Here is a 61669-nt window from a genome sequence, read left to right as displayed (position 1 = left end):
GCCTACCACTGTTGTGTCGTCAGCAAACTTAATTGTGTCGGAGTCGTGTTTGGCCACAGTCGTGGGTGAAAAGGGAATACAGGAGGAGACCAAGTACACACCCCTGAGGGACCCCAGGGTTGAGAATCAGCATGGCGGACGCTTTGTTGCCTACCCTTACCACCTAGGGGTAGACCGTCAGGAAGTCCAGGATCCAGTTGCAGAGGGAGATGTTTAGTCTCAGGGTCCTTAGCTTAGTGATGAGCTTCGGGGGCACTATGGTGCTGAACGCTGAGCTGTAGTCAATGAACAGCATTCTCACATAGGTGTTCCTTTTGTCCAGGTGGGAAAGGGCAGTGTTTCTTAGGCTGTGTTTACACAGGCAGCCCAAATCTGATATTTTTTCCACTAATTGGTCTTCTGACTAATCACATCAGATCTTTTCACATCAGATCTTTTTCAGAGCTGATCTGATTGGTCAAAAGACCAATTAGTGAAAAAAAGATCACCTTCTGTGCCAGGCTGATCTGCCCTGTAGCTCTCAATAGAACCAGGCTGCCGTTCAGCTCAACCTTCTGACTCCATAGCAACACCAACTCCACTACCAACTCCCATAGTCACCATACACTGCTATACCGTAATGTGTTAATTGTCAAAAATGTTTTACATTTAATCTGTGTCATTGCTATTAAAATAAATAAGGAAACAATCTAAGCACAATCATGGGCAAACACGTAGAGAAGGTTGATAAGATTCAATGACTCATGAATTCAAAGAAAATACATGAAATGTGTATGAGATATAAAAATGTGTTTGAAGTATTAATAGGAGATTTCTGATTGTGTTAAGAACACTTGAATATAATATAAATTGTAATTTGACCTCTTTTTCAGCAACTACCTGCTACAAAGAACAACACTGCCATCTTGTGGCCCATCACTATACTTCAACTGTTATCGCTGACACAGAAAAAAAGATGCAGAATAACTGATCCTGATTGTTTTATTCAGATGACAAAGTCCAACCTTTTCTGCTAATATTTAACAAAAGACTCATCTGCACCCTTCCAGCAGTGCAAATGTATGGAAGTTACACAACTTATTCTTAAGAAATGTCTAAGTGATCTTGATCTTGATAGTAAACATATTCAGATTCTTTGTCTGTATGATTTGGCACACACACTTGAACAAAAAAACAAAGGCCTCAATGGCAGGTTCTGAGTACATTGATAGATTGGTGTCCTAACACCAAATCATTACAAAAGGATAAAGGTCAATTACTCCATGTGTCAGCCCCAGTTACCAGTGTAAAAACATGTGTCGTCAGCGTAGGGTACGCTGGGGCTTGAAGCAGTCCCATCCTGGCTTGGGGCTCAGGGTGTGTTCGGGAAGCAGGTACTCCTTCAGTCTGTCAGGTAAAGGCAGAGCCTTCACCCTGTCGTCCAGGGGCCAGGGCTGCAGGTGATCCCGGATGAAGGCCCTGCAGAGACAGCGCAGGGGGGGAGGGCCGGTCTCCTGCTCCACCACACGCCGATGGAGGTCCCGCAATGTCTGCGCATTGGGGTCTTGGTCTGGCATAGGCAGGTCCAGGGGCAGGGCCAGACTTGGGGAGGACACCCGGGCCAAGTCCAGGAGGACCTCAGCCTGCTCCAGGAGCTCAGCCGCCTGCTCTGCATCAGAACAGTCCAGCAGGGCCGTCTGGAGCCTCTGGAATACCAGCCTGTAGCCTGTCCAGCAGGAGGCTCCGTGGCGAGAGCAGTGGAAGGAGGCACCACTCTGCAGCAGCAGCACTGCCAGGGGAAAGAGCCGATCAAAGTGCTCCAGGCTGGTCACTGTCAGGGAGGGTTCCCCATCCTCCTCCCCGTCGGGGGTAAGGCAGCAGCTGGGGTCAGCCCCGTGGGCCAGAAGCAGCCGCGTGGCCCTCAGACAGAAGCGGCCGATCTCAGCTGCATCCTCCACAGAGCCCTCCAGAGCCTCCTTCACCAGAAAGACCAGCGAGGATACAGCCGTCTCTCCATCCAGTGTGGCAGCATGAACATCTGCACCTTAGGAGGGGAACAAACAACAAAGTTTCCTAAATATAAATACATTTGGACATGCTCTGCTGTTGTTGATGTACAAGCATTTCGCTACACTCGCATTAGCATCAGCTAACTGTGTATGTGACCAATAAAATTTGATTTGATGTTTAGCATTTCTGTCTTTCTGCCCATAAGCCTACTCCAAATTAAAGCGGCAGTATGTAACCTTTTGGGCGACCTGACCAAATTCACATAGAAATGTGTACGGTCATTCTAATTGAAAGCAAGTGTAAGAAGCGGTAGATATGTTCTATCCGTGTGTGGTATTTCTATGCTTCCCGTTCTTAAGTTCAGTTTTTGCGTCTTACTTTCAGTTTTGTAAACCATTCTCTACACTATACTTGCTTGTTTTGTTACAAACTGAAATTAGGGGAACTATTTGAATTTTAGAACCAGGAAAATGCAGAGTGATTCTTGCATAGTGCATTTTTAAGGTTATTTTATAGCACAGTACCTCTCTGAAGTAGCAGCCGGATGTTTTCTGTGTTATGCACAGTGAGTCCATCACTGCTAGCTAGGGCATGTAGCAAGGGTGATTTTCCTTTGGGGACAAGATCAAAAAGGCAGTGTTGAAATACAGGATATACAGTAAATACAGGTCAAAATTTCAACTCACCATTTTTTATTACCATTGTTTTCTCCCCAATTTCGATCTGGTCTCATCGCTGCAACTCCCCAACGGGCTCGGGAGGCGAAGGTCGAGTCATGTGTCCTCCGAAATATGACCCACCAAACCGCGCCTCTTAATTAACACCCACCTGCTTAACCCGGAAGCCAGCTGCACCAATGTGTCAGAGGAAACACAGTTCAACTGACGACCGAGGTCAGCCTGCAGGTGCCCGGCCCGCCACAAGGAGTCGCTTGAGCGAGTAAAGTCCCCCTGGTTGTGATACAGCCCAGGATCGAACCCAGGTCTGTAGTGACGCCTCTAGCACTGCGATGCAGTGCCTTAGACCGCAGCGCGACTCGGGAGGCCCTCAACTCACCATTTTTATCTCTTGCATTCACGTCAGCACCCATGTCCAGCAGTGTGCACATACAAGGCAGTCTCTCTGCCTCTTCACTAGCGAGATCCAAGGGGCTACTTTCATGGATCTGCGTAAGATACAGTACACTGTGTTACAGAGCCATAACAACACATTATGTATACAGAGCAAGAAATGTACTGCAGAAAAGACAGAACAGTAGTATGTTTTGCAGCTATAAGTTCTTGCTACCTGTTGTACTCACCCGATCTCGCTTGTTAATGTCAGCTCCATGTCCAGCCAGCAACCTCACCATAATTGGCCTGTTCCTCAGTACAGCAATGTGCAGTGGGTTGTAATAAGATACAGGGTCTGGGAATCAAATTATATTTAGATCAATAAAATAGACAAATAGTCTCCTAATATTTGAATGACAAGTCAGTCCTCTCACCCTCAAAGTTGAGATCTGCTCCATATCGTAGAAGGACTTCTGCTGCACAGACTAGTCCCCGTTCAGCAACCTTAAACAGAGCATAGCTGATCCCCTCCTCAAACACAGCTGACTGGGACTCCTTCTCCAGTAGCTCCACTAAAGACCTGCATAGACTGTCCTCATCCTCCGGGCTACGGCTCCTGTAAATCCAATAAGAAGACCAAGGTCAAATACAGATAAATACACAATAGAGGTTTCAGGTTAGCTTACACATTGCCATATCGATTGACATTGTGGAACTTGAGTGTCAGTGCAAGTTACTATAGCAGTTACTTATCCCTGAACCAGACTCACAGCATCACATAATGTACACTCACCTCTCTCCAGTGCTTGTCCCTTCCTCCAGACCAACAACACACAGTACGGCGTCCACCAGGGGCTGATACTCATATATAATCCTGCGAAAGCCATGGAGGAAAGGCATACTCTTGGCTGATGTGCCACTCTCTGCTGCTTGCGCTAGAACACTGGACAAGTTACACCCAAATGGAATATAATTACTACCTAAACAGGCTGTTATAAGTTATTTTATTGATAGTGCTTATCTGAAATGTTCAGACCGTTAAGGGTGGTCTCTGGGATTTGTATAACGTTACGCCCAAAACAAAAGTGCAGAATTATGCATAACTAGTTTTATTCTGCAAGTTGTGAGTGCAAACGTAACAATTATTGCCACATGCTAGCTAATATACCCACAAATTAATATTTGGTATGCATGTGGCTAGTAAGCTATAGTCAACATTGAACGCTAAATACGATTTGGCTAGCTAACGTTAGCTGTGGGCATCAGCAGACGCAAGCTAGCTACTGTAGCTCCAGACATGGCTAAAGTTAGTTCATTTGTGTTACCTGGAGCAGAACGACAGAACAAGAATTGACATGACGGCAAAACGTGCCAGCTAGCTACCAAGAATAGGTAACTAGCTATTTGGTTTTGCTTTTAAATTACCCAACGAGCTACCTAATGTTAGCTAGCTGGCTTCAAGCTGTAACGCGAGCTTACCTTCAAAACAGGAAGTGTACTTGCGGGTGTCATCCAAAAATGTTGCATTACTGCCACCTACTAGACTGGAGCACAACTCCCTTATACTTTGCTTGAGAAAATAAATAAACAAATACCATACCCTCTAACACTACCCTGCTCCACTATTTTGTATCTATTTAAGCCAACAACCTGAAAGGATTGGACACCACCCCCACCCTGTAATTATTCTGATGCCAAGTCTCACACACCCAAATACCTCTCTGCAGCCGCCACCACAACCTCAATTTTCTGTGACTTACATTCCATCCCTGCAGTACAGTTGATAACCATTGCTATAAATGCTAAAAGTTTAATCTTATTGAAACATACTGCATATCACTTGTTGGCCTAAGCGCCTTATACCACCCACCACTGCGACCTGTATGCTCTAGTCGGCTGGCCCTCGCTTCATACTCGCCAGACCCACTGGCTCCAGGTCATCTACAAGTCTATGCTAGATAAAGCTCCGCCTTATCTCAGCTCACTGGTCACGATAACAACACTCACCCGTAGCACACGCTCCATCAGGTATATCTCACTGGTCATCCCCAAAGCCAACACTTCCTTTGGCCACCTTTCCTTCCAGTTCTCTGCTGCCAGTGACTGGAACGAATTGCAAAAATCGCTGAAGCTGGAGACTTACATTTCCCTCACTAACTTTAAACAACAGCTATCTGAGCAGCTAACAGATCGCTGCAGCTGTACATAGTCCATCTGTAAATAGCCCACCCAATCTACCTACCTCATCCCAATATTGTTTTTATTTACTTTGCTGCTCTTTTGCACACCAATATCACTACTTACACACCATCATCTGCTCATCAATCACTCCAGTGTTAATCTGCTAAATTGTCATTACTTTGCTACTATGGCCTATTTATTGCCATACCTCCTCATGCCATTTGCACACACTGTATATAGACTTTATTTTTTTCTATTGTGTTATTGACTGTATGCTTGTTTATTCCATGTAAATCTGTGTTGTTGTTTCTGTCGCACTGCTTTGCTTGATCTTGGCCAGGTCGCAGTTGTAAATGAGAACTTGTTCTCAACTAGCTTACTTGGTTAAATAAAAGGTTTAAAAAAAATCCACTACTCACACCACTCCTCTCAGGATCCCTCCCCCTTGACCCATCTTTCTCTACATATGAAAACTTCTGCACTACTCTAAGCCTGGAAACCTCAACCTACTGGCAAGTATGACATTTCTGATCCCCAGCCCCATGTGCACCCCTACAGTCAACACATGCCACTACACATTCCTTTGCCTCATGCACACTTCTCACACCTAGGAACCTTTATATTTAACTAGGCAAGTCAGTTAAGAACAAATTCTTATTTACAATGACAGCCTTCTCAGGGAACAGCAGCAGAACAACATATTTTTACCTTGTCAGCTCAGGGATTTGATCCAGCAACCTTTCGGTTACTGGCCCAATGCTCTAACCACTATGCTACCTGCCACCCCTACCTCATACATACTCCTGCCACATGCCCATAAGCTTGACACCTGTAACAATGTAATGTATTCGGCACAAGAGCTAACTTTAATATCCTAACACCACTTTGTCAGGCAAAGACAACATCAAAACTCAATAGAACAGACAATGACTCCTCTATTTCACCTCTCACTCCACACTGTCTGCGTCGCAGCAAACGACGAACATCACAAACACCGGGAATCTTCCCCTTCAGTTGGTTAACTTTAATTAACATTTACTGCTACCCCAGTAATCACTCCTTTCAATGGTGCCCTTTTCTTGAGAGCAAAACAATTCACATCTCTTGCCCCCATTCGTTTAACACAGAGCGCCTGTTCCCTCTGACCAGCAGAAACACAAATAATTATCACAAGACCACTTCTGTTACCCTCCCCAATTCCACAGCTTCCAACTCTGTTTTCACCCACCCTGAAACCGCAAATGGATCAGCCAAAAGGCAAGGGTCCACTTTTTCCAAAAACTTCCCTCCTACTGTCACAGGCTCATCTTTACCCTCGGTGCAAGCCTCATGCCCCGAAAACTTCACCACACCTACCACTTCGCCCTTATTCACGTCTTCAGCTCACTCTACTTACACTTTGTACCATTTTTCTTTAACAAACCATCTCCCTTTTTTCCGCCAATTTTAACCGAGTCATGTTCACCCTCTGCCTCTCTTTTTCCCTCCACTCGTCCTCCGTATCCCAAGTATACATCTCCTCATGATAATACTGAACTTCTCCTGACATACATCTTGTTCTTGCCTTCACAAGGGACACCATTCAACCGGCTGTCACAATCTCCATACAATCAGCACAAACCCCTCGGAATGTAGTGCTCAACAGTGCATCCCTCTTATAAAGCAGCTGCTTCGTCTTGATGTCCTTTTTTATCCATAGCTACCGCATGTTTTTCCATTTCAAACTAGTGCAACCTTCCATCCACCGTCCTAGCTATTCTGATCACAGGAAGTGTACACGCCCACAATGCTTTTTCACATTTCCCCTCCCAAGTAACATGTTGATGGTGCTAAAACATTCCTAGTTGTCACACCCTGATCTGTTTCACCTGTCTTTGTGATTGTCTCCACTCCTCTCCAGGTGATGCCGATCTTCCCCTGTGTATTTATACCGGTGTTCTCTGTTTGTCTGTTGCCAGTTTGTCTCGTTTGTCCAAGTCAACCTGTGGTTTGTGTCTCAGCGAGTGCTTTTTCCAGTCTCTCTTATCTTGCTCTCCTGGTTTTGACCCTTGCCTGTCCTGACTCTGAGCCTGCCTGCCTGACCACTCTCCCTGCCCCTGAGCCTGCCTGCCAACCTGTACCTTTGCCCTCCTGGATTACAAACCTCTGTCTTACCCTGACCCTGCCTACTGCCTGGTACTGTTGCCTAACCTCTGGTTTACTGACCCCTGCCTGCCATGACCTGTCTTTTGCCTGCCAATGTTGGAATATTAAACTATTGTTTATTCTATGTGGTCTGCATCTGGGTCTTAGCTTCATACCTGATACTCGTTCCACCTTTAGTAAATTTCAGTACTTTTTCAATGCAGGTTGTAGTCAACAATGTACACTACCATTCAAAAGTTTGGAGTCACATAGAAATGTCCTTGTTTTTGAAAGAAAAGCAAAAATTGCTTATTAAAATAACATCAAATTGATCAGAAATACATTGTTAATGTCGTAAATGACTATTGTAGCTGGAAAAGGCTGATTCTTTTAAATGGAATATCTACATACAGTAGGTGTACAGCGGCCCATTATCAGCAACCATCACTCCTGTGTTCTAATGGCACGTTGTGTTAGCTAATCCAAGTTTATAATTTTAAAAGGCTAATTGGTCATTGGAAAACCCTTTTGCAATTGTTAGCACAGCTAAAAACTGTTCTGATTAAAGAAGCAATAAAACTGGCATTCTTTAGACTAGTTGAGTATCTGGAGCATCAGCATTTGTGGATTTGATTACAGGCTCAAAATGGCCATAAACAAAGACCTTTCTTCTGAAACTTATCAGTCTATTCATGTTCTGAGAAATGAGGGCTATTCCATGTGAAACATTTCCAATAAACTGAAGATCTCATACAATGCTGTGTACTACTCCCTTCACAGAAAGCACAAACTATCTCTAACCAGAATAGAAGGAGGAGTGGGAGGCCACGGTGCAAAACTGAGCAAGAGAACAAGTACATTAGTGTCTAGTTTGAGAAACAGACGCCTCACAAGTCCTCAACTGGCAGCTTCATTAAATAGTACCCGCAAAACATCAGTCTCAACGTCAACGGGGAAGAGGCAACTCCGGGATGCTGGCCTTCTAGGCAGAGTTTCTGTGTCTGTTCCTTTTCCCATCTTAATCTTTTATTTTTATTGGCCAGTCTGAGAGATGGATTTTTCTTTGCAACTCTGCCTAGAAGGCCAGCATCCCGGAGTCGCCTCTTCACTGTTGACGTTGAGACGGGTGTTTTGCGAGTACTATTTAATGAAGTCCACTTGATCAATAGTTATTGCTCTAGTATCCTATGGTCTCGCTGGTGTCAATGGCATATTTAGTCATTACATAGTCAAAAAAGTGAATTGTTAATAGTTTCCTTATTTAAAAAAAAGATTTCAAATGCCATGGTTCTCCGTGGTAGCCTAGACTCTAAAAAGTTTCAAATGCCATGGTTCTCCGTGGTAGCCTAGACTCTAAAAAGTTTCAAGTTGATAGGCCATTGTGGAGTGGATTTACAAAGGATTATAATGGACATGTACAATCAGATTTCCTGATTCATCAATAACTCAGCCATCTCTTAACCAATCCCTTAGCTTTTTCCAGCTAAGTTAAGAGATTTGTCATGGGCCTACATACCACATTTTGGAGTTATGGTTTGATGAGAATATACGTTTTCCAAACTCTCTAAGATGGAAGAAAATCTATCCGTATTGACCTTATGGGTCCTTGAGGCAAATTTGTTCAGCATGAGGAAAGACATTTACATACAAAGTATCAAGACTCTAGATCAAACGGAACGACGGATATGAGTGTTTAAGTTAGACTGCTTATAATAGCCTCAACTATAGGCCAATGAGTGGCGTTCTTTTTGAATATGTTCCTCATGGCCTCTAGTTTCTATGTGGCAAATTAGAAAAAAAGTTACCAATCTATGCTTAAGTTGTTTGACCATGTCAAGGAAAACAATAAGAAGTCAGAGAATAGCAATAGGTTTGACAACTTCACTGTGAACTCCTAATTATCAGTCAATTGAAGTTGGTGAGTTCAAAACACCTTTATTAGGTATAACACACACATTGACGCAGAATAACGTTTTTTTACTTTCCCACGTAGACAGTCATGCACAGCCCATACAAAAAGCTCAACATTAAGATGAGGCATGTGCTGAACAGTGGGCTAATAGAAAACAGAGATCCCAGCGAGTAGAGTAACAGGAGAATGAGTAATGTGCGATAACTCGCAAATGTGCGCAGGGTAAGGCGTGGCCGCAGGTGGTAGTCGTCCTGGCTTTGCTGTGTCACTGTACTCCTTGGGAACCTTCCTTTTACAGAGGAGGTGATAAAGTAGTGTTGTCCCAGCCTTCCCAGCAGGTTCTGTTGTGAGCACAGATCGTTCATGTGTCCTTCAAGCTGCAGGACAAAATTCTCAAGTAATTTAGTCAATACATGTATTCCTGTACTACTACCAATCATTATAGGTAGGCCTACTGTATGCCATATGCACTGAGTATACAAAACATAAGAACACCTTCCTAATATTGAGTTACACCCCCTTTTGACCTCAGAACAGCCTCAATTAGTCAGAGCATAGACTCTACAAGGTGTTGAAAGCCTTCCACAGGGATGCTGGCCCATGTTGACTCCAATGCTTCCCGCAGTTGTGCCAATTAAATATTTTGTTTTGCCCATTCACCGTCTGAATGGCACACATACAAAAGTCATGTCTCAATTATCATAAGGCTTAAAAATCGTTCTTTAACCAGTCTCCTCCCCTCCATTTACACTGATTGAAGTGGATTTAGTGACACCAATAAGGGATCATAGCTTTCACCTGGATTCACCTGGTCAGTCAATTTCTATATATATATATGTATATAATAGTGTTCATAATTAATCATTATAGAAATATTAAATTGCATCAAAAGTCAGACCCAAAGGCATCATGCCCATAGGGGGCACAGGGGCATGAGACTCCTCAGATTTGTCATGTAAAATAAAAAATGATTTTAAAAAGTAAACTTTTTTGTTGTTGTAATACTGTAATACTACTAGCCAACTAGAAATGTTATTAAGTTAGACAAATAGCAGATACTGTAGGTTCCCAATCTCCCAACCTCATAACTAGGTACCAATACGCCATTTCAGGATATCAATCAAGTTCAAGTAGCGAGCTTGTCTAACTGTCTTAGCTGGTATGATTGCTGGCAAGGTTGGTACACTTTAGAACAGCAAGCAATTACTAAATGTATTGAATAAGACTCACATTCCTTTCAATATTTTACCCAGATTTTAGTAGAGGTATGCTTATGCTTATGTTTATATATGCAGAAAAATAATTATAGAATTAAGCATGATGATTATGGCTCTAGATTGCAAGAAAAATATGTTTCAGGTGTTTGAAAAATGCCAACTTCTCCAACTTCCACCCCCCAGCCATCCTCACGCACTTTGTGCCCCCTCAGATCTTTGGGGTGCATGAAGCCCCCGGTAAGACTCCCCACTTACTTTGTTATTGATTAGTGTGGCGATCCAAAACATGAGCTGCACCAAGACTGCGTTTTCATAGCTTCTCACAGGCTGCAGCTGTGGGTCCCCTTGATACTCAATATCAAATCTGCGAAGGCCATTGATAATCTGCAATAGAACACAATTACAATGTACATTTATGTATTGCACCGTATGCACATCATTCATTTGGATTGCAGTAGTTATTTTCACCTGCATCCTGCCAAGGTCTGTCAGGATCAGCCCGTTTTCACTGTGAATACAGTCAGGGAGCTGCTTGGATTCCTCCACTGACCCCATGTTCATCATCATCTGAGATAGATGACCTGTGTTGAGCTACAAAACAACCACAAATGATTTGAGACATCACTTTAACATTGGTTAGTACTACTTAATAATAATAACCAATGTCATATCATCTTCTCACATTGAAAACCTGATTGAGGTGGTCCACAGTTTTCTTTAGTAGCTCCACTGTCTTCATGTCAGACTTGGTCATGTCATTCCCCCCACTTTCTGAATTGGTTTTAAGAATCAACCTCTTCCAGGAACAGAGAAACTGGCCAACTGATACATTGGCTGGCGGATCCAATGTGGTTTTTGCAGTCTGTTGGGCCTGCATTAGTCTCTGGACCAGTTTCAGCACCTACAATGTTCAGAATATAGGAAAGCATTTGTGACCACTATCCATATTTGGTAGATTGCAGCACCCTCAGTCAAATTGTCTTTCTTGTCATTCACTTGTCCTTAATGGGACTTACCTCGGCTCGCATTTCTACCCCAAACATTTGTAGTTTCTTGTTATTGATGTGAGTCTTGGGCAGGGCAGCTATGTCAGTGGGCTGCACCTGAGATGCCATCAGAGTGGATGGGAGGAGGGGACCTTGATGCAATAGCAATTTTTCTCCTGTAAACAAAATGTATGGAGAAAACAAATCTTGAGAGGTCTAATATTGTTCATTGTGATTGAGTTACAGTGCCCTTCAACTAAAAAATAATTGTGGTTACCATTTTCAATCAATTCTGGAAGACTGGTTTGGGCAAATACTTTTGTCATCCTGAAAACCATGGTTGCATTGTCGACGTTGACGAGGTCGACATGAGCAAATCTTTTCAAGAAGAAGCTGAATAGCCTGGTGTACATGGGAATATTCTCCTGAATGAAAGAGGCCCTAAGAGACAGAGACAGCTTTATGTTAGCAAACGCACTCTTCAACCCAATGCTGTGTCTGAACTATAACACTACTGAGCACATTCAAAATATCTTACCATTTCTCTTTGTTTTCACTGTACACATGTTTTTGGTATCTCCAGGGCTGGATGTAACTAAGCCACGTCTCCAATACCTGTATTGAGAAACGGCTCATTCAAAACCACTTCTCTTATACATACATTCAGAACGCCTACAGTAGGATACCTTCCAAAACCAGCTAGAAACACTGCAAATTAAGCAATAACATGGCAAAATGTCAAAGACAGACCAAATGTAAATCCAATGTAGAACTTAAGTGTGCACTCACTGCTCTGAAGGATTTCTCCATAGGCCACTGTTTGAAGCAGTGCAGCAAGAGAAGGTACAACCTCTGTACATATTCTGATGTGACCACTCTGGGTTTCAATAACAACATATTGTTAATATCATCATTATCATTATCCTCATCATCATCATCATTGTAAAAAACACTAAAGTGGGTATTCACCTTTTAAAATCTTCTGAGAGATAGGTTTCTGAGTGGGCAGAAGGTAAGATATCAGACTGGTCTAGTTTTGTTTTTCCAGAGAGGGCATGCATGTGCTTCACCAGCTGTCTCACCACCAGTATGTGCTCCTCTGTGATGACAGAGACCTGCAGGTTTACAGACAAGTGCTTATCATTAAAATGTAGAATTCCGAATCCATTAGATTAACAATGTGAATAAAAGTGCATGTTAGTCATGAAGAATGAGTCATCGAAGGAAGGTAGGAAAGACCTCATTAAGCTTCTGGTGTGTCTCCAAGGGGAAATGTGGCAGCCATATCTCCAAAAATATCTAATGCAGGGACAATGAAAAAGGCCATACAATGACTCAACAACTACACCTTTGCGAGACAAGCCAAGATTGCTATATTAAAAGTGTCTCTATCCAACCCAGATTTTTCTCAATCACCTGTAGCATAGTCCCTGATCTCCAGATACTCTGATTGGTTGTCTCAGTGTTAACAGGGCACTGGCATTTCAACAGGCCTTTGCTTGTTTCACTATACCTAGAGGACCTGGGGAACCATCAAAACAAGCGTTATCAAATATTACATTTCATATTTGCCCTATATTGATGGATGATGTGCTGGTCTTATAATGCATTGTGAAAGGCACAGGCTAGCTATACAGCACCTTGGAATGTGTGAGGTCAAGGTGCCTTTGACATCTGAGTGAGGGGATCCTTCTGTAGGGAGGAAGTGTTTGAAATATGCATCCACCAAGGCAAAGTAGACACTGTTTGAGATGGAGGTTTGCTGCCCTGAGTGGTGATCCTAATTTAACAATTAAAAGCAGAGAGGTTACAAATTGAGATAGCATTGGCGATGGATTGACTTTATTAATATTTGAAACAAATGAAATGGAATAGCACTTCGGCCTACCCTCTGTGTAATGACACTTGTGGCAAAATAAAACATGAAGTACTCAAAGGCATCTGGTGACAGTTAAGAACAACGCTAAACTAAAGTGGACAAAGTTCAATAATACTTAGTAATAGTTGTCATTGCGTCAAACATTGTAAAAAAGGATACTGAGTGACAATCTCTGATGACTCTGAGAGGGTAATTTATTGAGGAAAATCCGGCTATTTGAAATGACCCCCTTGTGGATGGAAATTAAAATGAAAGAGAAAAAAAACTCAGCATTCATACAGAAATATAGACCAATAGGCATTTAACTACTGATATTGTGTTGCAATTATTGCTAACGCAATGACATTGTGAAGTATGCTGAAATAACACTGCACAATTAGCATTTACAGTCACATCTGAAAGTATTGGTGCCCTTGATAAAGATGAGCAAAAAAAGACTGTAATAAACAAATACAAATAAAAATTATTGTCACCTATTTTCAATACTTTGTGTACCCTCCCCTTGTGAGGATAACAGCACTTAGCCTTTTTCTATAATGTTATATGAGATCAAAGAACACATTGGGAGGGATCTTAGACCATTCCTCCATACAGAATCTTTCCAGATCCTTTGCAGATCCTTCAAACCACAGGTTTTCAAGGGAGACTAATTTTGTGGCCAATTAACCATTGAATGTGTGCTTGGGGTCAACTTTCAGGTCAAGTTCTGTAATTCTCCAACTGTGGGACTAGTCTTTGTCTCCCGAACCATCATCTTTGCTGTGCATGGAGAAAATATGCATTTGTGTCCTCTACCAGGCAAGTTTACACCGTTCCGGTGGTTTTAAACTTTGTAATTGTTGCCCTAATAGTGGTAAGAGATATATTTGTTTTTTCAGTCGTTTTTTTGTTGTTGTACCTATTGCCTGATTTACGAAAGTCACCAACCATTTCTCTCTTTTAATTTGTGAGTTCTTTGCCTTTCCCCACGGTGACGGATGACAAATGGATTTTACATGTGTGTGACCAAATGTTTATACCCCAGTGAAACAGGAAGCCATGAAAGGTCACAATACAGTTTCTTGAACTGAGATGAATTTAAAACAGTATAATGTTAATGCAGATGAGATTGTTTGATTTATTTATAAGAATCGTTAGGGTGCCAATCATTTTAACACCAAGATTTTTTTTACTGGTTAAACAAAATCTCTTTCTCTGAGCAATTAGTATAAAATAATATAATTTTGCCTACAACATAGCTTGGTACCAATAATTTCAGATGTGACTGTACTGTATGTTGAAAACTTACAGGTAAATTGGCGACTTGGATCTCAAAGTTGTAGTCTTCAGCTTGAAGTTTATAAACAAGTTTCAGCATTGGGCCACTGCAAAAATATTGTATGTTGGTGAAAACGTCCATGTTTATTAGTATACTGTAGGTGTAATACTCATTAGTAATTTAATATTATCGATAGCAAGTTGTGGAATGTCTCAAATCACAGACAGGTCCACCTTGGTTGTAGGAACTCCAGTACATTGCTGTAGTCACTGCTGTGGGCTTGCAGAGAAGAAAGACTCCAACCAACAGTGCTGCCATCCAGGCTGCCAACAACCCTCTCCACCATCCAGGGGAAGATAACACATAGCTCCTGTATGAGGCCAAACAGCATCGTTAACACACCCCACACTCAGTTTATACATGTATAGGCTACGCTACCTGATTTGAAGAGGAGTAGTGCTATGACACAGTGGCAATCTGAAATCTTTGCATACTGAGGAGCTAGAGGACAATTTGCAACAGCAAGCAGCATATGTACATGGTCCAGCTGTCTGAATGGCTGTGTCCAGACAGTCACAGTAACACATTGTCTACATCAGCATGAAACAGCAACTGGCTGATCCTCTCTGACATTTACTCTACACATGGCCACTAACAAGTAACTTTTTCATACCGCTTGCAGCTTGTGTGTGAATACATAACCCACTTATGTTAAAACTTTCAAATACAATGGAAATTGGTGTAGTAGCTAGCAGGGGTGCAACTTTAGTTTTAGAAGTGAGGTGGACATACAGTAGCAGACAAAAGTTTGGACACACCTACTCATCCAAGGGTTATGCTTTGTTTTTAACATTTCTGCATTGTAGAATACTAGTGAAGACATCAAAACTATGAAATAACACATATGGAATCATGTAGTAACCAAAAAGGTGTTAAACAAATCTAAATATATTTTCATTTGAGATTCTTCAAAATAGCCACCCTTTGCCTTGACGACAGCTTTGCACACTCTTGGCATTCTCCCAACCAGCTTCATGAGGAAGTCAACTGGAATGCATTTCAATTAATTAACAGGTGTGCCTTGTTAAAAGTTAATTTGTAGAATGTCTTTCCTTTTTAATGGGTTTGAGCCAGTCAGTTGTGTTGTGACAAAGGTAGGCGTGGTATACAGAATAGCCCTATTTGGTAAAAGACCAAGAACATATTATGGCAAGAAAAGCTCAAATAAGCAAAGAGAAATTACAATCAATCATTACTTTAAGACATTTAGGTCAGTCAATGTGGAAAATTTCAAGAACTTTGATAGTTTCTTTAAGTGCAGTCGCAAAAACCATCAAGCACAATGGTGAAACTTGCTCTCATGAGGACCGCCACAGGAAAGGAAGTCCCAGAGTTACCTCTGCTGCAGAGGATAAGTTCATTAGACTTGACTGAACCTCAGATTGCAGCCCAAATAAATGCTTCACAGAGTTCAAGTAACAGACACATCTCAACATCAACTACTCAGAAGAGACTGCATGAATCAGGCCATCATGGTCTAATTGCTACATAGAAACCACGATTAAAGACCACCAATAATAAGAAGAGACTTGCTTGGGCCAAGAAACACGAGCAATGGACATTAGACCGGTGTAAATCGGTCCTTTCGTCTGATAAGTCCAAATTTGAGATTTTTGGTTACAACCGCTGTGTCTTTGTGAGACGCAGAGTAGGTGAACAGATGATATCCGTAAGTGTGGTTCCCACCATGAAGCATGGAGGAGGAGGTGTGATTGTGGGGTGGTGCTTTTCTGGTGACACCGTCAGTGATTTATTTAGAATTCAAGGCACACTTAACCAGCATGGCTACCACAGCATTCTGCAGTGATACGCAATCCCATTTGGTTTGCGTTTAGTGGGATTATCATTTGTTTTTCAACAGGACAATGACCCAACACACCTCCAGGCTGTGTAAGGGCTATTTGACCAAGAAGGAGAGTGATGGAGGGCTGCATCAGAAGACCTGGCCTCCACAATCACCCGACCTCAACCCAATTGAGATGGTTTAGAATGAGTTGCACTACAGAGTGACGGAAAAGCAGCGAACAAGTGCTCAGCATTTGTGGGAACTCCAAAGACGGTTGGAAAATCATTCCTCATGAAGATTGTTGAGAGAATGCCAAGAATGTTGCTACTTTGAAGAACCTAAATATAACATATATTTTAATTTGTTTAACACTTTTTGATTACTACATGATTCCATATGTGTTATTTCACAGTTTTGATGTCTTCACTATTATTCTACAATGTAGAAAATTGTCAAAATAAAGAAAAACCCTTGAATGAGTAGGTGTGTTCATATTTTGAAAAAAATGCAATTTCAGAATGTCCCCAGTGAAAGTAGTGCCCCTGGTAGTTAGCCATAGAATTGCAAGTTGCAACAGCAATACTGTGATATAATGAAATTAATGAGGACGATACTACAGTATTCACATCATCTCTAGATACAGTATAATTCAGTTGATTGTTTAGCTACCTTGACAGGTTTATCATTAATGTCTTTTGTCATCTCTGTGCATTGCTGTGGGAGTGACTTGATTGTCCAATCTGTCTTCAGATGATCCTGCATGGTAGAACACTCAATCATTAACATCAGCTTTAAAATCCTCTGCTAAAATAAAATCTTGAGCATTTTAAGATTTGAGATTTAAGATTTGTCTTGACTCACCGAAGAGGACATGACTGCAATGTAGTATTCCCATAAAACGCTTATCAGAAAAAGTAAACAAGAGATGAAAACACAGTATTGAAGTCAAATAATCAGTTTAAAACATCTCCTTTACCATCTTGTGCACTTTTAGTTCAGACGGTTGTGCCAATGTTTTGTATGATCATGTCTTTAGAGACTTCGGGGTATGACAGCTGTCCTCTGCAACAGTTGCTTGTGTGCCCCCCACATGTCATTTATTCTGCACCCAGCCCCAAGTCTAGCTGGAGGTGAAATATTCCATGTTGATGAGGTTCAGTCAAAGAACCAATTCAGAGAATTTTGCATTTTTTAAAACACCTGAAACAGCTCTCTCCTGCTATGTAGAGCCATAACCATTATGTCTAATTATATGTCATAAATAAATCATGTCTATTTTTCTGCGTAGGTTGTCTAAGAATGCCTCTTTACCATTCAATTGTCATTTTAATTATGGTTGCACAGATTTTTTAAAGAACGTTATGCCTTAGGAGTTTAGTACAAGTGCCACATTGGTATATTGTAGGGCTGTGACGATACCAGTATCGCAGTATTTTTTATAATAAATTAAACTCTATAGCAATAAGGCTCAATGGATAGAATAATCCCACCAATCCATCTGCAGAGTTGAACTCTATTTCCATATGTCCATGGTTATTTCTTGCCAGGATTGAATATTCATTAGATAGTCACACAATGTCACAATAGTATAATTGGTAACATTTCCCTATAAATTCCACTCTTCATAATGCATTATGAGCCCATTTATAATGCCTCATGAGCTATGCATAAATCAGAAATGAAGACCCACATACAGAAATGCACACACGCACACAAACAAAAGCACAAAGCACTGTACTTTCACTCCATGTGTTCTAAGTTTTAATGTGTATTCATCCATCACAAATGCCCAGTGGAGGCCAAGTTATTTCCCTGAAGTGGAAGGCAAAACACAGCAGTTCAATCAATGGCTGATTAATCATTCTAATTTCATCACTTTCAGCCAAGCATTATTATAATCACATCCCACCCAGGCATTCAAAATAGCATTGTTCACTGCAGGAATGGCAGGCTGCTCTAAATCATTCTGATGTGGCTGCAGTGTCCTGCTATTTCCCACCAAACTCAATTTACTCCCCATTTTTATGCCATGTGGTCATGAATGATCAATTTCCCTTCCCATTTTTGGCCAATCTGCCAGAGATGAGTTCCCCGGCCAATATAGTCTTTGTGCACCCACCTGTCTACTCTGGTGCTGCTGTGGATCTCAGATCTCAGCTTCATTGAATTGAAATCCTCAGGTTTCACGTTTTATTAGTGATATGTACAGGATACACATGGTGTACACCATCCAACGAAATGCTTACTTGCAGGTTCTTTCTCGACAATGCAACAATTATAATAAATATTTAAATATAAGAATAGGAACATAAAGTAAATGGCTCAGTAGAAAATATATTTTAAGTATTATACAGGGAAGCACAATTTATAGTACAATATTCAAACATGTATCAGAGAAAGGGGGGATTGGGGGCAAGTGTTTAAATTATGCAGTATTAGCTATAGTATGTAAGAGTCTGGTTGCAGCATTTGCGATGTGTGTGTAGCATGAATGTACAGTGTATGTGTGTGTGCGTGTTTGTGCATGCGTGAGTACGTGTGTGGATGTGTGTCTGTCGGGGTGTGTGCATGAGTGAGTGCATGTGTGCTAAGGTGTGGAGAATCAGAGCAGGTGGTCAGTCCTGTTCAACTGTTCAGCAGTCTGATGGCTTGTAGATAGAAACTATCTCTGAGCCTGTTGGTATCAGACCTCACGCTCCGATACCGTCTGACCAATGGTAAGGGAGAGAACAAACAGCTCGTGTCTGGGGTTTGTGTGTCCTTGATGATGCTGCTAGACTTCCTCAGCCATCGTTTCAAGTAGATGTCCTGGATGGGTGGGAACAAGCCCCCAGTGATGTACTGGGCCGTCTTCACCACCCGCTGGAGGGCCTTGCGGTTCATTCCTGTACCAGGCTGTAACACAACCGGTCAGGTCGCTCTCGATGGGGCAGCAGTAGTTTTTGGAGAGGATGCGGGTGGCATGACGAATTTCTTCAACCGCCTTAGGAAGTATAGGTACGTTGTTCCTTCTTGACAAGAGTGGTGATGTTGTTGGTCCATGTCAAGTCCTCAGTGATGTGGACACCGACTAACTTAAAACTGCTAACTCTCTCTACTCCGGTCCAGTTGATGTAGATCGGGACGTGTTCCAGTGGTGTCAGCTTAGCTAAACCTAGGGTATGGCAAAGTGTGTGTGTGTGTCAAAGTGTGTGTGTGTCTAAATTACATTTAGAGAACAGCAAAAACGAACAAAAATGACCCCAGCTATTAACACTGCAATATTAGGTTTAAAGGTCTGTGGAAGGACATATATAATGTCAACCACTACTCAACCTCATCATAAATGTACTAATTTACTGGTGGAATGGTGCGTACAGTGCAACGTGAAATACTGTAGATGCATAACACACGCTATCAAGTCACCACAAGGCTGACTTCAAATGCCGACATCCATAGGCTGCCCGTGAGTTTGGGAAGCAATTTTTTCATCACAGAATTGCACATTTACAGAGCTGCTGGAAAACGTGGCAAGACCGCATTTTCCCCAGTACTTTTCAAAAGCAGCAGCACCGACTGGACAAGTAACCTCTCAGTACATTTTTGTGTTACAGTTCGACATTTACCTGATCTGTCGCAGTCTACCATTGAAAACCATTGAAGACTACATGTAGAAAGTTGTGCTATTTGTATTTGAGCAATATGGGGTGCGTTCGTAAATTCACTCTGTCTGTTCATAAATTCACTCTGTCTGTTCGTAAATTCGGAGAATTTAGCTCTCAGATCGTTCAGAGTGCACACTTGACGCTCTAGCCGTGGAGTAGGGTTGATCCACAGATATTTCACCAGATGTATAAATGGGAAGCATCTGGTTGGCGTTTCCACTCACTACCAAATATGGTGATGAAAGGAAGCCCAGTAGTGGGAGCGAGATTAATTTTGGCCGACATTCTGCTAATTTTCTCATTAATTAAACATTTAATCTCCATAAAGTTTTCTGTTTCCAAAATTGGAATCTGTAACAAACAGAGTAGACTGCATTTTGAAGACTTTACCTAAAGTTTCAAAATAATGGGTTGTTTAGAAGGAGTGCAAGGGTGAATTGAGTTATTTCACACATGCACTTCACAGAGTAGACGTTCCATAATAGAAATATGCTAATAAATGCTCAAATGCACCAATAGGATCTCACTAGCTTGTGCTTGGCTCTGCCCTCCTCCTTCCTTGTTCTGCCCACTATGATTAATTTTCTCTCATTGGAAACGACTGACTCTGGTCTATCTTGGATTAGTTATACAAATCTTTGGTTTTTCCAAGTGTTCTGACCTCACAAAGGCAGTCAAGCACCCAAGCTAACTGGCTAAAGTTTTGCTCACCCTAGTAGAGCTGGTTAGAGTGTTTTCGTCTTATCTAGAGGGATAGTGGCTGTAACTGTGTAATGGCAAGAATTGAATTCAGTTTTTTAGCCAATGTTTACTTACACGTGCCATAACAACCACGTAGCGTTCGTAAATTCCTTAATTATTCTGCTCTCTGGCACTCTCAAACCAATTTACGAATGCACTCATGATTGTCCTTCATTCAAGCACCACTATGCTCACGTGAGTCACAACTTGGTAATAGCATGGCGCCAACAAAGATGGTCACCTCGCTTCGAGTTCTTAGGAAACTATGCAGTATTTAGATTTTAAAGTATATTTCTATTTCTTAAATTGTAACCCCAGGAAATCTTAAGTCTTATTACAGCTGGGAAGAATTATTGGATATAAAAGCAACATCAACGTCAACTTACCAACATTACGACCAGGAATACGACTTTCCTGAAGCGAATACTCTGTTCGGACCACCACCCAGGACAATGGGTCGATTTCCAGTAGGCGTGCCAGGAAAACAACTTCTCACTCAACGTCAACAAAACAAAGGAGATGATTGTGGACTTCAGGAAACAGCAGAGGGAGCACCCCCCTATCCCCTATCGAAGGGATAGCAGTGGATAAGGTGGAAAGTTAAGTTCCTCTGCATACACATCACAGACAAAATTAAATGGTCCACTCACACAGACAGTGTGGTGAAGAAGATGCAACAGTGCCTCTTCAACCTCAGGAGGCTCGATGAATATGGCTTGTCACCCAAAACCCTGAAAGACTTTTACAGATGCACAATCGAGAGCATCCTGTCGGGCTGTATCCCAGCCTGGTATGGCAACTGCACCGCCCTTAACCACAAGGCTTTCCAGAGGGTGGTGCGGTCTGTACATTGCATCACCGGAAGAAATTCCATGCCCTCCATGCCACCTACAGCACCTGATGTCACAGGAATGATCCAAGAATGATCAACCATCCGAGCCACTGCCTGTTCACACCGCTACCATCCAGAAGGCGAGGTCAGTGCAGGTGCATCAAAGCTGGGACCGAGAGACTGAAAAACACACAAGGCCATCAAGCTGCTAAACAGCTGTCACTAACTCAGAGAGGCTGCTGCCTACATTGAGACCCAATCATTGCCCACTTTAATAAATGGATCACTAGTCACTTTATATAATGCACTTTAAATAACGCCACTTTAATAATGGTTACATATCTTACATTACTCATATCACATGTATATACTGTATTTTATATCATCTATTGCACCTTGCCCATGACGCTCGGCCATCACTCATCCATATACTTACATGTACATATTCTCATTCACCCCTTTAGATTTGTGTGTACTAGGTAGTTTTGAGGAATTTTACTTGTTAGATATTACTGCACTGTCGGAACTAGAAGCACAAACATTTCGCTACACTCGCATTAACATCTGCTAACCATGTGTAGCTGACAAATAAAATTTGTTTTGAATATATTTGAATTTCTCAAGCACTCAAGCAGTACGGAAGTTGATAGCCACAGTACCTTCAGAAATTATTCATACCCCTTGATTTATTTCACATTTTGTTGTGTTACAGCCTGAATTCAAAATGGATCACTCATCTACACACAATACTCCATAATGACAAAGTGAAAACATGTTTTTAGACATTTATGCTAATATGTGGAAAACTAAATACAAGTATTCACACCCCTGAGTCAATACATGTTAGAATGATCTTTGGAGTAATTACATCTGTGAGTCTTTCTGGGTAAATCTCTAAGAGCTTTGCACACCTGTATTGTACAATATGTGCTCTTTATTCTTTTCAAAATTATTCAGGCTCTGTCAAATTGGTTGTTGATCATTGCTAGGCAACCATTTTCAAGTCTTGCCATAGATTTTCAGGCAGATAACTTGGCCATTAGGGACATTCACTGTCTTCTTGGTAAGCAACTCCAGTGTAGATTTGGCCTTGTGTTTAAGGTTATTGTCCTTCTAAAAGGTGAATTAATCTCCCAGTGTCTGGTGGAAAGCAGACTGAAGCAGGTTTTCCTCTAGAATTTTGTCTGTGCTAAGCTCCATTTATTTTTTATCCTGAAAAACTTCCCAGTCTTTAATGATTACAAGCATACCCATAACATGTTGCAGCCACCACTATGCTTGAAAATATGGAGAGTGGTACTCAGTAATGTGTTGTATTGGATTTGCCTTAAACATAACACTTTGTAGTCAGTACAAAAAGTTAATTGCTTTGCCACATGTTTTGCAGTATTACGTTAGTGCCTTGTTGCAAACAGGATGCATGATTTGCAGTGATGACCCGTCATTCAGGGCCTGTTTAGAGCCTCACCTGTTTAGCAAAAAAAATACAAAGAGTATATATTTGTGTGTGTGTGTGTTTTGCATGTTATTTTGGCATTACTACGTGTCACATATCAGTTTGCAAACAATGTAAAAACAATTATATTGAGTTAGTAAAGCCGCATAAAAACATGGTCTCTTCTTTGCTTTCTTGAATGAGGCAGCTCCAAAATGCAGGCATTTCAGCCTAGCTCAGTGCTTTCTGTGGTGGAAGGGCAGCATGTGGAAAATACAGAGTGTAGGGGTTGGTAATCTTCTCTAGTTGCGCAGCGATTGGCTCAGTATTATGTCACTCATGGGGACACTACATCACCACAACATCTACAGGGAGAGCTAGAAAGTTCAACCCCCCGTGGGTGCTGCCATAGATTTACATTAGAAGTGCCCGTCCATGAAGGCTCAAGGTCATTGGCCACAGATGAAAGGAAGTCAAATCACGCTATACAGCGCATTCGGAAAGTATTCAGACCCGTTTACTTTTTCCACATTTTATTACGTTGCAGCCTTATTCTTAATTTTTTTTATGTTTTTATTACCCTCATCAATATACAAACGATACCCCATAATGACAAAGTGAAAAAAGGGTTTTGGAAATTTCTTGTACAATTATTACAAATAAAAAACTGAAATATAACATTTACATAAGTATTCCGACCCTTTGCTCAGTACTTGCTCAGTTTCTCCCATTTCTCTCTCTCAAGCTCTGTCAGGATGGGGAGCGTCGCCGCACAGATATTTTCAGGTCTCTCTAGAGATGTTCGATCAGGTTTAATTCCCTGGCTCTGGCTGGGCCACTCAAGGACATTCAGAGACTTGTCCCGAAGCCACTCCTGTGTTGTCTTGGCTGTATGCTATGGGTCGCTGTCCTGTTGGAAGGTGAACCTTCACCCCAGTCTGAGGTCCTGAGTGCTCTGGAGCAGGTTTCTGTCTGTACTTTGCTCTGTTCATCTTTCCCTCAATCCTGACTAGTCTCAGAGTCCCTGCCGCTGAAAAACATCCCCACAGCATGATGCTGCCACCACCATGCTTCACCGTAAGGACGGTGCCAGGTTTCCTCCAGACGAGATGCTTGGTACTCAGGCCAAAGACTTCAATCTTGGTTTCATCAGACAAAATAATCTTGTTTCTCATGGTCTGAGAGTCTTTTAGGTGCCTTTAGCAAACTCCAAGCGGGCTGCCATCTGCTTATTACTGAGGAGTGGCTTCCTTTTGGCCACTCTACCATAAAGGCCTGATTGGTGGAGTGCTGCAGAGACGGTTGTCCTTCTGGAAGGTTCTCCTATCTCCCCAGGGGAACTTGAGCTCTGTCAGAGTGACCATCGGGTTCTTGGTCACCTCCCTGAACAAGACCCTTCTCCCCTGATTGCTCAGTTTGGCTGTGCGGCCAGGTCTAGGACGAGTCTTGGTGGTTCCAAACTTCTTCCATTTAAGAATAATGAAGGCCACTCTGTTCTTGGGGACCTTCAATGCTGCAGAAATGTCTAGGTACCCTTCCCCAGATCTGTGCCTCGACACAATCCTGTCTCGGAGCTCTACGGAAAATGTACTCAACCTCATAGCTTAGGTTTGCTCTGACATGCACTGTCAACTGTGGGACCTTATACAAACAGTTGTGTGCCTTTCCAAATCATGTCAATCAATTGAAATTACTACAGGTGGACTCCAATCAAATTGTAGAAACATCTCAAGGATGATCAATGGAAACAGGATGCACCTGAGCTCAATTTCGAGTCTCATAGCAAGGGTCTGAATACTTAAGTAAATAAGGTATTTCTGTTTTTAGCTTTTAATTCATTTGCAAACATTTTAAAAACCTGTTTCGCTTTGGTATTATGGGGTATGAATGATGAGGAAATGTCTTTATTTAATCCATTTTAGAATAAGGTTGTAACTTATGTGGAAAAAGTCAATGTGGTCTGAATACTTTCCGAATGCACTGTATCTACCGTAGCTTTGATTGGATTTTGATTGGACAGTCAACATGTCACGGATCTCTCCGGAACTTTCATTACGCACACCTGTCCCCTGTTCCCGCTGATTAGTACTTGTATAAGTGTGCCCTATGGTTTCCATTGGGCGGTCGATTATTGTTACAATGTCCATTGGTGCGTGTGAGTACCTGTGCTGTGTGTTTTGGCTTTCATGCCATTGTGGATTGCGCAGATGATTACCCTGTGTTTTTGTATGGTGTTTGTTTGGTCTTCGTCCCCTGCCTTTAACGGCACGCCCGTAATTTGGGCTTAATAAAATCCCCTATTGCGCATTCATGCGCCTGTCTCCCAACCCTTCATACCAACATGACACAACTTCATACTTTCAAAATCTTAGCTAGCAAGCTAGACAAGCAGTCATCACCATGAATCACATCGAGAATCTACTGGTAAATCTTTTTAAATCCTTGTCATATGAAGAGAAATTATAGATTAAACGCATCAGTGCTCAGTGGCCATTGGACATAAACATTACCCAACAAGTTGGAAATTGCAAATTCAACAATGAGTGGTTTGGAAAGAATCAGTGGCTAACTGGAAGCGTTGCAAAGCAATCGCTATTTTACTTCCCCTGCTATTCGTGGGAGAGGGTTTGTGATCCAAGTCTGGGTTTAAGGGTCTCTTTTCCAAGCTTAAAATGATAACCATTCACACACAACACCATAGGCCAGAAAAGGTTGAATACATTGGCCATGCAGCAGGACTTCTGCTGTTCAAAACATTTGGAAACACGGAACTAGGAAATCTCAGACTTCAGTGAGTTCAGGACAACTTAAAAAAAACGAGCTCTGACTGGGAAAATACGTTTTGAACGGTCATCCAACTCGAAATTCCAAGTCAGGAACTCAGGTCTCTTTCTAGAGCTCTGACCTGAAGATCACTGATGTCATGATTCAACATTGTTCACAGCACCATAAATCCAGAGAATGCCAGACTTTGATGAGAAAGTTTTGTGACAAATTTCCTGTTTAAGTGAACATAGCACAACAGTGATAAAAAATATATAGTGTTTGCTGCTGCATTATTTATGTAATATGCCTGAAAGATATGTATACTGTAGCTAAGAAAGTAATAGTAAGTGTATGTTGTGTAGTAAGCCTATAGCCTGTTTAGAGAAGTGTCATCGTCGAATATTGTAAGAACTTATAATATAAGCAGACGATGAAAGCTCTTACAATATTCAACATTGTCTGCGTATATGCCCCCTTCATTTATCCTACGTTTCTGACTTGGTGTACAGGGAGAATACTGTAAGAATGGCCCATGTTCTGAATTCTGTCACTGTACATTTCAAAAGTGCTGAACAAATATATTGACTACGTTCGTCTTAGCTCACTCATTAATATCTCAGTCAAAATTACGTATTTACATACTAAAATCGCCACGGATGTTTTGGAATATTTGTCATCTGTACAGGCTTCTTTCTTTTCACCCTGTCAATTAGGTTAGTATTGTGGAGTAACTTCAATGTTGATCCATCCTCAGTTTTCGCCTATCAGAGTAACTTCAATGTTGATCCATCCTCAGTTTTCTCCTATCAGAGCCAAACCTTCTTTGCGAGGCATTGGAAAAATGTCCTGGTCTTTGAGATTGAATCTGTGTTTGAAATTCACTGCTCGACTGTGGGACCTTACAGATAATTGTATGTGTGGGGTACAGAGATGAGGTGGTCATTCAAAAATCATGGAAAACAATTATTATTGCACACAGAGTGAATCCATGCAACTTATTATGTGACTTGTTAAGCACATTTTTACTCCTGAACTGATTTAGGCTTGCCATCACAAAGGGTTGAATACTTTACATTTTTAATTAACTTGTAAATATTTCTAAAAACATAATTCCGCTTTGACATTATGGGATATTGTGTGTAGGCCGGTGACAAAAAAAATCTCAATTGAATCCATTTTAAATTCTGGCTGCAACACAAGAACATTTGGAAAATGTCAAAAAACTTTCTGAAGGTTCTGTACGTTCACACAGGACACCCAACATGTTCCCCTGAAAAAAGAAGCGCCCATCAATCTATTCTGAACAAAAATAGAAACGCAACATGCAACAATTTCAACAATTTTACTGAGTTCACATAAGGAAAACAGTCAAGCAACATATTTTTTTAATACGACAAAAATGAGTAGCCTACTCTGCTGACACTGACAAACAGATCAGTAAAAACGACCTTGTCTTAAGTGCAACCATCTAATCTTCGAAAAGGGGAGACACAAATTGTACAAAATTATCTCCATCTAGCCTGGAGGAGGAAATTATTGTCCCCCAATAAACTTCCCAGTGGTTCTGATGCAGTAACAAAGACAGTGAATGTGTATGCCCTTACAGGGGGATATGGCTGATGCTCTCTGCAGGTGCCAATAAGATAGGACACTGTTCGCTAAATTGGAATTTAGATAACTAGAGACAGATTATAGCATTTTATTTATCTTGTTTTTTCAGCAATAGCCACGTGCTTTCTAAACATTTTCCCCCTACAATTGTATTTTGAAATATTGCTATTGTCCTTGGCCTATTTAATAGCTTTTTACTGACTGCTGAAACTCAGCGATCAGCTATTTGCTGAGCGCTCCCCAAACTGCATGCTTCAAACAATCCAAAGCTCAATTTTAAAAGAAGTGAATGATCCTCAGTGGCAGAATCATGCTCTCTGGTGTAGTATTTTGAATGATTTTATTTATTTCTGTATCGGCACGAGTAATTACAGTATATAGCTAATTTTGGCAAAAGTACTTCAATTTACTTTAGGGGAAGCATATTGCATAAAACAGCTGACCGGAAGGCTTACAAGGCTGAGTTCAAATGTAGACATCAAATTCAAAGTAATCGGTGCACTGACTAAAAGGCTGACCGGCAGAGCAAACTGTCTGGCACTGTCTTTACTCTCTGCTTTCTTAAGGTGAGAGAAAGGCACCAGGCTGGCAGCTTGTCTCCAAGCGATGACCGCATGGCCCTACAGCCAACCATCAAAATGCTAAACAGTCGTTGCATTTGAATTGGTATTGAAATCATATTAGTCTACTTTTTTGTAGCCTACTTTTACATTTTGGTCTTGAGCTAGGGTATGGGGACTGCCATACCCTGCAATACCCACAATGCCAGCTTATTAACCTCCTCCATATAGTCTGACTCGTTGTTGTTGGTTGTCAGGCCTATATCCAAGCGTGTTGTCATCCTCAAACTTGATGCGGGAGTTGGTGACGTGCAAAGCCACACAGTCGTGGGTGAAAAGGGAGCACAGCAGAGGGCTGACGACACACTCCTGGGGGAGCCCTGTGTTAAGAGTCAGTGTGGAGGAGGTGTTGTTGACAATCCTCACAGTCTCTGGTCTGCCCTTCAGGAAGTCCAGGATCCAGTTGCAGAGGGTAGTGTCCAGACCCAGGGCTCTGATCCTCAGCTCCATGTGGTGGGCAGGGGAACAGAGCTCCTTGTCAGACTAATGGAACAGTGGGTGGTGAGACACATGTGGTGCCTGATTCTTGAGAAAAGGGTATATACAAGCCTTGAAGCTCCCCCTGTGTCTTAACATTAACTCAGGCCCGGGACAACAAATTGATATAGCTTGTGAACATCACAAATGACCAGTAAATGGGGTCACAATAGCTTTGAAAACATAATCTTCTGATGTTCTTCCGTACATGTTCAGTTATCCAAAATAGATACATACTGTATTTGAAGATTGACCTCGGCTACAGTATATTCTTTAAGCTTACCCACTTTGTGGTTTCATAGAAACAAACCTAGACCATTTTGGTGTCATAAAAACACACTAAAACCAAATAGAGGGGACATGTTATGTTCACCTTCGAAGAGATAGCAGTTCAAAGGTGGCAGCCATGTATCTGATGTCGATAAATTACCTTCATTTGGTGGTTTTTGTTTTGTTTCTCCCATCACATTTTCAGCTGGATTGTGAAAAGAAGGGAGCAGAAAAAGAGAGAAGATAACTGCAATTCCAGTCCTATACCACCTGCCGGTAAATTGGCTCCGTATTACATTTAGGCCACATCTATCAATAAATGGAATGGTATCGAAATGTCTTTGTTGGCCACAAATCGTTGGCAATAGATCCGGTCTCTCCTGAAACAAGGCAGTCATTTATTTGGTCCACAGTTCCTCCTTGGGTGAGACGAAGTAGAACACAATACTTGTATTTGTTCCCTCAGTGATAGATGTGCACCCGCTGAACCTTTGATTACCAGCAGTAAAGTAGGAATCCATTAGACAATCATTTAGTGCTGCTGGGGTACCTTCGGATTCTCCCTCTTTCATCAACTGGTGCTACCAGGGAGGCCAGAGACACAGAGAAGACTAATGCCATACCCAGCAAACCGAGAGTGTTACCAGGACATAAGGTAAGTTCTAATTAGGTTATGTAAAGCTGAGAGTAATTTTCTAGAGGGCAATGCATTAAAGTCAAGAATAAATGTGAATGAGGAATATAATATTAATATGTAATGAATTAAATGTGAGCAAAATGTTCTACATTCAAATTAAACTATTTGCTCATACACCTTTTATAGCCACAGACTGTATACCATTGCAAGGTAATAGAGTGTGCCCTTGGCAAGATGAAGGTAGTGGCAGACTGAAATGGTAATCAAGTGAGGGGGAGATTTGGGAAGGTCTCCCCAGCGCTTGGCACTCTGAGCAGTGGATTTATCAGTCCAGTAAGTCTTTATGCAATATCCTCTTGTGCTGGCAGCATATTGAAGAGAAAAGAATCTGGGTGGAAATGATCAGCTGTATGAAAGGTCAGGGAAAGTTAAGCATGCCCTAAGCAGGTCATGACTCTTCTTCCCTGATAAGAAATAACTGCCCATGTAAGGCAGAATGAGGAAAAAAGATAACCTTGTCCCATTTGTCCTATTGAAATTGCTGAACTGTCACTCAAAATGAGAGTCAGTCAACTGGCTTGATCAAAACTCTCTCAGGGGGAGATATTTGGTACCTAAAGCTGTGCTTATTGAGAAGTTGCATAATAATTGTGAAATTGTTTTTGCAGAATGCATTGACAGATTAGATTTTTCATGTTCATCTGGCTAGGAAATGTTTGCAACATTAACCATAGACATGGCCAGTCCACTTCAGGTCTGTATGTTATTTGAAATAGAAGATGTTATTTTGTGCTGTGTCTAAGTGAGTCATATTTGCTTTAAAGGTTAGGCAACAAGAACAAATCAACAGGAGAGGAGCAGTAGCATAACACACCCTCCTGTGACTTACTGAGGGCCATAGGAAGGTCACTTTATTCTTCCCCTGTGGGCATCTTCCTGGCACACAGAGTGAAGATAATAAGTAAATACAATTTTAATGGCCTTCACTCTGAATAGGTGGCTGTAATCTGCACAGGCTCAAGGTGTACTGGGCACCAAAGGAGACAGGGAATAGTCTGCAGTGCCAGTGGTTATTATTAGCGCTATCATAGATCAGATAGAGGAGGAGAATGAAGTGGGATGATGAATTTGAGGCTCCTGTCAACTTCTCTGGGGCTGTCAGGGCCAGTAGGCAAGGGAGCCTGGCTAAGGTCATGGATAAAGGATGCCACCTCAGGGTGGCCCCAAGGGAACTACTCACTACATTACACATATAAAGGGGGAATATATTGCAACTCTGAACTAAAGGTCAGAGGGGGGAACAAAAGTTTCTGTTCACACATGGAGTCACTAAGATTCGTCCCTAAGAGTCAGGTAATTCCCAAAAGTACATAGGGTGATTTATTAATAGATGTATTAATAGAATGCTTATTCAATGTCTTTATCTACAAATCTCTCTTAGGTTCCTTTGTCTTCAAACCTCCCCATCCATCTTCATTTCACGTTCCCTTACATCAGTCTGACGTAAATTGATGTGGTGTGCAGCTGCTGCCAATGTCCATGTTAAAAACCTAACCACATGTACAAAAACATTCCCTTAAGCATTAGACCTGAATACTAATATACTTAGCAGATGTGGGTCTATGGGGAGTTAAAGGTGTATTATTGTATTTCAAAATGACTTGCAGCCACAGACAGTGTAACCCTAGACATTGAGGCCCAGTCTGGAGCATATGAAAACCTTCAGAAGTAGAATAGATCTCAGTGTAGAATTGGCTTCCAGGGCTCAGTGGGGCCCAGATGCACATGTGCTGCCTCTGGGCTGGCGCCAGCTTTCATGTGAATTACATGCCAGTTCACCATTACTGCTGAAATACATTTTTGTGAGCCAATGCTTTCTCCTTCCAACTCTTTTAATGTTTTTCACAGATGTTCGAGAGTGAATTTGTTTCCCTCCCAGAGATCACATTTCATACATTCAGATGGAACCAAAACATTGGTTCCACGTGGGGAGGGATGGAATTTGAGATAGAACCTGAAAGCATAATAAACAGCATAAAAACAATTATAGTGTGCGAGCATTGTAGAACGAGTATAGCTGATTGAAATGCAGTGGTGGTGCCAACTGTAAATCAATGCTGGTCAAGGGATCCTAGATATGTGAACACCATCACAAGGTACTGAGGATGCCAGGATATGCTCAGCTTGAGCTCACTCTATTCTGACTTGCATCTGAATAGATAGCAGATTGATCGAAGTACAGTACAATCGAGACTTTTATGATATGGGTCTGTTTCATGTTTAATGTATCTTTCCTACCTATGGACAGAATAGATGCAGGCTGCCCTGTGGATGTTATCCTCACCTCGTGTATTGGGCTTGAAAAGAGACATCAGAGCACTCGGAAAGAGCGAAGAACATGAAAAGAACGACTGAACTAGGCAGATTATAATTGCATTTAGTGCTCATATTCAATAGGATTTTGCTTGGGATTCTCCTTGTCATTCAAAGCAGGCAACACACTTCCCATTATGAATTCAACTGTATGGTTTTCAAAGTGTAATTAATCATCTGATGAGAGCAAGCTGACGCACACTTCATGTCTGTGTGTGATAGAACATGTTGTTGAATCAATGGCACTACTGAGTGAGGGTTAGTCCCTGTCATGTAGAATTGATTTTGAGCATGACAAAATAGATGGGTTTATGATGTGTTTGGGTCTTGGTGGCATTTCGGTCACTCTGAATGCTGGCAGGATACAGTTTAACCTATTCAGGTTGATCTTCAAAGTATAGCGACAATGTCACATCATGCAAGATGCCCTGGCAGTGATGATCAGGATACATGGGTTAGATTGATTCATGTTGGCTACCTTGACTTTTTTTTAAATTAAGGTTATAATTAACTGTCCTGTAGTTCAGGTATTGCAGTTGACAATATGTTAGCACTGGTAATAACGGTCTATATCATGAAATGCACGAAGTTAATACATCTATGAACAGTTGTATTCTAAGGATGTACAGGCTGGTCTCACGTTGGGTCTCCGACTATAGTGACTACAGTTGGCTAGATGGAGAGGCTCGGTCTGCGTCTTTCAATGTGTCATCAGCCCCGTACATAAAAAAAAACATTTATTGTAGTCCACATGGTGTCGCTGTTGCCTGTCAATCAGCATAATCTTGAGACGTGGACAGGATTTTAGATTGAGAAGAACAATTGAATATGCCCAACGTGAGAATCCTGAATCGTTTGGCAACATACATGGTAAGTTTCCTTTTGAATATTAGTTTGTAAGAAATGTGTTAGATATGGTAACAACCCGTTTCCTAAATATCTGCACTCTAGGCTAGAGCTTGGCTACTGCGTGAAGAAGAAACAAGACAAACCTGTAGCCTAGCCAGTTGTCAAGTTGTCATTTATAAATGTCAAAGTAATTCTCACATATTTTTCAAAGTGAGGTTGGAAGTGTAGGTTAGGTCCGTGACGCAGTGCTTCTTTGCACCACACTGGCACAATGAACATAAAATGACCAATAGTCTACTTAAGTGTTAGTGAGTTGACAGTCACATTGAGTTTGGCATAATTAAATTTGGCATATTAACCACCTAGGCTCTCGTGAGGTCAGATTGGAAGAGATACTTCTGCAGCCCAAAGTCGACATAAAACAGAGAAAATACAAAACCACACGTAATTGTTGGGATTTGGGCGTTTTGCCCCATGTTAGATTCTTACCCAGGTAGCCTGGGCCTACAGGCTATCCAACTACAAAAATAAATATTTCCTATAGCCTAAGCAGCAGTAGCAGAGTTATGTGTATCCAGATTGTTTGGCAAATTTAATAGCAGGACCATTTGTGAGTGCGATAAAGTTTCTAAATGCTTTGCGTAAAATGCACAATATCCTCTATTATATTTGTTGGTAAAATTAATCACAAAACCTGTTATCATAATTAGTACCCTATCACGTCTGCACGGTTTTTTTATTTATTTAACTAGGCAAGACAGTAAAGAACAAATTCTTATTGTACAGCCAAACCCTCCCCTAACCCGGACGATGCTGTGCCAATTGTGTGCCGCACTATGGGACGCCTGATCACTGCCGGTTGTGATACAGTCCGGGATTGAACCAGGGTCTGTAGTGACGCCTCTAGCAGTGAGATGCAGTGTCTTCGACCGCTGCCTCACTCGGGAGGCCAAATGTTAAACATTTTAAGTGCGTGCGTGGGGTGCTGAGCAGTCGGTCCGCCTTTACTCCACACTACACGCCCCCTAGACCAGTGTTTGCCAATACAAGTTGTGATTTGTGTTCAATTCCCTCTTATTTTTATACAAAGGATGTTGACGATGTGCATTATGCCAGGAGGATGGATTTAAGAGGGCGGAGTGTCAGGTCTTTATAGCTTGGGTATATCTGCAGCAGGGCACATGGATACAAGCGGATACAAATGCAAATAAGTATTTCATACTGCATAGTCAGCAGCCACATGGAGTGCCGAAGTTTGATAAAAAACGGATATAAAACAACAACTAACTGACCGCTATGTTGTACTGTATCCGACATGGAATTAATCTTTGTTCCCGCTGTAAATAACATGTATTGGAGTTAGCCGACGCGTGATTTGAAACATTTATTTTTCGACGGGTGACAGGACATCTGAAGAACTATATGAAAACACTTTCTTGTGCATTTCTATCACACCATGAGTCTTTTGCAGCCAAAGTATAATTGATTCTCAGTGAAATTCTTGAGGTTCGACGATAAGAGCTATTAAGCATCGCCAAGAAACTTCACATCGGTCTGCAAACGATGCAGAGGAGACAGGGATGACAAACCGGTGAAGACAGCGGATTTAAAATCCAGTAATATAATCCCTATGTAAAAATTGTATTTTTGTGACAACGGCTTCCATGGTGATTATTCATGATCCCATGTAGCAGAAGAAAACCAATAGGCTACTAATACTATTTTGTCGATAGGTAACGCTGAAGTCACCGTGCGTTATTCAGTTATCTGGAAAGCAATGTGCATGTAAACTGCAACTTTTAACAACTATTTTTATGACTTAATATTTACTACATATTGCCACGTTTTCATTTACATTCGATATTCAGAAATGGTCACCTTTTGCTGAAGGCTGTTCACATTGGATTATAGAAACGGGCATGACTTTTTGGAACTTAATAAACTATCCATTTGGATGGTCAGTGGACATTTGTAAAAAATCCTGAAGTCAGTTTTGATGCAGCCAAGTCCATGATTTGAATCCCTTTTGACTTATCCATTATCACTAAATCTAAATGGATTTTTTTCAAGAGGCGAACAGAAACATGTTGCATCTCCATGCGCTACAATCAATCATGGTACTTTTAGGGGGTAAGTGTAACATTATTTTAAACCATGTGTTTTGTGACCAATGCACACATGCAACTCATCTTAGCTCTATGATTTTGATATTTGAAGAATTTAATATTTAATTAATTCTGGGATGCTTAAGCTTTACAATTGTGTTTTATGTTTCTCTTATTATAAACATAATTTTATGGGGTGTTCATCTAGTGAATTGGGTCGTTCCACCAATACTGTGCCTTTTGGGATGTGTAACTTGGTGAAAACCCCCCCATTAGATTTCACTTAATTTTAACATTCTATCATAAAGAGAACACGTTCAACTTAATAAAGAACATGTTTTCCAACCTCAAAAGGTTTTTCATAAAAAAATGACAATAGTAAGTGCCTATTAAGTGCCAAATAAAATAATAGGGTTGACCTTAACAGGGTTGATCATTTCATCTTAAAGCAGTTGTTAATTATTTTACAACATGTTAATATAAGGTTCCTCACCCTGAAAGTAGTCTATGAGCCAGGATACATTTTAACCCATTGTTCGGTTTTCTTTAAACAACCACTGCAAACTTTAGCTAAATATAGCCACCGCCAGCTAAACATCTATGGTAGTAATAGTGAACATTTGATTTGGCAATTTAAAAAAATAACATGAGTTGATTTGAGTTTATTATTTTGGGGGGTTACAGGGGATGTCATGCCCTGTCATTTCCATAGCTTTTTAGCTAACGGCGGCTAAAGTTAGCTAAAGATTGTAGTGGCTGTTTAAAGAAACCCGAACCATGGATTACTGGCCCACAGCCTATTGTCAGGGAAGGGAACCATCTAACATAATGTTGTAAAGTAGTGAACTACTCCTTTAAATCATAAATCCCCTTCTGACAGGGGAACTGGAAGCTTGTTTATGTGCAACGGGGAGGGGCAATCAAATGCAAGCTTTAAAAAAATGACATTGTTAAAACATTTCTAGCCTGTCTATGTATGGGTAACAGGATTGACATGTTATGTTTGACCAACTCAGTTTCCCACCCACAAAACAGCCCAAAATAGTAGAACCAGCTCACCTGCTTTTACTCTATGATTGGATTATTAGCTTAGATGTTCAATGTTTCGTATGAAATAATTATTTAAAAAGGAATAGTTTCCCCATATTAAAGAGTTCAGTTCAGAGTTGACCTTTAAAATGAGGGACAGGTTTTTCTTTCTTTTTTGACTTTAAAATAAATCACTAATGACATTTAAATACATAATCTTCAGAAATGACTTTGTCAAAGCAACAAAATAACTAGGGCTTTCTAATGATGGTGAAAACAATGGTGATGATGGTGACATGTGGTGAAGTGTTTGGGATAAGTGGGTTAAAATCATTCTGGAAGTCAAGAGGGTGCATGTCAGTCAAAATTGTGCATTTTTGCACTTTAGCAAGTCTTTATTCAGATTGATTGAATTCTACATGTGATCTGTATTAAAGGGCACGTCAATACATTTAAAAGGCTTTTAAAATTCAAGATTTGTGCACAATTTACAATTGAAATATCAAAGGAACACAAAAGGCACTCATTTCGTAGAACGACCCAAATATAGTTGACCAACGTTAACGCCTCACACGGATAGCTTCCTCATAGGAGTCTTTCAACATAATTCTTAAGGCTAAGTGCTTACAACAGAAATTCAAGAACCAACTGATTTTCTGTCAGCATCAACAGTTCTCTACACCCCATTCTCAAACCCAGCTACATGTGACAGACGTAGGGTTGGGCGGTATCTAGATTTTCATACCATTATACCGTTTCTGTACCATACTGGGATGTACGGGATTACCGGAAGTGCAGACAAGGGGAGTTATACAAAATTATAATAATATACAGTACCAGTCAAGTTTGGACACCTACTCATCCAAGGGTTTTTCCTTATTTTTCCTATTTTCTACATTGCCTTGATGACAGCTTTGCACACTCTTGGCATTCTCTCAAACAGTTTCATGAGGAAGCTCTTGAAGGAGTTCCCACATTATGCTCAGCACTTGTTGTCTGCTTTTCCTCCACTCTGCGATCCAACTCATCTGAAACCATCTCAATTGGGTTGAGGTCAGATGATTGTGGAGGCCAGGTCATCTGATGCAGCACTCCATCACTCTCCTTATTGGTCAAATAGCCCTTACACAGCCTGGAGGTGTGTTGGGTCATTGTCCTGTTGAAAAACACATGATAGTCCCACAAAGCGCAATCCAGATAGAATGGCGTATTGCTGCAGAATGCTGTGGTAGCCATGCTGGTTAAGTGTGCCGTGAATTATAAATAAATCACTGACAATGTCACCAGCAAAGCACCCCCACACCATCACACCTCGCCCTCCATGCTTCACGGTGGGAACCACACATGCAGAAATAATACGTTCACCTACTCGGCGTCTCACAATAACACAGCGGTTGGAACCAAAAATCGCAAATTTGGACTCATCAGACCAAAGGACAGATTTCTACCAGTCTAATGTCTCTTCTTCTTATTGGTGTCCTTTAGTAGTGGTTTCTTTGCAGCAATTTTACCATTTTTTTCACCTTTATTTAACCAGGTAAGCTAGTTGAGAACAAGTTCTCATTAGCAACTGCGACCTGGCCAAGATAAAGTGTAGCAATACACATGGAATAAACAAAACATACAGTCAATAATACAGTAGAACAAAATAAAACAAAAAGTCTATATACAGTGAGTGCAAATTAGGTAAGTTAAGGAAATAAATATGCCATGGTGGCGAAGTAATTACAATATAGCAATTAAACACTGGAATGGTAGATCGGCAGAAGATGAATGTGCAGGTAGAGATATTGGGGTGCAAAATAAATAAATTAATAAATACCAGTATGGGGATGAGGTAGGTAGATACAGTGCCTTGCGAAAGTATTCGGCCCCCTTGAACTTTGCGACCTTTTGCCACATTTCAGGCATCAAACATAAAGATATAAAACTGTATTTTTTTTGTGAAGAATCAACAACAAGTGGGACACAATCATGAAGTGGAACGACATTTATTGGATATTTCAAACCTTTTTAACAAATCAAAAACTGAAAAATTGGGCGTGCAAAATGATTCAGCCCCCTTAAGTTAATACTTTGTAGCGCCACCGTTTGCTGCGATTCGTAAGTCGCTTGGGGTATGTCTCTATCAGTTTTGCACATCGAGAGACTGAATTTTTTCCCCATTCCTCCTTGCAAAACAGCTCGAGCTCCGTGAGGTTGGATGGAGAGCATTTGTGAACAGCAGTTTTCAGTTCTTTCCACAGATTCTCGATTGGATTCAGGTCTGGACTTTGACTTGGCCATTCTAACACCTGGATATGTTTATTTTTGAACCATTCCATTGTAGATTTTGCTTTATGTTTTGGATCATTGTCTTGTTGGAAGACAAATCTCCGTCCCAGTCTCAGGTCTTTTGCAGACTCCATCAGGTTTTCTTCCAGAATGGTCCTGTATTTGGCTCCATCCATCTTCCCATCAATTTTAACCATCTTCCCTGTCCCTGCTGAAGAAAAGCAGGCCCAAACCATGATGCTGCCACCACCATGTTTGACAGTGGGGATGGTGTGTTCAGCTGTGTTGCTTTTACGCCAAACATAACGTTTTGCATTGTTGCCAAAAAGTTCAATTTTGGTTTCATCTGACCAGAGCACCTTCTTCCACATGTTTGGTGTGTCTCCCAGGTGGCTTGTGGCAAACTTTAAACAACACTTTTTATGGATATCTTTAAGACATGGCTTTCTTCTTGCCACTCTTCCATAAAGGCCAGATTTGTGCAATATACAACTGATTGTTGTCCTATGGACAGAGTCTCCCACCTCAGCTGTAGATCTCTGCAGTTCATCCAGAGTGATCATGGGCCTCTTGGCTGCATCTCTGATCAGTCTTCTCCTTGTATGAGCTGAAAGTTTAGAGGGACGGCCAGGTCTTGGTAGATTTGCAGTGGTCTGATACTCCTTCCATTTCAATATTATCGCTTGCACAGTGCTCCTTGGGATGTTTAAAGCTTGGGAAATCTTTTTGTATCCAAATCCGGCTTTAAACTTCTTCACAACAGTATCTCGGACCTGCCTGGTGTGTTCCTTGTTCTTCATGATGCTCTCTGCGCTTTTAACGGACCTCTGAGACTATCACAGTGCAGGTGCATCGCTCGCCCAAATTTTCAGTTTTTGATTTGTTAAAAAAGTTTGAAATATCCAATAAATGTCGTTCCACTTCATGATTGTGTCCCACTTGTTGTTGATTCTGCACAAAAAATACAGTTTTATATCTTTATGTTTGAAGCCTGAAATGTGGCAAAAGGTCGCAAAGTTCAAGGGGGCCGAATACTTTCGCAAGGCACTGTAATTACATTTTTCTGATCCTTGCTAATAATTGGAGACAGACACAGCTCTAACAGCATTCTGAATGTTAGTACATAATTAAATAGGCTAATTCACTTTCACCAAAATATATTTGCATTCACAAATCTAAATAGTGTTCATCAGGCTACCATGAGATGAGAACATTGTGTAGAGAAATTTTGGGAGTCTGTGAATGCTTGTATGGTATATCTACATCCTAGTCTGGGTAACCAGATCAAGAAAAATGCATGCTTTTAGATAAATAGCCTAGACCTTTTTCACTTCACAATCTCTGGTGTAAAAAAGGATGTATAAGACATGGGAATGTATCATCATGGCAGAGCAGGGAACGTTGCTGTTACTGTTTCAAGTGTTTGGTTGTTGTACTTTTTCACTGACATTGTAACTGAAGGATTAGTAACCATAGCAGCACAGCACCCCTCTAAGGCCTCTGTCTGTGGATCACTGCCAGTAGTGGGTGATGATGATAGTAATGGCAAGAGGACTGATTGGTTTCTGAAGTATTTTGAGTGAGATTTTTGCTGGGGTTGTGAGGATTTTTACGCAACTCAGAGGGCGAGAGAGAGAGACGGAATGGGTTCGAATTCCATTCAACAGGGTTGCCTTGGGTAGACATCATAGGGCTTTTTATATTTGGTTTGTTTTTAGTCCCATCCTTCAGCGCCAATCAACCCCTCCCATCGATCTATGAACATCATCCAGTTTTGATTTCAATTTGCCATGTATTTTCAACTGTTGTGATGTTTCACAAAAGTTCTGAACCTTTCTATTCTCATAGATTCTACATATTGTGTCACAGATTATTCATTTTATATTCTAACAATGGATAGGTAGTTGAGCATGAAAATGAAATTAACTTTCTGGTGCACTTAAAATTGTGATTGAGGCAGTCAAATTAGCGGCAGACAGATCGTAAAAGAAGCAGACAGTGATGCACTAAATTATTCAGAGATACATTAACATCTTCATACATTTTGCATCCAATTTGAATCACATTGTAATCATTTTCTCTGGCTAATCGTCTGTTATCCTTGGGTTCATTCATTCTCAGTGTTCAGTAGAGACATTTGTGTTAGAGGGGGCCCTGGGGGTGAGGAGGGGAGGAGAGAATGCAGGAGCAGATAGTGGTGTAGAAGGGAAGGTCGTGCTCCGTGCCAAATCAACCTCTTCTGCACGGAGCCCACAGAGCTCTGTGTTGCGCTGGACGCTGTGACTGCCTGGGCGCCTCTGACTCACTGATGCCACACGGCCATGACAGGACTGCCCAGGAGTCACAGGCCCCTGGCACACCAAGGACAGGGCAACTGCTGTGTAGGATCAAACAGCTAAGACAGGACGGGAGGGTAGCAGGATGGAATTTTTGTTTGAGAATGTTCTGGATGTAGTACAGCCACGTAGGCCACCATTTCGTTGGCTAGAAATGAACAGGACCAGTGCACAGACACGGTTTCTGACTGAGTGTGGCCTCAGTGGTTTTGGTGTTCTTTGTTTAAAATAAGTGTAGACGATATGAACATTCTCTCAGTGGAGTTAATGAAGACGAACCAGTTCCTGTGTGAAAGGCAGATGTACTGATTGAGCTCAGAGTGGCCATTACCTCCACTCTGATTAGGAGCAGAGGATTATGGCACGTTGATTGGAGACACAGAAACACTCAGGATTTCCAATTACACTCAGAACCTCACTCCTAGTTACAGTTCTGTTCCTCAGGCCATTTACATGACTGATTAGGGTTGGACACAAACACAATCAATCAGTGAGTCTATTTCTTCCGTAGTTTCAACAGATCACATAATGCAATTCTCAATAAAAGCTGGTGTACAGCACATAAAAAGCAGAGGATGTTTTAACATTGACCACACAGCCACCAGTGAACGGACAGAGAATGTATGGGGTAGATAGATGGTGTGAGTCATGGTTTCATATATCCCAGACCAGTGAGTAAACCCCTCCACTGCACCACTCTGATCCAAATCAGAGGGAGATGGCAGAGGCTAGAGGGGGCCTGTTTTGGCAGGAGAGGAGAGCGATGTGATTTAAAGTCTTGTTAGGGGTTATCTGGGTTATCTGAGGGTCTGTGTTTGGTTTCACATCGAATCTTCAAGCACAAGAGTAGCAGATATATTCATGTCCTGTCTAATATCTTTAATTATTTGTTATTCTTATCTCTTTCTTTTTTTCAGTTATTTTCTTAAAACTGCATTGTTGGTTAAGGGCTTGTAAGTAGGCACGTGACAAATAGAATGTGATTTGATTTGATCCAATAAAGCAGCAATGTCCATCCATTTAGCTGTTGTCTCCCTGTACAGGTCCTGCCCAAATACCCTTTCTGTCCATTACCACAGACTGACATTTTGATTAAAGTCCAACAATTAAAAAAAAAACAAGGTGCATTCCATCACAGATAATGATACCCTGTAGAAAGAGCTTTTGTATTTGGTGAAGTCAACAAAGAATATTAACTGTGTATAAAATGTGATCCAAATATCTGGCATTATCAATATTCAACATGATAAGCAAATCTACAAATCTACTTGGAAGATCTCCAGCCTGAGAATGAGAAATGCACTAGGCTAACCTTTTTGTTTCTAAATGCTCTCTGACTCACTCATCCCCAGCTCTCAGTAACAGCCTCACTCTGAATCACAGAGAGGTGTCAAGACTCCACACTTAACATAATCCTGACACACCTCACCACAAAGAAGTAAATGGCCCTTGAAAATATACACCTGTCATTGCGTCTTCTAATGCATTTAGCTCTGATTCCTCCAATAGATGCTGACAGTTACTCACAGAGACTTCACTCTGATGTTCTGTAAACCTTCGTCCAGCCACCTGTGCATAATTGTTTCATTCCGAAAAAGAGATGCAAAACAAATATGCATGCCAAAGATGGATCTATCCAGCAGAGATGCATTTTTTGGGGAGAACAATTCAGACATCTATACAGCTTGCCTTGAAAATTTAGCAGGGTTGATGGGTAGACACCATACGATTTATACCAAGATGTAAATCATCTTTCAGTGTCACAGATTATGCATTTTTATATTCTAACAATGGATAGGTAGTTGATCATGAAAATGAAATTAACTGGATGGTTCACATAAAATTGGGATAGAGGCAGTCAAATTAGAGACAGACAGATTGTAAAAGAAGCCGACAGTGTATGCAATGAAGCGTACAGGTTAACTTAAATGCCTCCAAGCGCAACATGTTGCATTAATATCTAATATCATGTTGTGCTGGTTTAGTATTTTCTCCAAGGCTGTCCGCAACTGTAATACCCTCTCTACTAATGCAGTAATGAAAACATAATACCTTTGCTGCTTCAAAGTCATTTTGAATACCTCATAATTAGACACGTTTCAAATTTAGCTTAATGTTTTTTTTCTTCTGTATGTTGGACCTAGACACCAACAGTCAGATCTGTTCTATGTACAGTAGGAAACCAGCCAAGCAAAACTTGGACAATCTGATATGAAGGTTTGTGAACTTCAACTTGAGTACAGAACATCTTCTTTATAAAGAAACTGGGCAGTAAGTAGCCAGTGATAATGTGATTATCCCAATTCTGAGTGTATGCCTTCTACAGTCAGTAATGAGTTGGGTGGTCCCACCCCACACAGTAATGAGAGCCCAGTTGTGAATGTTGCATCGTAAACCATAGCTTTGAACCCAGACAGATTGACAAGCCGGAGGTCCTCTGTTTTGACCTCACAAGGCGGGAGAAGGGAGAAAGCACAAACACTGAATCAACAGGTTGTATTTGGCGCACGTGATTTGATTGTAATTCCTAATTCTATGGGTGAATCATATGAGAGTGGATATCACACTCATAGTATACTCAACAAAATTATAAACACAGCATGCAAGAATTTCAAAGATTTTTCTGAGTTACAGTTCATATGAGGAAATCAGTCAATTGAAATAAATGTGTTAGTCCCTAATCTATGGATTTCACATGACTGGGCAGGGGCGCAGCCATGGGTTGGCCTGGGACCCCCCGGGCCTATGCACTGGAGAGCCAGGCCAACCCAAAAAGGGCTTTATTACAGACAAAACTACTCCCCCGCACCCCCCTCCTCCCCCCTCTGACAACCCGCAGGTGAATAAGCCGGATGTGGCGGGTCCTGGGCTAGCATGGTTACACATGGTTTGCGGTTGTGAGGCCGGTTGGATGTACTGACAAATTCTCTAAAATGACATTGGAGGCTGGCTTATGGTAGAGAAATTAACTTTCCATTTTCTGGCAACAGATCTGGTGGACATCCTGCAGTCAGCATGCCAATTGCATGTTCCCTCAAATCTTGAGACATCTGTGGCATTGTGGTGTGACAAAACTGCACATTTTAGAGTGGCCTTTTATTGTCCGCAGCACAAGGTGCACCTATGTAATGATCATGCTGTTTAATCAGCTTCTTGATATATCACACCTGTCAGGTGAATGGATTATCTTAACAAAGGATAAAATGCTCACTAACAGGGATGCTTTTTGTGCGTATGGAACATTTCTGGGGTCTTTTATTTCAGCTCATGAAATATGGGACCAGCGCTTTACATGTTGCGTTTATATTTTTGTTCAATGTATACAGTGCATTCGGAAAGTATTCAGACCCTTTCCCCCTTTCCACATTTTGTTACGTTTCAGACTTATTCTAAAATGGATTACATTAGTCTTTTCCTCATCAATCTACACACATCACCTCATAATGACAAAGCGAAAATAGGTTTTTAGAAAGAAACAAAAATACCTTATTAACATAAGTATTCAGACCCTTTGCTATGAGACATGAAATTGAGCTCAGATGCTTCCTGTTTCCATTGATCATCCAAAGAGATGTTTCTACAACTTGATTCGAGGCCACCTGTGGTAAATTCAATTGATTGGATATGATTTGGAAAGGCACAAACCTGTCTATTTAAGGTCCCACAGCTGACAGTGCTTGTCAGAGCAAAAACCAAGCCATGAGGTTGAAGGAACTGTCCGTAGAGCTCCGAGATAGGATTGTGTCGAGGCACAGATCTGGAGAAGGGTACCAAAAAATGTCTGCAGCATTGAAGGTCTCCAAGAACACAGTGGCCTTCATTGTTCTTAAATGGAAGATGTTTGGAACCACCAAGACTTTTCTTAGAGCTGGCCGTTCAGCCAAACTGAGCAAGCGGGGGAGAAGGGCCTTGGTCAGAGAAGTGACCAAGAACCCTGATTGCCACTCTGACAGAGTTCCAGACTTTGTCTGTTAAGATGGGTCAAACTTACAGAAGGACAACCATCTCTGCAGAACTCCACAAATCATGCCTTTATTTTAGAGTGGCTAGACATAAGCCACTCCTCAGTGAAAGGCCATGACAGCCTGCTTGGAGTCTCTCAAAAGGTATCTAAAGGACTCTCAGACCATGAAAACAAGATTCTCTGGTCTGATGAAACCAAGATTGAATTCTTTGGCCTGAATGCCAAGTGTCAAGTGTCTCTGCACCATCCCTACAGAGAAGCATGGTGGTAGCAGCACCATGCTGTGGGGATGTTTTTCAGCAGCAGGGACTGGGAGACTAGTCAGGATTGAGGGAAAGATAAACAGAGCAAAGTACAGAGAGATCCTTGATGGAAACCTGCTCCGCAGCGCTCAGGACCGGGGCGGCAGGGTAGCCTAGTGGTTAGAGCGTTGGACTAGTAACCGGAAGGTTGCAAGTTCAAATCCCCCCGAGCTGACAAGGTACAAATCTGTCGTTCTGCCCCTGAACAGGCAGTTAACCCACTTCCTAGGCCGTCATTGAAAATAAGAATTTGTTCTTAACTGACTTGCCTAGTTAAAGAAAGGTAAAATAAATAAATAAACTGGGGCGAAGGTTCACCTTCCAACAGGACAGCAACCCTAACCACACAGCCAAGACAAGTCTTGGGACAAGTCTCTGAATGTCCTTGAGTGGCCCAGCCAGAGTCTGGACTTGAACACGATTGAACATCTCTGGAGGGACCTGATAATAGCTGTGTAGCGACGCTCCCCATCTAACCTGACAGAGCTTGAGAGGATCTGCAGAGAAGAATGGGGGAAACTCCCTAAATATAGCTGTGCCAAGCTTGTAGCGTCATACCCAAGGAGACTCGAAGCTGTAATCGCTGCCAAAGGTGCTTCAACAAAGTACTGAGTAAAGGGTCTGAATACTTACAGTACCAGTCAAAAGTTTGGACTCACCTAGTCATTTTTCTTTATTTTTACTATTTTCTACGTTTTTGAATAATAGTGAAGACATCAAAACTTTGAAATAACACATATGGAATCATGTGTGGTAAACAAATCAAAATATATTTTAGATTGGAGATTCTTCAAAGTAGCCACCCTTTGCCTTGATGACAGTTTTGCACACTCTTGGCATTTGGCCAGAGCAAGGAGTCTGGGTAGCCAGGCAAGGTTATTCATTGACAGGGATACAGTTAATGCTGGGACAGTCACAGTAGCTGAAGGAGGAGACAGCATGGTTTGTGTGCCTATGATGCCAAATGTAGACTATCCATGCTTGATCCCAAATTGCATCTGGATGAGAGGTAGGGATGGAAGATGGGTATTTCTCCTAGCCAGCAGTCCCATTGGGACACCGTTCAGTAGTTTTCAATTAAAAGAGGGGTGAGGTTGAGAAAAACATATCACATTTTGAACTTTGGGGAGATATGAGAAAATTAATTTAATTAAATAAAATAAAATAATGGGTATGTTCAGCCCTTATAAATGACTGTTTTATGAGGTAGCAATTTGCCTACTATCTTACAGTAGGATTCAATATATTGAGTCAGTGCTTTTCCTCCCATTCCATTTATGTTTTCTGTGTGTGCGCTGTAATTAATGTGCATAACCTCCACCAACAAATGTGCACACACACAAATTGTCTGCCTGCCTGTCTGCCTGCCTGCCTGCCTGTCTGCCCTCCCTCCCTGCCTCCCTCCCTCCCTGCCTGCCTGCCTGCCTGCCTGCCTGCCTGCCTGCCTGCCTGCCTGCCTGCCTGCCTGCCTGCCTGCCTGCCTGCCTGCCTGCCTGCCTGCCTCCCTCCCTCCCTCCCTCCCTCCCTCCCTCCCTCACAGATCTATGAGCTGATCCGGAAAGCTGTTTTTCTTCATTAATAGTGGAAATGCAATCTATGAAACATTTTCGTCAAATCAGTGAAAATGTATAGTTTCCAACTACAGTAATAACTTGCTTAAACATATACAATAAATACAGACCCATACATGACAAGCAAAGAGCTGAACATTTTCAGACAAAATATGATATAAAATCTACTCAGTCCTCTCCCTAAACATCAACCAAATGAATGAGCTTATCATGGACTACAGCAGACAAAGAGGGAGCATGTCCCCATCCTCATAGACGGGACCACAGTGGATAGGGTCAAAGCTTAAAGTTCCTTGGCGTGGACATCACTGAGGACCTGAAATGGTCTTGCCACACCGACACCGTGGTGAAGAAGGCATAACAGCACCTCCACAACCTCAGGCGGATGAAGAAATTAAGAATGGCCCCTTAGACCTTCACGGATGGGCTGGCGAATAACCCGAACGTCTAGCAATTAAAATGTTGCGAGTTTGAATCTCATCACGGATAACTTTTCAACTTCTTAAAAGTTTTTAGGTACTTTGCCACTACTTATCATGTTAGTTAACCCTAACCTTAATCATTTTACCCAACTCCTAACCTTAACCTTAACCCCTAGCCTAGCTAACGTTAGCCAGCTAGCTGTTTACATTTACTTTGTTGACCACCATTGGAGTAAAACAAGTTTATATTTTGGGTTATGATGGTGTACAACAGTTGAACTAAGTTCATGAGGCATTAAGTTAAATTCTTCAAGAATCAATGGGTACATTCATTTATAAGTCCAAAAATGTATGTAGCAACTGCTGATTGCCCCTTTAAAACTACAAGGGAACATCCTGGTATTGCAGTGATTTGCAATGTCCTATTTTAAGCTCTATCTCAAGTTTTTGTGACTCAAAGGGGCTATAGGTCCTCATTATGAGCAATAATATTGGAGCATCTCACATCATTGATTACAGTTTTCACTCCTTTTTTTACTTCTTGTTTTTAACTTTAGCTTTACCATGAAAAGCTCCATGGCTGTGGAATGGGAGAGATAACGGCATTGTCCCGGTAGCATTCCTCAAGACTAGATTGCCTGACTGTCCATCTTGGCAGTCAGGCAAGAGGGCTTTGAAAATAAAATGTGCTCAGCATTGCCCTTCGCACAAATATGTATTTTTACTTAAGAGACATTGTCTGAAGCAAGACAGCACATTGCTTTTCCTTGTGATCTAGTCTGAAATAGAATACTCCCTCTCCCCTTGTTGTGTCCTTAATGGCTTTCTTCTCCTGGAAAAAATAGAGCTACTTGGTTCCCACTGACAGCTTTTGGGTTTAACCACAGATTTAGAGCCAGTCCATCTGGAGCCGCAACAAAGGTTATTTTTAAAAGGAAAGAGCCACAGTGAGGTGAATGCACACTTCCTCTATAGATAGATTATTCTACCGCATTTTCAATAATGGGTTATGAAAATAAACAATTTAAGGCTATTTGTATGTTTTGTAATGGCTTTCGCATTCAAGACCTACTGTATCTGTGGATTTTTTCTTCAAAGGATTGCAATATTTCCATAGATACATAACGTAAGGTTCGGTTTTCAGTAAATGCCAAATTAGCAGAAACTATGAAAAGACGGATTAAGCCAGGAGTGAGGTCTAGTAGAAAAAGTGATTTTCTGGCCTGGTTCCCTTCATAGAAATGCAGTGTTGTCATGTTGTAGAATGTATTGTCCGGTAATATGGGTAACCCTGGGAAAGGTTTACCAATATATTTAGGAGGGTAGAAGGGCCTGTGTGAATGTAAAATAATACTGAGCTACCATGCTGCACTGGCTTTTAATGCACCAGCTCACTATTTTAAAAGCTTGCATTCCTTCACCTGCGTTCCTTCATCAGCTACAGTACAGCCACAGTACCCGGTTAGTAAGAAACTCAAGTTATATGAAACAAATTATGAAAGGAATATCTGGTCAGCTTTGTAGTTCTAGACAGATGTTTGACTGTAGTTGTACTTTGGTGTGAGATACTAGCTTCTCTTCCCTGGCAGCCTAGGATGATCTGATCTCAGTGAGGTGTCTGAACTGTGGTGGTGTATTAAAGAACATCCTGAGGCTGAATCCAACTGACACGTCCTCCATCCTCTAATGTGAGCTGCCCTCCATTTCTCACAGCCATTAAAGAAGCCTGTAGCTCAGTCAGTCATTGGCTTTAAATCCGCACACTTCCTTCCACCACCATGCACAACAAATGGTTGCTACGGCTACACTGAGGTGTTGTGTTGTTATAGTCACATGTACTGTAGAAATATCCTGTTGAATATTTCACATTTTTTTTTATATCTATTTGACAGATTTTAGAATTTTAAGGGGAAATGACTAACGAGAGGGTTTGAAAAGGTGTGTGTGGCAATGTGCAGATTACTTTCTTGCCTGCCGTCACACAGCCAGCTATTTGATATGCCATTTTTAGACTCTGGGTATGTGTCTTCTGTAGTACAAAGAGGAGAGGGTTACATGCCAAGCAAGATGCTTAGCCTCTGACTGGAGAAGTAGCTATTGTCCTCAGGTCTCTCAGGCAAGTCATTGTTCCACAGATCCTCTTACTCCTCTGTATGCACAATTATCATTAAGAGTAGTTTTGATTACTTGTCATCAATGACATTGTGTGAAGTCAGTGGTAATATTTTTTCAATATTCTGTAGATGTCCTGATTTGTGATAAGAGGACAGGAGGTCAACTGGTACTGTAGGTGTTATATTGTCCCAATGAAGAGAGAGTGAAGTGGTTTGTCATGGCCACTTGTAGCTGTTAAGGACCAGAGCAATAGACTCGACTCTGGTAAGGACTATCCTTGACTATCCCCCCCAGCTGTTATCTTTTTGGTTTCTGTCATGTTAGGAGGCAGAGGTAATATTGAAAAGGAAGCCACATTCTCTCCACAGCTCCACCAATCTGTCTTCCATTACCTCGGTCCACACGGTGCGTATTGTTCTTACTCTGCTCTTCGCCATCATTGTTTTCGTCTCACGTGCTGAGTGCTCTTTGACTATTGGCAGTAGTCCTTGCCCAATTGTGTCGTAGCACTGCTCATACTACAAGATGCACAACAAACATTTCTGACAAGGCAGATAATTATCGGGAAATCTGTCACGGGTCTGGAGAACGGAACATGAGTGCGTCCTTTACCCGCTCAAACTACGCGAGTCCTGACCTAACTGATCCTAGCCCAAGTTTATATGATTTCACCCTAATCATGAAAATTATTCTGGGAAAGCAAAAATGTGGTGAATTCATGGAAAAATCGGTTAGTGTATGCCCGGCATAATGTAACAGCCCGATGACGATAGTCACTACAATTCCTTATATTACAGCAATGTATCTGATCTTTTTTGTCTTCATATTTTGTAAATCTTCTGCAATGAATATCGCCGAGCTTCAAGTTGTGGTCTGAGAGCAATCCTTTTGGGTGATATGAATGTCTAATCAGCATTTTATTGACCTGTGCACAGTCAGATGTGGCGAGAATGAAGATTTCAGTGTGTGTTTCCTGTAGTGAGACCGGCGGAGAAGTGAACTATATTCGTTTTACAATTCAAATGTTTTGCATTTTCTCATCCTCGTAATGTTTACTGGAACATTTTGATTTGGTTCCATACTTTATTTTTTACACCCGTTGTGCCCTGCATCGGGCAGTGTGTTGTCTGAGCAGTGTGTTGTCTGAGCAGTGTGTTGTCTGAGCAGTGTGTTGTCTGAGCAGTGTGTTGTCCGAGCAGTGTGTTGTCCGAGTAGTGTGTTGTCTGAGCAGTGTGTTGTCTGAGCAGCAGCGTATAGATCTTTGGTGGGTTTGTGTCCACTTATTCCCCTGGTCGGCTCTCATTATTAAATGTCCCTCAGTGCACACAAAGAGGCCGACTCACTCTGCCCTCCGAGAGGCCCTGTGTTTGCCCTGATTTACGATATCACTTTGCAATAAAGGGCAGTGTGAGGGCAAGAGATTCATTAGGCGGCCAGTTTATGTTTTAGAAAAGTCCGGAGCGGCCCTGGGAATACTGATTGGCACACAAATCTGTGCTTGTCTCATCCTCCCTGTCCAGGCCAAAAGCTCTCTGGCCTGGCCTTGTATCCTCCCCTACAACCGTGTGCGCTGCCTGCTCTGGCACAATGGAGCCCTTCTTCTCTGCATCCAGGGGACCAGTAATGTCTACAACCCAGCCCAGGTCACTCACTGATTGATAACCTCTGTGATAACAGTGTTCCAGACACATCAGGCCTCATCACAGCACCTGAACGTTCCTTTTTAGAAACTAATGGTGTCCCCGCTGTCTCTCACAGCGAGGCACATTGGGATGAGAATGTGGTGTCCGGGGTTCTTCTCGTCTCTGCCCCACAGCTTTACCAAACACATCCAAGGAGTACAGCTACTGCTGCTGCTGTTTACTTTTCCCTGGTCAATACTCTTTCATCTCCAAGATGATGCTTTCTCTCATAAACACAAAAATAGCTATTCTCTTAGTGAAGCCACAGGCCCATTACTCTTTATTAGCTCTTACCGTGTAGAATGTGGCCATCTATTTAAGGTCAGGCAGCAAACAGCTACAGCAGGTTCACCACTATAGTCGAAGAGGAAACTGTTCTACACACAGCAATTTGCACATGAGTAGTTATTATAGATGTAATTTTGCTCATCTCAGGGATAGAGAGGGAGGGGTAATAGCGCCTAGGGAAAATGTCAGTTTAAAGTGATCGTCGTAGTGCTCCAAAAGTGCTCTTATTGACTCTGTCTAAATTATCCTCTTTCTGTGGGAAAAGTAAAAATAATTATGTTCTGCCCGATTCCATCAAACAAAAATCCCCAAATTCTGTTTTCTCTGTTTTGTTTTTCCAGGTTTCTGTTTAAAAAAAAAAAAAATCTGGTTTTTGGCCTCAAAATTGTTTGTTTTTTAAATAGAAAAACAACCAAATTGGATGTTCTAAGTCCACAACAATGCTTAAACCACCTCAGGGGACCACCTTTGAGGTCTTGAAAAATCTACAAAATTTAGATTTTCGGGTGGGTTGCACTTTAATTCAAGTGTGCACCAGCCAGAGCCCATTGTTTGGATGACTTTCTGTAGTGTGCATGTGACTGCAGAGGTTGGAAAACAAATAGCCAATGGATTGATGCAAATAATCGTGATATCATTCTGGTTTTTGGGAAAGCCTTTCCATCTCTATGGTTATCATTAGCATCATCGCATCATGGCTACATAAAGTGTAGTCGTACGTGTGCACCTCAGACACACACAGACTGGGGCATTCCTTTGCTGTTTCAGAAAGTTGCAGGAAACTACAAATCACTGAAGCATTTTGTTCATGTCTTACGATTAACTAGGGCAAATGAAATAATAAAGTTCATTATATTTAGTGGATTTACTACTAAGTTTTCAATACATTTTTGAATATCGTTGAATTTATTTTTTATTGTCTGTCTTCTGTAATTCCGTCCAAACTTTCCATAGCATAGATTTTATACGGCCCTAGGAAAGTAAACAAGCGAAAATAATATAATATTGTATCGTGTATAGATTCGTCCCCTAGTGCCTTTGCCACTTTCTTACATTTCTTGGTGGCTCAACAACATAGATCATTCTCAAATGATGCTTGAAATAAAAAATATGTTTATTATTGTTGACACTAGGGCACATATTCAATAGCCCTTATTAATTACATATTATGATAAATACGCTGTTGGTAATACATAGGGATGAGAGAGCTTTAAGTCATTCTTCATATTTAAGGAATGTCCCATTCAGATTAAAGTCAGGGCTGTGGACTGTGGGAGTCAAAGGTGTAAGAGAGAGGTACACACCCAGGAAGAGGAAAAGAAGAGAGGAGGAGGAACTGTCAAAGTCAACCATTATAGCCTTATCCCAGGAAACATGACCCCATTGGCCCCATGTGGGTATTCAGTGGGCAAGGTGGACACAGGTTAGCCCACACCAGCCCAGCACGGGCTAGCCCACAGCAATCCCACACCAGCACCACATGGGTTAACCTACACCAGTCCCACATGATCTAGCCCACACATGGATGTGGGAAGTAACAAATAACATTTTAACAAGGCACACCTAATTAATTTAAATGCATTCCAGGTGACTACCTCATGAAGCTGATTGAGAGAATGCCAAGAATGTGCATCAAGGCAAAGGGTGGCTACTTTGAAGAATGAAATATATATATGATTCCATATGTGTTCATTCATAGTTTTGATGACTTCTACAATGTAGAAAATAGTAAAAATAAAGAATCCACCAGATCAGAAGCAGTAGGGACACCAAGCTTTTGACTGATACTGTATATAAATGTTTTTTTTCTTCCAAAAAAGAAGGGCCTTTAATTTTATTTAACCTTTATTTAACCAGGCAAGTCAATTAAGAACAAATTCTTATTTTCAATGACAGCCTAGGAACAGTGGGTTAACTGCCTGTTCAGGGGCAGAACGACAGATTTGTACCTTGTCAGCTCGGGGGTTTGAACTTGCAACCTTCCGGTTACTAGTCCAACACTCTAACCACTAGGCTACCCTGCCGCCCCAGGGATGTGGATTAATCTGGTGGATTCATTAATCCACCAGATCAGAAGCAGTAGGGATGACCAGAGATGTTCTCTTGATATGTATGTGAATTGGACCATTTCCTGTCCTGCTAAGCATTGAAGATGTAAGGCATAATTTTGGGTGTCAGGGAAAAGGTATGGAGTAAAAAAGACATGTTCTTTAGGAATGTAGTGAAGAAAAAGACAAAAAATACCACAATAAACTACTTAAGTAGTACTTTAAAGTATTTTTTACTTAAGTACTTTACACCACTGAGTGAAACCAATGGTCCTTTATTGATGTCACTTGTTAAATCCCCTTCAATCAGTGTAGATAAAGGGGAGGAGACAGGTTAAAGAAGGATTTCTAAGCCTTAAGACAATTGAGACATGGTTTGTGTATATGTACCATTCAGAGTATGAATGAGCAAGACAAAAGATTTAAATGTCTTTAAACTGGGTTTGGTGCCAGGTGCACTGTTTTGAGTGTGTCAAGAACTGCAACACTGCTGGGTTTTTTCACACTTAACTGTTTCCCGTGTGTTTCAAGAATGATCCACTACCCAAAGAACATCCAGCCAACTTGACAACTGTGGGAAGCATTAGAGTCAACAATGGCCAATATCCCTGTGTAACGCTTTCGACAATCAAATCAAATTGTATTTGTCATATTTGCTGAATACAACAGTTGTAGACCTTAAAGTGAAATTCTTACTTACAAGCCCTTAACCAACAATGCAGTTTTAAGAAAAATACCTAGAGAAAAATAAGAAATAAAATAAGAATTAATTAAAGAGCAGCAGTAAAATAACAATAGCGAGGCTATAAACAGGGGTTATCAGTACAATGTGCGGTTAGTCAAGGTAATTGAGGTAATATATACATGTAGGTAGAGTTATTAAATTGACTTATGCATAGATAATAACCAGAGAGTGGTTTCTCAAATTACTGCCTCGCCTGGTTCACTGACTACTTTTCAGACAGAGTTCAATGTGTCAAATCGGAGACCCTGTTGTCCGGACCTCTGGCAGTCTCTATGGGGGTTCAATTCTCGGACTGACTCTTTTCTCTGTATACATCAATGGTGTCGCTCTTGCTGCTGGTGATTCTCTGATCCATCTCTACGCAGACGACACCATTCTGTATATTTCTGGCCCTTCTTTGGACACTGTGTTAACTAACCTCCAGACGAGCTTCAATGTCATACAACTCTCCTTCCGTGGCCTCCAACTGCTCTTAAATGCAAATAAAACTAAATGCATGCTCTTCAACTGATCGCTGCCTGCACCTGCACGCCTGTCCAGCATCACTACTCTGGACGATTCTGACTTAGAATATGTGGACAACTACAAATAACTAGGTGTCTGGTTAGACTGTAAACTCTCCTTCGACTCACATTAAGCATCTCCAATCCCAAATTAAATCTATAATCTGCTTCCTATTTCGCAACAAAGCCTCCTTCACTCATGCTGCCAAACATATCCTCGTAAAACTGACTATCCTGCCGTTCCTTGACTTCGGTGATGTTATTTACAAAATCGCCTCCAACACTCTACTCAGCAAATTGGATGCAGTCTATCACAGTGCCATAAATTGTCACCAAAGCCCCATATACTACCCACACTGCGACCTGTATGGACTCGTTGGCTAGCCTTCGCTTCCTATTCGTCGCCAAACACACTGGCTCCAGGTCATCTATAAGTCTTGCTAGGTAAAGCACTGCCTTATCTCCGCTCACTGGTCACCATAGCAGCACCCACTCGTAGCACACGCTCCAGTAGATATATTTCACTGGTCACCCCCAAAGCCAATTCCTCCTTTGGCCGCCTATCCTTCCAGTTCTCTGCTGCAAATGACTGGAATGAATTGCAAAAATCACTGAAGCTGTAGACCAGGGGTGTCAAAGTCAAATGGACGGAGGGCCAAATAAAAAAATCAGCTACAAGACGAGGGCCGGACTGTTCGAATGTTCATTGAAAAATTTTTAAATGACGCATATAGTCTAGTGAACCTAATTGAACCTACTGAAAACCTAACAAATATATTACAATATGATCAGATAAATAAAGCAATATTTTCTTATGGCTCTGTCAGTAATCTTTAATTTTCAACAGACACAAAAGACAAATTTCCTTTATATAAATATCCCCATAACATGAACATTAAATGAAAGAAACCGGTATTCAAGGCACCATCAGTAGACTATATTTTCTATTTTAGCAAAAGTGGGCTAAATTTACTTCAAAGAAAAAACAATAATAGCAATTTTCTATCATCCACTCAACTGAAATATTTTTAAAATATAATTGGATTGAAATACAAAAAAATAAAGTGCAAAAATCTATTAATCAAAAACAACACTTTGTTTAAGGAGAAGTAACATGCAGTGAAAACAAATATTAAATTTTAACTTTTAAACTTGAACTGAGTAAAAACTCTAAATATGTGATTGCACAGTAATGTTCACTTGTTTGAGGTTGAGGGTGATACTTGGTGGTGTCCCATCTTTTCCACAAGTTCATCAATGTTCGGGGTAAGGCTCTGAGCTGAAGAAATCCTCAGAATTGAGTGGAGGTGTTCAGCAGTAAGTCGACTTCTGTGTGATGTTTTGTTCAGGTTCATCAAAGAAAACAGTTGTTCACACAGGTATGTGCTGCCAAACATAGACAACGTTTGAGCAGCCTGGATGCGCAGCTGGGGCATTGTGCCGGGGAGGAAACGGGCGAACTCCGCAGCACCCACTGCCGCATATTTTGCCCTCAGTGCATCATTGCATTGGAGGTCAATCAACTCCATTTGGAGGTTTGGTGGTGAGCTTTCCACGTCAACAGCAAATGGGTTACCGAGCAGTTCCAACCTGCTTTTTTGTGCTTCAAAGTCAGCAAATCGGCGTCGAAAGTCAGCGGCAAGCATACCTATTTTATCAGCCAACTGTGTGCTCGGGAACGCACTGGTAGAGAGCTTCTCTTTCATGGTCTGGCAGCTGGGAAAGTGGCTCAAATTTTCTTTCCGCATCTGCGTCTCCCACAGAGTCAGTTTGGTTTTAAATGCCTTCACTGTACTGTACATATCAGAGATGACACGATCCCGACCCTGCAGCTGCAAGTTTATTGCATTCAGATGACTCGTAATGTCACACAGAAAAGCCATTTCACACAGAAACATTTCGTCTCGGAGTTGTGTTGTGTCTTTCCCTTTGCTGTCCAAGAACAGACAAATCTCCTCACGAAGCTCGAAACATCTTTGAAGCACCTTTCCCTGGCTTAGCCATCGCACCTCTGTGTGATAAGGCAAATCACCATGCTCCGTTTCTAACTCCGTCAGAAATGCCTTGAACTGGCGGTGATTCAAACCTTTGGCTCTGATAAAGTTAACTGTGCGCGTGATGATGCTCATTACATGCTCCATTTTCAAGGCTTTACCGCACAACGCTTCCTGGTGTATGATACAATGATAAGCTGTCAGCTCACCTGTCGCGTTTTCCTCTTGCATCTTTTCCCGTATCTTCGCCACCAGTCCGCTCCTGTGTCCACACATCGCAGGTGCTCCGTCGGTTGTCAAACCCACGAGTTTTTCCCAAGGCAGCTCCATCTCATTTACACATCTTGACACCTCTTCATACAAATCATGCCCCGTAGTTGTGCCATGCATAGGACGTAAAGCCAAAAACTCCTCTGTCACGCTTAGGTTGGAGTCCACTCCGCGGATGAAAATTGACAACTGGGCAATGTCAGAAATGTCGGTGCTCTCATCCACAGCCAAGGAATATGCAATAAAATCTTTTCCCTTTTTCACAAGCTGCTCTTTTAGATTGATGGACAACTGGTCTACTCTCTCGGCAATGGTGTTTCTGCTCAGACTCACATTTAAAAAGAGTTGCCTTTTTTCTGGGCAAACTTCGTCACAAACTTTAATCATGCAGTTTTTGATGAAATCCCCCTCCGTAAATGGCCGGGCTGATTTAGCGATCTCTTCTGCCAAAATAAAACTGGCCTTGACAGTTGCGTCCGCGTGTGTGTCCGCGTGTTTCGTTTCATAATGTCGTCTCAGATTATACTCTTTCAGTACCGCCACACTTTCTCCACACAGAAGACACACAGGTTTTCCAGCTACCTTCGTGAACATATACTCCGACTCCCACCTTGTTTGAAACCCCCGGTTCTCAGTATCCACCTTCCGTTTTGCCATTTTTGATGGGTATCTGAAAGTTAATTTTACTGTGATGCTGACGACTGCTGTGCCAATAAATATTGAAATGAAGCAGCCTACTGCTCGGTGCGTCACCTTTGCATTGTGGGAAATGTAGTATTGGTGCGTGTAAAAGATCTGCGGGCTGCCGGCTTGCTGCGGGCCGGTTCTAATAATAAATCAAGATCATCCCAGGGGCCGTAAAAAACCTTCTTGCGGGCCGGATGTGGCCCGCGGGCCTTGACTCTGACATATGTGCTGTAGACCCATATCTCCCTCACTAACTTTAAGCACCAGCTGTCAGAGCAGCTCACAGATCACTGCACCTGTACATAGCCCATCTGTAAATAGCCCATCCAACTACCTCATCCCCATACTGTTTTTTTCTTTTCTCCTTTGCACCCCAGTATCTCTACTTGCACATTCATCTTCTGCACATCTATCACTCCAGTGTTGAATTGCTAAATTGTAATTATTTCACCAATATGGCCTATTTATTGCCTTACCTCCCTTATCTTACCTCATTTGCACACACTGTATATATAAATTTTTTTCTCTATTGTGTTATTGACCATGTTTGTTAATTCCATGTGTAACTCTGCATTGTTGTTTGTGTCGCACTGCTTTGCTTTATCTTGGTCAGGTCGCAGTTGTAAATTAGAACTTGTTCTCAACTAGCCTACCTGGTTAAATAAAGTTGGGGAAAAAAACAGTAGCAGCAGCAGCAGCGTAATAAAGGGGGGGGGGGGGGCAATGCAAATAGTCTGGGTAGCCATTTGATTATAATATCAATAGTCTTATGGCTTGGGGGTATAACCTGTTTAGAAGCCTCTTGGACGTAGACTTGGCGCTCTGGTACCGCTTGCCGTGCGGTAGCAGAGAGAACAGTCTATGACTAGGGTGGCTGGAGTCTTTGACCATTTTTTAGGGCCTTCCTCTGACACCGCCTGGCATAGAGGTCCTGGATGGCAGGATGCTTGGCCCCAGTGATGTACTGGGCCGTGCGCACTACCCTACCCCACATTGGGTTTGGCCGGAGTAGGCCGTCATTGTAAATAAGAATTTATTCTTACCTGACTTGCCAAGTTAAATAAAAACTAAAACCTCTGTAGTGCCTTGCGGTCGGAGGCAGAGCAGTTGCCATACCAGGCAGTGATGCAACCAGCCAGGCAGGATGCTCTCGATGGTGCAGCTTTAGAACCTTTTGAGGATCTGAAGACCCATGCCAAATCTTTTCAGTCTCCTGAGGGGGAATAGGTTTTGCTGTGCCCTCTTCCCGACTGTCTTGATGTGCTTGGACCATGTTAGTTTGTTGGTGATGTGTACACCAAGGAACTTGAAGCTCTCAACCTGATCAACTACAGCCCCGTCGATGAGAATGGGGGTGTCCTCGGTCCTCCTTTTCCTGTAGTCCACAATCGTCTCCTTTGTCTTGATCACGTTGAGGGAGAGTTTGTTGTCCTGGCACCACACGGCCAGGTCTCTGACCTCCTCCCTATATGCTGTCTTGTCGTTGTTGGTGATCAGGTCTACCACTGTCATCAGCAAACTTAATGATGGTGTTGGAGTCGTGCTTGGCCGTGCAGTCATGAGTGAACAGGGAGTACAGGAGGGCAGTGTGGAGTGCAATAGAGATTGCATCATCTGTGGATCTGTTGGGGCGGTATGCAAATTGGAGTGGGTCTAGGGTTTCTTGGATCATGGTGTTGATGTGAGCCATGACCAGCCTTTCAAAGCACTTCATGGCTACAGACGTCAGTGCTACAGGTCAGTAGTCATTTAGGCAGGCTACCTTAGTGTTCTTGGGCACAGGGACTATGGTGGTCTGCTTGAAACATGTTGGTATTACAGACAGACAGGGAGAGGTTGAAAATGTCAGTGAAGACACTTGCCAGTTGGTTAGCGCACGCTCGGAGTCCACGTCTTGGTAATCCATCTGGCTCTGCGGCCTTGTGAAAGTTGACCTGTTTAAAGGTCTTACTCACATAGGCTGAGGTGAACATGATCACACAGTCCTCTGGAACTGCTGATATTCTCATGCGTGTTTCAGTGTTACTTGCCTCGAAGCGAGCATGGAAGTAATTTAGCTCGTCTGTTAGGCTCGTGTCACTGGGCAGCTATCGGCTGTGCTTCCCTTTGTAGTCTGTAATAGTTTCCAAGCCCTGTCACCTCCGACGAGCGTCGGAGCCGGTGTCGTACTGTTCAATCTTAGTCCTGTATTGACGCTTTGCCTGTTTGATGGTTTGCCGGAGGGCATAGCGGGATTTCTTATAAGCTGCCGGGTAATTGTTCCGCTCCTTGAAAGCGGCAGCTCTACCCTTTAGCTCAGTGCAAATGTTGCCTGTAATCCATGGCTTCTGGTTGGGGTATGTAACTACAGTCACTGTGGGGATGACGTCATTGATGCACTTATTGATGAAGCCAGTGACTGATGTGGTGCACTCCTCAATGTCATCGGAAGAGTCCCGGAACTTATTCCAGTCTGTCCTGGAAAACAGTTTTGTAGCTTAGCATCCATTTCATCTGACTTTTTTATTGACTGAGTCACTGGTGCTTCCTGCTTTAGTTTTGGCTTGTAAGCAGGAATCAGGAGGACAGAATTATGGTCAGATTTGCCAAGTGAAGGGCGAGGGAGAGTTTTGTACTCATCTCTGTGTGTGGAGTAAAGGGGGTCACTACACAGATACAGGCATCCTTCCTAACTCAATTGCCAGAGAGGAAGGGGAAAAAAAATTCAATTTTCAAGGTATTGAGAGAACTTGATACATTGTATCAGAAAGACAACAAAGTTGTTAGTATCATACATACAGTAACCCATTAAACCAAAAACATGCCTGTGCTATCGACGGTTATATCGGTCCACTAATACAGGACTATTAAACACACATGCTTCATTTGTAAATGATGTTTGAGTGTCGGAATGTGTCCCTCGGGGATTCGATCTTGCAACGGTTACTAGTTGCACTAGGCTTATGTATATTTAAACCCAAATACTTTTAGACTTTTACTCAAGTACTATTTTACTGGGTGACTTTTACTTGAGTCATGTTCTATTAAGGTATCTTTACTTTTACTCAAGTATGACAATTGGATACTTTTTCCACCACTGCTTTCAACTTTATTCACCCGGTCAGTCTATTTCATGGAAGGAGTAGGTGTTCCTAATGTTTTGTACACTCAATGTACATGATTTATTTCCATTCCAAGCACTGGCATGCTGACTCTTGGTTACTATGGATTTGGGTTCAAAGTTTTCCCATCCCTCTTTATTTCCTTTTTCACTCTTGATGTTGTCTGTTTTTTTGAGGTTGTAAATTCTGAGCCAATTCCAGAGACGGATTCCATCAGAGATTTGCATACAAATACCCAGCGCCTGGGAAATGGGATCTCACAGTTGTCTATGGGTGTAAGCATATTGTAGACTACAATATGCTGCAGTTACTCTACCACATAGTCACATAATGAACTACTCAAAGGTTGGTGGCTTCAAGATGCTTTTATTAAGATACAAATGAAAAAAAACATTTGTGTAAAAGGTTTAAGAATTATTTTCTGATGTTAAAACAAATACAGTGCTTTGTGTATTTGTTGTAAACATACAAGTCCAACCTCCTTTATTACATAGATTAATTGATGTATCTCCAGCATGTTATTTTACAATGAGCATGGAATGGCTTTGTCTTTCTACAAAGCTGCCTCACAAAGATTGCATCGAGGAATGTAGCTATCTGCTTTTGAATACACATGTCAAATTCATAACTATTTTTTATTGGTAGACTTCATGAGGTCACACAGGGCTTCCATTTGTTGCTGGTGCTTTGAATGGAATTCAATAATCTGCAAAGACTTTTACGTTCTAGGGAGTCTGAATATATAACATCCCTTTTTTGTTCTTCCTTTAAACTTTTGTCCTCTCAGTTTAGAAATCTTACTGCTAAATTCAGTCACAAACAAATCCAAATGATGTTTGTTAATGAGCTACCTCTGAGATCTTGGCGGTGCTTGTAATTGTAATAAGGTTGATTAACTTCTTCTTTCTTTTGTATCAAATGTTCACGTGGCTAGAAGAATGGTCCTCAGAAATGTAAACAAGGCATCATTTAACAATGATGCAGCACCCCCTTGGGCCATTTAGTATCATTTTGTAAATTACGGATCATTCAACCAAGTTTAATCAAAATCGGGCCAGTGGTTTCTGAGAAATCGTGTGTGACTGACATACATACAGTTGATAACTATAGCCCCCCCTTGGGCAATTTTGTAAATGCCAGATCTCTATGGCAAGGCATATCATTCACCTAAGTTTAGTCAAAAGTGGGCCAGTGGGGTCTGAGATATTGTGTGGGTCAGTTACTCATGTCCCTGAGCATGTGAGTCAAACAGATCATAGATATACAGTACCAGTCAAAAGTTTGGACACACTTACTCATTCAAGGGTTTTCTTTATTTTTAATATATTCTACATTGTATAATAATAGTGAAGACATGAAAACTATGAAATAACACATATGGAATCATGTAGTAACCAAAAAAGTGTTAAACAAATCAGAATATATTTTATATTTGAGATTCTTCAAAGTAGCTACCCTTTGCCTTGATGACAGCTTTGCAGACTCTTGGCATTCTCTCAAACAGCTTCACCTGGATTGCGTTTCCAACAGTCTT

At 41.6% G+C, this 61669-nt stretch overlaps 3 protein-coding genes across 5 annotated transcripts in view; 1 reads left to right on the top strand and 2 right to left on the bottom strand.

The window, feature by feature from the left end:
* Positions 1–963: 963 nt before the first annotated feature.
* Positions 964–4727, bottom strand: asb6 (ankyrin repeat and SOCS box containing 6). 2 transcript variants are annotated; one of them, XM_021605843.2, is made up of 7 exons: positions 4521–4727; positions 3835–3984; positions 3476–3657; positions 3290–3396; positions 3046–3154; positions 2514–2600; positions 964–2023 (listed from the first exon to the last, which is right to left on the bottom strand). In XM_021605843.2, the coding sequence occupies exons 2-7, from the start codon at positions 3939–3941 to the stop codon at positions 1302–1304; spliced, it is 1314 nt and encodes a 437-aa protein (XP_021461518.2). In that variant the 5' UTR covers positions 3942–3984; positions 4521–4727; the 3' UTR covers positions 964–1301. The 2 variants fall into 2 exon arrangements, with proteins under 2 accessions (XP_021461518.2, XP_021461517.2); XM_021605842.2 differs by having other exon boundaries at positions 4367–4524.
* Positions 4728–9265: 4538 nt separating this feature from the next.
* Positions 9266–17498, bottom strand: LOC110525592 (sphingomyelin phosphodiesterase 4). The gene is made up of 18 exons (XM_021605841.2): positions 17306–17498; positions 17114–17200; positions 14832–14968; positions 14629–14704; positions 13500–13569; positions 13350–13402; positions 13102–13241; positions 12878–12983; positions 12701–12760; positions 12431–12576; positions 12251–12338; positions 12000–12076; positions 11739–11902; positions 11492–11637; positions 11158–11376; positions 10944–11066; positions 10731–10859; positions 9266–9635 (listed from the first exon to the last, which is right to left on the bottom strand). Exons 1-18 carry the CDS (start codon positions 17315–17317, stop codon positions 9324–9326), a joined length of 2145 nt encoding a protein of 714 aa, XP_021461516.2. The 5' UTR covers positions 17318–17498; the 3' UTR covers positions 9266–9323.
* Positions 17499–33713: 16215 nt separating this feature from the next.
* LOC110525591 (transmembrane protein 132C) overlaps positions 33714–61669 on the top strand; it is a 202622-nt gene continuing 174666 nt past the window's right edge. The window contains exon 1 of one of the 2 annotated variants that reach the window (XM_036979719.1): positions 33714–34829. In XM_036979719.1, the coding sequence (XP_036835614.1) occupies positions 34754–34829 (76 nt within the window). In that variant the 5' untranslated portion in view covers positions 33714–34753. The remainder of the gene's footprint in view (positions 34830–61669) is intronic. The other variant, XM_021605839.2, reaches the window with a different exon arrangement.

Source organism: Oncorhynchus mykiss, chromosome 6 (genome assembly GCF_013265735.2).
Source record: "Oncorhynchus mykiss isolate Arlee chromosome 6, USDA_OmykA_1.1, whole genome shotgun sequence".
Lineage (NCBI taxonomy): Eukaryota > Metazoa > Chordata > Actinopteri > Salmoniformes > Salmonidae > Oncorhynchus > Oncorhynchus mykiss.
Note: the sequence above shows the minus strand (reverse complement) of the source record. Positions and strands in the feature narration are given on the sequence as shown.

Coding starts and splice junctions, on each gene's coding strand:
- asb6 (XM_021605842.2), bottom strand. CDS start 4,398: ATGTCAATTCTTGTTCTGTCGTTCTGCTCCAG. Junction 3,985..4,366: donor GTTCTGTCGTTCTGCTCCAG/GTAACACAAATG, acceptor TAACTTGTCCAG/TGTTCTAGCGCAAGCAGCAG. Junction 2,601..3,045: donor GAATGCAAGAGATAAAAATG/GTGAGTTGAGGG, acceptor TTGTCCCCAAAG/GAAAATCACCCTTGCTACAT.
- LOC110525592 (XM_021605841.2), bottom strand. Junction 13,242..13,349: donor CAAGTGTCATTACACAGAGG/GTAGGCCGAAGT, acceptor TTGTTAAATTAG/GATCACCACTCAGGGCAGCA. Junction 11,638..11,738: donor TCCAGAATTGATTGAAAATG/GTAACCACAATT, acceptor TTTTGTTTACAG/GAGAAAAATTGCTATTGCAT.